Source organism: Olea europaea, chromosome 18 (assembly GCF_002742605.1).
Source record: "Olea europaea var. sylvestris chromosome 18, O_europaea_v1, whole genome shotgun sequence".
Lineage (NCBI taxonomy): Eukaryota > Viridiplantae > Streptophyta > Magnoliopsida > Lamiales > Oleaceae > Olea > Olea europaea.
This window is the reverse complement of record NC_036254.1, coordinates 6,052,137-6,111,752: the sequence shown is the minus strand read 5'-3', so window position 1 is coordinate 6,111,752 and position 59,616 is coordinate 6,052,137. Positions and strand designations below refer to the sequence as shown.

The 59,616-nt window shown below is 37.0% G+C and overlaps 3 protein-coding genes and 1 pseudogene across 3 annotated transcripts; 2 read left to right on the top strand and 2 right to left on the bottom strand.

The window, feature by feature from the left end:
• Window positions 1-10,555: 10,555 nt before the first annotated feature.
• LOC111366656 lies at window positions 10,556-16,399 on the top strand (annotated as a pseudogene).
• A 5,145-nt stretch (window positions 16,400-21,544) lies between these two features.
• LOC111366655 lies at window positions 21,545-23,872 on the top strand. The gene is made up of 4 exons (XM_022987367.1): window positions 21,545-21,694; window positions 22,434-22,667; window positions 22,735-22,869; window positions 22,970-23,872. The coding sequence occupies exons 1-4, from the start codon at window positions 21,545-21,547 to the stop codon at window positions 23,870-23,872; spliced, it is 1,422 nt and encodes a 473-aa protein (XP_022843135.1).
• A 7,022-nt stretch (window positions 23,873-30,894) lies between these two features.
• Window positions 30,895-33,218, bottom strand: LOC111366654. The gene is made up of 4 exons (XM_022987366.1): window positions 33,204-33,218; window positions 32,852-33,107; window positions 32,418-32,536; window positions 30,895-31,152 (listed from the first exon to the last, which is right to left on the bottom strand). Exons 1-4 carry the CDS (start codon window positions 33,216-33,218, stop codon window positions 30,895-30,897), a joined length of 648 nt encoding a protein of 215 aa, XP_022843134.1.
• An 18,942-nt stretch (window positions 33,219-52,160) lies between these two features.
• On the bottom strand, window positions 52,161-56,579 carry LOC111367293 (probable sulfate transporter 3.4). The gene is made up of 13 exons (XM_022988096.1): window positions 56,109-56,579; window positions 55,367-55,415; window positions 55,044-55,251; window positions 54,796-54,967; window positions 54,501-54,566; window positions 54,293-54,406; window positions 54,076-54,192; window positions 53,634-53,760; window positions 53,247-53,533; window positions 52,972-53,162; window positions 52,798-52,883; window positions 52,645-52,721; window positions 52,161-52,534 (listed from the first exon to the last, which is right to left on the bottom strand). The coding sequence occupies exons 1-13, from the start codon at window positions 56,460-56,462 to the stop codon at window positions 52,391-52,393; spliced, it is 1,992 nt and encodes a 663-aa protein (XP_022843864.1). The 5' UTR covers window positions 56,463-56,579; the 3' UTR covers window positions 52,161-52,390.
• Window positions 56,580-59,616: the final 3,037 nt, after the last annotated feature.

Genomic DNA, 59,616 nt, shown 5'->3' with positions numbered 1-59,616 from the left:
TTAATTACCGACCTTTCAACACTTTTCAAGTGATTTAGTGCAGCTATATAGACGACGGATCACATTATTGGACCAAGCAAATACACAATTTAAAATTCTAGAATTGAAAAAGTCACACACAAAAATGAACTAGGACGATCAATTTCCCTCTCACTTGGAGGCTCACAACAGCTTAATTATGGAGCTACAAACTTATGAACAATCTATGAATTTATATAATTCAAGTATTCTTTGTAAGGATTTTTAATCAATAGATGGGCTTGTATGTATGAATAATTGTGTGTTAAATTATAGGTTATCGAATTCGGTTGAGCCCAATTAAAGTGATCTAATAAGGTTTCGATTTTGGGTTTTAATGTATCCAATTAAAGGGTGGGTTTACATATGTGTAGAGATCGGGCCCAAGTTCTAATTCTATGATGGGCCGAATTAGGTCAAAGAGTGTACCTATATAAATAGGTTATGATCCCCAGATCACACGCACGTATTATTCATTCTCTACTGCATCCCATCACAGAGAGGAAAAGAAGACTGCATGTAGATTTGGAAGACTATACCGCGAAATTCATATTGCATTAACCATGTCTAATTCAGGTACGCTCCCGCTTTAATTCTTGTATTTCTTGATGATTTAACATGAAAAATCCGGTAATTTAAAGCATTAAATTATCCAACAAGTGGTATCGGAGCCTCTTCATTTTGAATCATTGAGAATCGAATAATTTAATTTGGTTCTTGCAATATTTTAAAAAGTTTTCAGATTTGATGATTTAGGATTTATATTTTGTTGAATTTGAAAACTTTTGCCGTATAATTTTTGTTATTTTCGCAATCCGGATTAATTAGTTAAGAATTTCGGATTATGGATTTTTTATGGTTTTGATTCAGATTTAACATTCAGATTTCGGTACAGAACAAAAAAAAAAATTAAAATTTTTTTTCCTGGCAGCCGGCTTGCGCTGCTGTTAAACAGGCAGCGCTCACACACAACAATGCCGGGGCAGGCGCCACTACTCCTGGCGGCGCCGACGTGTGCCGCCAAGGAGAGAAGAGAGGAGAAAAAAAAAATTGGTTTTCAGTTTTTTTTTTTTTTTTTTTTTGCCAGATTTTGGGAGCGGGGGCTTCCTCTGTAAATTAGATGATTTCAGGCCCCTGGTTGCAATTAGGGTTAGGGTTATAAAATTAAGGTTTCAGTCCCTAACCTTTAAGTTATATTAAGTTTTGGGCCTTTAAGTTTCGGATTTAATAATTCAGTCCCTAAAGTTTTAAAATTAATTAATTCGGGCCATTTAAGTTCTGAATTTATAAATAAAGCCATCAAACTTTAATTACTAGTTCAAATTGGCCCCCTTAAGTTCATAATTAATTCAAATTGACCCCTAAAGTTTCAAATTTTCAAAAATTTGATCCCTTAAGTTTTGAATTGTTCAATTTTGGCCCCCTAAAGTTTTAAAATTTGTTCTAATTGATCCTCTAACGTATTGAATTAATTAATTATGGTTCATAAAGTTTCAAGTTTATTAATTTCAACCCCTAAAGTTTGGAATTAATTAAGTTTGCCCCCTTAAAGTTTTGAATTATTAATCCTAAGGCCCCTAAAGTTTAAAACTAATCAAAATATGCAAAACTAGTGATTCTCTTTCTCAAATTTTGGTACTAAAGACTCTTTTAAGAGATATAATATTCGAAAGTTGGTTAATTGAAGCAAAATGTTGTCAAAGCAACCTCTCTTATGAAAATTGACTAACTTAGAATGTTAAAAAGTGTTTGTGCATGTGTTATTCATGGGAATATTGGTCGGCCCAAAGGAAGGTCAATATTTAGCTGAATACACGTGCACTTGTGGTGATAAACGTGTGACAATTATTTGGTTTAATGTGTGATCAATAAATCGGTCCAAAGAAAGGTTTATTGATTGACACGTTGTTTTATCGTCAATGTTTGATCACTACGCCAAGAGTACCACTTACAAGTTAATATCTCTGTCCAAAGACTAGATATTGATGTTGTGTTTGGTATCCTGTGATGGGCCCTACCACTATTTGAGAATATTATTATTTGCATATTAAAGATATTCATGTGAGCTATTCATAATAAACATTCTCTAATTCAGTTTCAGGTTCTGCTGCTAATATCTCTGCTAGCATCAATTCAATTCCAATGCTAAATGACACAAACTTCAGGGCTTGGCAAGAGAACGTGATGATTGTTCTTGGAGTCATAGACCTAGACCTTACTTTACGAGTCGATCAACCTACTGCACTTATTGATAAGAGTACCTCTGATGACAAGAGGGAGATGGAAAAGTGGGAACGATCGAACCGCATAAGCTTAATGGTCATGAAGCGTGCTATTCCAGAAGCATTCCGGGGCACTATATCCGATAAGGTGACTACGGCTAAAGGTTTCCTTGAGGACCTTGAGAAGAGGTTTACCAAGAATGAAAAGGCTGAAACAAGTACACTTTTGGCAAATCTTGTCTCAATGAGGTATAAAAGGAAAGGAAACATTCAGGAGTACATTATGGAAATGTCTCACATTGCTTCAAAACTAAAGGCACTCAAGTTGGATTTATCTGAAGACTTGTTGGTGCACTTGGTTCTGATATCCCTTCCGGCACATTTCAGTCAATTCAAGGTGAGCTACAACTGTCAAAAGGACTCATGATCCCTTAATAAGCTCATCTCACACTGTGTCCAGGAAGAGAAAAGACTGAAGCATGAGAAGACAGAAAGTGCTCATTTGGCCACCACCTCCAAGAACAAAAGCAACAAGAAAAGGAAGATTAATAAGGAAGCTGCGGGTACGGCACCGCAAAAGAAATAGCATAAGGAACCAACTGAAGGTAGTTGTTTCTTCTGTGGAGCTGCAGATCATAAGAAGAAGAATTACACCAATTACCACGCGTGGCGTGTAAAGGAAGGTACTCTTCTTTATTTGGTTTGTTCTGAGGTTAATTTAACTTCGGTACCTAGACATACATGGTGGATAGATTCTGGTGCAATAACTCACATCAGTATGTCTATGCAGGGTTGCCTGAGTTACCGAAAACCAAGTGATGGTGAAAGATACATCTATGCTGGCGACGACAAAAGAATAGAAGTAGAGACAATAGGAAAATTTAGATTATTGTTAAAGACTAGATTTTATTTGGATCTTGTTGAGACATTTATTGTATCGTCTTTTAGATGGAATTTGATTTCTACTTCTGTTTTGGACAAATTTGGTTATACTTGTTCATTTGAAAATGGAAAATTTAGTTTGTTTCATGATTCAAAATTGGTTGGTTCCGGTTCTTTATCAGGTTACGATAATCTTTATTCAATTGATACAATTGCTTCTTATAATGAAACCTTGCATGTAAGTACTTGAGGTGTAAAGTGAAAATTAAACGGTGAGAATTCTGCTTCGTTGTGGCATAGGAGATTAGGTCACATCTCCAAAAGGAGAATTGAGAGACTTGTGTTTGACGGGATTCTCGACCCTCTTGACTTCACAGATTATGATTTGTGTGTCAACTGTATAAAGGGAAAACAAACCAATAAAAGGAGATTTCAAGCCAATAGGACTTCGGACATCTTAGAACTTATACATACGGATATTTGTGGACCATTCCCTACGGGTTCTTGGAATGGTCAACAATATTTTATAATGTTCATAGACGATTTTTCAAGATATGGCTACATATATCTTATTCATGAAAAATCACAGTCACTGGATGTGTTCAAAAACTATAAAGCTGAAGTTGAGAACCAACTCGGCAAAAGGATTAAAAGCGTCAGATCTGACTGTGAGGGTGAATACTATGGCAGATATGATGGTTCAGGTGAACAGCGTCCAGGACCATTTGTTAAATTCCTAGAGGATTGCGGTATCGTCCCACAGTACACTATGCCAGGTTCCCCCACTATGAATGGTGTTGCTGAGAGACGAAACAAAACGCTTAAGGACATGGTGAGGAGTATGATTAGTCATTCTACCTTACCAGAATCTCTCTGGGGTGAAGCATTAAAGACTGCAACTTATATACTCAACAGAGTTCCAACTAAGACCACTGATAAAACCCCATATGAGCTTTGGACGGGCAAGAAGCCTAGTTTGAAGCATATACATATTTGGGGGTGTCTAGCTGAGGCAAGGCCCTATAAGCCAAATGAAAAGAAACTGGACGCAAGAGCCATCAGTTACTATTTCATTGAATATTCTGAAAGGTCCAGGGGTTACAAGTTTTATGATCCCACAATTAAGACAATTTTCGAGACAGGAAATGCTAGGTTTTTTGAGAATGTTAAGTTTGCGGGGGAGAAAGGGTTACAGGCTTTATCTTTGAGAAAGAATATGTTGAAATTCCTCCAATTTTCATTGACAATGATCAGGTTTCTATCCCTGATATTGTTCAAGAAGCAACTCTGGATCAAGACAATGTTATACCTCCCTCTCAAGATCAACAATTTTTTTCCAGAAGAACAAACTCTACAGCCTCAAGAACTAATGCCATTAAGAAGATCCAGTAGAGAGAGGAGAAGTGCGGTTTCGAATGATTATATCGTATTTCTTCAAGAGCATGAAGTTGACATTGGAATGGTGGAAGATGATCCGATCAACTTCCGTCAAGTCATGGAAAGTTCTAACTCTCAAACGTGGCTCGATGCTATGAATGAAGAGATAAAGTCCATGAAGGATAATGACATATGGAACCTCGTTCCATTGCCTGAAGGTGCGAAACTCATTGGTTGCAAATGGATATTTAAGACCAAGAGGGATTCGAAAGGTGATGTAGAGAGGTATAAGGCTCGTCTTGTCGCAAAGGGCTTTACACAGAAAGAAGACATCGATTATAAAGAGATTTTCTCTCCGATTTCTTCGAAAGACTCTTTCAAGACTATAATGGCATTGGTAGCGCATTTCGATCTTGAGCTACATCAGATGGATGTTAAGACAACGTTTCTCAATGGTGACATTGATGAAATAATTTATATGGTACAACTAGAAAACTTTGTATCGGACGATACAAAGCAAATGGTTTGTAAATTAAAGAAATTCATCTATGGACTCAAACAGGCTTCTCGTCAATGGTATTACAAGTTTCATCAGGTGATCATCTCATTTGGTTTTGAGATAAATTTGGTCGATGATTGTATATACCACAAGTTCAGTGGGAGCAAGTATATTTTTCTGGTTTTATATGTCGATGACATATTGCTTGCCAGCAACGATATAGGCTTATTGCACGAAACTAAAAGATTTCTAGCAAAGAATTTTGAGATGAAAGATCTTGGTGATGCCTCTTTTGTATTAGGAATTCAGATACACCGAGATCGTTCTCGGTGTATTCTTGAATTATCACAAAAGAGGTATATCGAAAAGGTACTTAAAAGATATGGCATGCAAGATTGTAAACCATGTGACACCCCTGTGGCTAAAGGAGACGAGTTTAGCTTAAATCAGTGCCCTAAAAATGACTTGAAAATTAAAGAAATGCAGAAGATTCCTTATTCCCCAGCTATAGGGAGTCTGATATATGCTCAGGTCTATACGCGTCCGGATATAGCGTACATTGTTGAGATGCTAGGGAGATATTTAAGTAACTCGGGAATGGATCATTGGAAAGCAGCCAAACGGGTTATGCGGTATTTACAGAGAACAAAATGCTACATGCTCACATACAGGAGATCGGATCAGTTGGAGATCATCGATTATTCCGATTTCGATTTCGCGGGATGCCAAGATAGTAGGAGATCCACTTCAGGCTATATTTACTTGCTTGTTGGAGGTGCTATTTCATGGAAGAGTGCCAAGCAGACACTCATAGCTATTTCCACCATAGCAGCGGAGTTTATAGCGTGTTATGAGGCGTCAAATCATGGAATATGGCTGTGTAATTTTGTCACTGGACTGCGCATTGTGGACAATATAAAAAGACCACTTAAGATATTTTGTGACAATAAATCAGCAGTGTTGTATTCTAATAACAACAGGAGCTCGATGAAGTCAAAACATATAGAGATCAAGTTCCTGGCTATTAAAGAAAGAGTTCAGAGTGGACAGTTGTCAATAGAGCATGTTGGGACAAACTCCATGGTTGCGGATCCGCTTACTAAGAGATTGATACCGAAGGTCTTTCATGAGCACATTGCTCATATGGGTGTAATGTCTCTTGAGGATATGTAGTTTCAGTGGGAGTTTGTATTTTTGCTTTTCATATTGGACACATGCACTGTTGTTTTGAATACAGTTTAAAGTTAAAGTTATTTTTAGTTATAAAGTTATTTGGTTAATTATCTCTGAACTTGTTTAAAATGATCTCACTAAGGTATTAAGGTGGACCAGTTGGAAATAGGCATGTTACATATCACATTACATGTAATTTCCATGCTACACATACATGTTTGATCCATGTCATTCGGTTATATTGATACACGCGATCATTGATGGGTTTAGCTATGTGAAAGTAGCGAAAGCCACTTTAATCCTATTTTGATATGAATGATGGACGGGATTGTTTGGGGATACATTCGGTAATGATAGCAAAATTCTGAGTACTCATAAGGTTATGTTTAATGCACAATTATAAGGTGACACATATAGCCTAGGTGGGAGATTGTAAGGATTTTTAATCAATAGATGAGCTTGTATGTGTGAATAATTGTGTGTTAAATTATAGGCTATCGAATTCGGTTGAGCCCAATTAAAGTGATCTAATAAGGCTTCGGTTTTGGGCTTTAATGTATCCAATTAAAGTATGGGTTTACATATGTGTAGAGACCGGGCACAAGTCCTAATTCTATGATGGGCCGAATTAGGTCAAAGGGCGTCCCTATATAAATAGGTTATGGTCCCCAGATCACACGCACGTATTATTCATTCTCTACTGCATCCGATCACAGAGAGGAAAAAAAGATTGCGTATAGATTTGAAAGACTATACCGCGAAATTCATATTGCATTAACCATGTCTGATTTAGGTACGCTTTCGCTTTAATTCTTGTATTTCTTGATGATTTAACATGAAAGATCCGATAATTTAAAGCATTAAATTATCCAACATTCTTGACTCAAATTTAGATCGAATCAACAATTTGACATACTCAGATATCCAAAATTCCACCATTAAATTGTGCACTAATTATATAGGTAGACACACGAGTAACTCCACTCCAACATGCTGTATACCTCTTTACTTCAACTTCTTTCTTTTTTTGCTTCAATTTTTTTGCGAAGCACGAGCTTCACTTCACACATAAGAACGAGTAACTGCAACAATTCCATCCTGTTTCTAACAAAATTTTCAACCACAAGTTCCCATTTTAAGTATAAAACTTAGATAAACCTATTTGCATTCTTTAAATTTAGTCCAAAACTATATCAACATAGTCCTTTTTATTTGCTTTATAAGCTTCGCTTCACACATAAGAATGAGTAACTGCAACAATTCCATCTTGTTTCTAAACAAATTTTTCAAGCACAAGTTCCCATTTTAAGTATAAAACTTAGATAAACCTATTTGAATTCTCTAAATTTAGTCTAGAACTACATCAACATAGTCCTTTTTATTTGCTTTATATGCTAGGTTGCTAATGAAATTGAACCACATGAAATGAAATGGTTTCAACATAGTCCACGTGAAACGTGGAAATGAGAGTCAAATCTAACTAAGTCAATAAAGATCCAATTAGTTAGAAAAGAAGACAAAGAAGAAGCTAGTGCTCTCTATTTCGAAGTTCTTGACACTATTGGCTGAAGTCCCCTTTAGCCTATGCTCTTTGTTTCGAAGCTCCCTTTGGGTTAGCTGCAGCCCTTGCTCCATCCGTGGCTCCTTTCAATTGAAGCCATTGCAATCTTTCAGATAATCTGCAGACAATCTTTAAGAATGATCGATATAACGTTTGTAATAATGAATGTTAGTATTATCAGCCTAGGATATAGGATGGTTGATTAATTGTCAGTGTATTAAATGCGTAACAGATCGAGTGATTTGAGACTTTTGGTTTGAAAGATGAGTCCACGCAGCTTCTATCCACGGCAACCACTTCGGTCAAGATTTTATAAATCAGCAACTCTTGTAACATTTGTTTGGAATACAACTCTTTACACTTGAAACCATGCTTAGTCTCCCCTCTTTCTCATTTCATATTTATTTGCTCAAGTTTAATTTGTTTTTACTTTGATTAAGTCGCTTATGATTGTGTGTTTATGTACAATCACTTTGATCATATTGTCGGTACTTGAATATTTTTTTCTCGCGTTGTGAAGAATCTCTCACTCATATCAAAGCATGTAGGAATTTGCTTGTGCGGACGTGAGCCTGACATCTATTGTCTACGTAACAATTACAAAAAAGGGAGTCAATACTATGCCTAATACTTATATATTTCATATAGTTGAGAATATTATTATATGGTTCAAACGTTTTTCGAATATCTATGTGGGTGCATCCACTTATAAATGTTGTGGCTTACAAAAAAAGTTTAAGGCCTATCAGTCTTGCAAAAATAGTCTCTAGTACTAAGATTGTGTTTTTGCTCCAAATATTATAATTTTATCTTATGAAATATATATATATATATATATATATATATATTTCAGGTTTTTGATTGAGAAATGGAAAAATTACAAACAACTAAGAATTAGACAATCAAAGACACAAGTTAATGTGATCCAAGAGCCGAGTCAGAAGAAGGCAAGTGCGAGACGAGACCTGTTGATAATCGAAGGTGGACCGATTACGCGATCGAGAGCAAAACAAGTGAAACAAGTGATGGGATTGTTCGTTCAAGAAACTATTGATGGAACCATGTTCGGGACTCAAAATGGGACAAGTTTCGTGTTCGGGTCAAAGGCCGAAACTAAATGGATCAATGCGTTACAAGCAGCCGAAGAAGAGAGTGAACAGTATAACCATGTGGCAGCACGGTGCGACAGCACGACATGAGGTCGAGAATTCAATGGCCGAAATTTTATTACCATGCGGCTGCACGAGTTATAACCATGCAACAGCATGGTTGATTTCTGGGAGCGATTTTCCTTTTTTCCGCGTTTTTCCTTATTTTGCTAGAATTTCATTCTTAATCAAACTCCTACCATATTTGACGAATATTTTAGGGATTTTGTTAGATTATTAAAATTATATTTCCTTTTGACTTCTATTCAAGGATTAGTATAAATAGGAGAATATTTTTCATTGTAAGGACTTTTTTTTGCTTGAATAATATTATATAGAGAGAATTTGTTCTTTCAATTTCTTGTTCTTCTTGAACAATCTTGGAACTTATCAAGATTCAATTTCTTGTGGCGTTCTAAATAATCAGATTGTGGGTTCTTTTAATTGTAATCAAGGGGTTTTAGGTTCTTCGCTAATCTAGGGTTTCTTGGTTCAATTCTTGGGGTTCAAGATCCAAAACCGGGTTAGTATTGGCGTTCTTGGGTTCCGCATCAATCTCGTTGTGGAGTTTCCATTGCTACGGAGTTCGCATCAGTTGGTATCAGAGCTTTGGCTCCAATTTAATCAGGCTATATCCTTTGTTTTCTAATTTTTTTTCAATTCCTTGTGTTCTTGTATCCAGAAGGTTTTCTTGATCCTTTAATCCAAAAGTTTCATAAAAAATCTTCAAATTTCGTTTCTGGGCTCAATTTTTGCCCAAATCAGTTTTCGTTTTCTTTGTTGGTTTTGTTATTGATTTTTGGATCTGGAAAAAAAATTATTGTTCATCCATACTGTACTGTTCATCCGTACAGTAAAAAAAATTTGTTAAATATTATTGATCCGTCAAATGCCAACTTTTATTATTCAATATCGTTTCTAAATTACTTGGACACATTGAATCATTCCATTCCTTCAATTCAAGTCAAGTTTTAAAAGTTTTCTTTGAGTCCTTTGTTACAATTATTGAGTCACATCCAGTTTATTGAATTCTACACGATTTGATTGATTGATTGAGTTCACTAATTGTTCCTAAAAGCAATTGTTGAAAGAACTGAGTGGTAAAAGGCAGAGAGGTGAGCTTAATAGAGGGTAAAAGCCCTTGTGTGTTTCCGAGTGACTTTTGGTGAGGCAGTAAAATAAAATTTTTAGTGTTAGGATGTCAGAAAGGGCAGAATCAAACTCAAGCCGACAAGACAATAATAACAATGCATCGGAGGATTTGGTGTAGAGGTTTGAGAGGGCGTTTGGAGATATGAGAGATAGGTTGGAGAAGTAGGAGGCTTGGATGAATAGATTAGATACATCGGTGGCTAATCTTAGTCGGGGACATCGAGTGGATGTATCCAATGCCAGAGGACCGGATAGATGAGAGCCTAGGAGGGAAAGGCGAGAGGAGTATGGATATGGGAGTGACATGCGCGAAGATGAATTTCACGGTGTTGAGATGGGAAGGATGAGGAATAGAGGCAATAGGTTCGACAGACGGGGTCGGAATGATCGCGGGGAGGAGTTGGATGGAAACTTGGGAAATATAGAAATGACAGTTCCTTTATTCAAAGAAAGGAGTGATCCCGAGGCATACCTGGAGTGGGAAAGGAAGGTTGAAATGATCTTTGAGTGTTATAACTACTCGGAGGAGAAAAAGGTGAAGTTAGCAGTTTTGGAGTTCAGTGACTATGCAATTTCATGGTGGGATCAAGTGATTACTTCACAACGTAGGAGTGGGGGAAGACCAATCAGCACTTGGGAGGAATTGAAGTTATTGATGAGAAAGAGGTTTGTTCCTAGCCACTATTACCGAGAGATCTATCAAAAACTGCAAGGTCTATATCAAGGGTCGAAAAGTGTAGATGACTATCATAAAGAGATGGAAATACTTATGATTAGAGCCAATGTGCTGGAGGATCGGGAGGCTACCATGGCATGATTCTTGAATGGGTTGAATAGGAAAATTGACAATGTAGTGGAGTTGCAAAATTATGTGGAGTTGAAAGACATGTTGCATGTGGCTATGAAGTTAGAGAGACAACTGAAGAGGAAAGGGGCAGTTAGGTAGCCGTTAGGAACTTCGAGTGTTAATCCATCTTGGAAGCCAAGGTGAAAAACAACAATAAAGGTGATAAAGTTGTACCTAAAGGTAGGAATGAGTGGCAGAAAGGGAAAGAAGAAAGTGCTAGCAAAACAGCACTCAAAACAGATTCACAACCATCAAGGAATCAAGACATCAAGTGTTTCAGATGCTTGGGGTCAGGGCACATTGCTTCACAATGCCCAAATAAACGGGTAATGGTGTTGTTGGACAATGGAGAGGTGGTGAGTGAAAGTGAAGGAGAGTTTGAGGACATGCATGCATTAGAAGACGTTGAAGAAGAAGAAAAATTGGAGTTTGCTGTTGGGGAATCGTTGGTGTCAAGGATAGCTCTTAACACTTAAGTCAAAGTGGATGATTCGGAGCAGCAGCGAGAAAATATATTCCACACATGTTGTTACGTCAATGATAAGGTATGTAGTATGATTATTGATGGTGGGAGTTGCACGAATGTAGCTAGCACAACTTTAGTTGAGAAATTAGCACTAGCATTGTTAAGACACCTTAGGCCTTATAAGTTGCAATGGTTGAATGAAAGTGGGAAAGTTAGGGTGAATAGAAGAGTTTTAATTAATTTCTCAATTGGGAGTTATAGTGACAAAGTAGTATGTGATGTGGTGCTTATGCATGTGGGTCATATCTTGTTAAGAAGACCATGGCAATATGATAGAAAGGTCACATATGATGGATATAGGAATCGTTATACCTTTGTCAAGGATGGGAAGACTATTACTCTTGCGCCATTAACATCGGTACAAGTGTATGGAGATCAAATCAAACTGAAAGGTGAGGAAGACGAGAGAATAAGAGAGTCGGGAAAAAGGAGAGGCAATAGTGAAACCATCAATAAGAGAGAAAATAGTGAGGTGGCTGAGAGTGGAGAAAAGAGAGAGAAGCCACATGAGCAGAGAGAAAAGGAGTCAGTTGAGAGGAGAGAAAAAGAGTCAGCTGAGTGGAGAGAAAAGCCAAAGGTCAACTTCTATGCAAAAGAGAATGAGTTGAAAAAAGCTATGAGCGATAATAGACAAATGATATTGTTAGTGTACAAGGAGTCCCTCCTCAATTTTGAGGATTCTAACACATCCTTCCCTAGTTTGGTTAAGTCTTTATTGCGGGAGTTCGACGATATGTTTCCTGAGGAGATGCCAAGTGGATTGCCACCAATCAGAGGCATCGAGCACCAGATTGACTTTGTATCCGGAGCTGTCATACCGAATCGATCAGCTTACTGAAGTAATCCCGAGGAGACGAAGGAACTTCAAAAGCAAGTGGAGGAGTTGATGAGCAAAGGTTATGTCAGGGAGAGCATTAGTCCATGTGCTGTACCTGTTTTGCTGGTACCTAAGAAGGACGGGACTTGGAGAATGTGCGTGGATTGCCGAGCTATTAACAATATCACGATAAAGTATCGTCATCCAATACCTAGGCTAGATGATATGCTTGATGAGTTGCATGGTGCTTGCATTTTTAGTAAGATTGATCTTAAGAGTGGGTATCATCAAATTCGCATGCGGGAGGGTGATGAATGGAAAACGGCGTTTAAGACTAAGTATGGATTGTATGAATGGTTAGTTATGCCGTTTGAATTCACTAATGCACTGAGCACTTTTATGCGTTTAATGAACCATGTTTTGCGTGATTTTATTGGAAATTTTTTTGTAGTTTATTTGATGACTTCTTAATGTATAGCAAAAACCTAGATGAGTATTTAGAACATTTAAATTGTGTGCTTGTTATGTTGCGAAAGGAACAACTGTATGCTAATTTCAACAAGTGCACATTCTGCATGGATCGAGTTGTTTTCCTAGGATTTGTGGTTAGTGCTAACGGGGTGAAACTCGATGAAGAAAATATAAAAGCTATAAAAGAATGGCCAACACCTAAGACTATAACTGAAGTTAGGAGTTTTCATGGATTGGCTAGTTTTTATAGGCGATTTGTAAGAGATTTTAGCACCATCACCACACCGTTGACTGAAATAGTAAAGAAGAGTGTAGATTTCCACTGTAGAGGATCTCAAGAAATTGCATTTAACACAATTAAGGATTAGCTAAGTAAAGCACCTATTTTGGCATTACCAAATTTTGATAAAATATTCGAGGTTGAGTGTGATGCATCAGGAATATGTATAGGAGCAGTGTTAATGTAGAAAAGGAGACCTATTGCTTACTTTAGCGAAAAGTTGAGTGGGACAGCATTGAATTATCCGACATATGACAAGGAGCTGTATTCACTTGTTCGAGCATTGGAGACTTGGCAGCACTACTTATGGCCAAAGGAATTCGTGATACACACCGATCATGAATCTTTAAAGCATTTGCGAGGTCAAAGTAAGTTGAACAAAAGACATGCGAGATGGATGGAGTTTACCGAGACATTTCCCTACGTCATCAAGTACAAACAAGGCAACGAAAATATAGTTGCTGATGCGTTGTCTCGAAGGTACGTGCTTTTAAATTCATTAAGTACTACTTGGTTTCGAGCATATTAAGGGCATGTATGAATCTGATTGTGATTTTTTTAGTATTTATGCTTCATATGACAAAGGTTCATTTGATAAAGTCTACAGGCATGAAGGATATTTGTCTAGGGAAGATAAGTTGTACATTCCTAATTGTTCTTTGCGTGAATTATTGGTAAGGGAAGCACATGGGGGTGGTTTAATGGGACACTTCGGGGTTCAAAAGACTTTAGACATGTTAGGGGAACATTTTTATTGGCCTAAAATGCGACATGACATAGAAAAAATATGTGGAAAGTGCATAACTTGTTAAAAGGCTAAGTCTAAGGTTCAACCCCATGGTTTGTATACTCCTTTGCCTGTACCTAGTGAACCTTGAGTAGACATATCTATGGACTTTGTGTTAGGTTTGCCTAGGACAAAAAGGGGTCGGGATTCAATATTTGTAGTGGTCGATAGGTTTAGTAAGATGGCGCACTTCATACCATATCATAAAACTGACGATGCTACTAATATTGCAGACTTATTCTTTAGGGAAATAATACGTTTACATGAAGTACCTAAAAGTATAGTGTCTGATAGGGACGTGAAGTTTTTGAGTCATTTTTGGCGTGTTCTGTGGAGTAAGTTAGGAACTAAGTTATTATTTTCTACAACTTGTCACCCACGAACAGATGGACAAACTGAGATAGTTAATCGAACTATGACTCAACTACTTAGGACAGTGATCAATAAAAATCTGAAATCATGGGAAGAGTGTTTACCGTTTATAGAGTTTGCATATAATCGAGCTATACATTCTACTACTTCGTTTTCTCCTTTTGAAATTGTTTATGATTTTAATCCACTAACACCTATGGATTTAATGTCTTTGCCTGTGCATGAACGAGGTAGCTTGGATGGGAAATAAAAAGCCGAGATGGTGAAAACACTCCATGAAAAGGTCAGGATGCAGATCGAAGAGAAAGGAAAGCTAATTGCATCAAAAGCAAATAAAGGAAGAAGACGCGTTACATTTGAGCCTGGAGATTGGGTCTGGGTGCATTTCAGAAAAGAGTGTTTTCCAGAACAGAGGAAGTCAAAATTGCAACCACGAGGCGATGGACCGTTTCAAATCATCGAGAGGATCAATGACAATGCATACAAAGTGGATTTACCAGGTGAGTACAATGTTTCGGCTACTTTTAATGTTTCTGATCTCTCTCTATTTGATGCAGGTTCAGATTCGAGGACAAATCCTTTTGAAGAGAGAGGGGATGATGTGATCCAAAAGTCGAGCCAGAAGAAGGCAAGTGTGAGACGAAACCCGTTGATAATCGAAGGTGGACCGATGACGCGATCGAGAGCAAAACAAGTGAAACAAGCGATGAGATTACTCGTTCAAGAAACTATTGATGGCACCATGTTCGGAACTCAAAATGGGACAAGTTTCGTGCGGGTCGAAGGCCGAAACTAAATGGATCAATGCGTTACAAGCAGCCGAAGAAGAGAGTGGGCAATATAACCATGCGGCAGCATGGTGTGACCGCACGACATGAGGCCGAGAATTCAATGGCTGAAATTTTATTACCATGCGGCAGCATAAGTTATAACCATGCGACAACATGGTTGATTTCTGAGCGCGATTTTCCTTTTTTCCGCGTTTTTCCTTATTTTACTAGAATTTCATTCTTAATCAAACTCCTACCATATTGGACGAATATTTTAGGGATTTTGTTAGATTATTAAAATTATATTTCCTTTTGACTTCTATTCGAGGATTAGTATAAATAGGAGAATATTTTTCGTTGAAATGACTTTTTTTTTGCTTGAATATTATAGAGAGAGAATTTGTTCTTTCAATTTGTTCTTCTTCTTGAACAATCTTGGAACTTATCAAGATTCAATTTCTTGTGGCGTTCTAAACAATCGGATTGTGGGTTCTTTTAATTGTAATCAAGGGGTTTTAGATTTTTTCCTAATCTAGGGTTTCTTGGTTCAATTGTTGGGGTTCAAGATCCAAAATTGAGTTAGTATTGGCGTTATTGGGTTCCGCATCAATCTCGTTATGGGTTTCATAGTTTCCATTGCTACGGGGTTCGCATCACAAGTGTTAACGAATTATGCTTGATGTAAATTGTGTTTTACACCTTTGTTGACATCTCTTCTTATGTGGAAGAAAGCTGTACAGTGATGTGATGGATGAATGGATTCAAAATCAATGACTTTGATGGAACCATGTGGAAGAATATCAATCAATGTGTAGAGGAGAATGTACATGTAGCATGATTGTTAAATTAATTTGAGTTAATGCGATGTCTAGTTGAACTTTATTCTCGACTTCCATGTAATGGCAATACTTTTTTTTTTTTTTTTTAAAGTACATCGACTTCAGTTATATGATTAATGATGACAATTCATTTGATTTTGGAGTCATGAAGGTATTGTTTAGTTCTTTTATTTTAATTTGTTGCTTACACAATACATTTGCAAGAATAAATGGCTAGTAAAAGTATGAAGCCAGGGTAAATAAAATTATCATTTTATTTTTTCCTTTTAAAAATATTTTTTTGGAACTGGGGAGATTGTCGTGAAAGATGACATAAAAGCAAAATTACTATTTACGATGGCAAGCATCCGTTGTATGCAATAATTTTTTGTGGCATATACTTCTCCTTGACAATAGCAACGATTAAGAGTTTATAAGTATATATTTACTTCGATTTCGAGTTGCCATATAAGTACTATTTACCATAGATGTCTACTGTAGTAAAAGTAATCACACGATGGAAGCAAATACACGATTAATTTTGTGGTAAAAGCATTTTACCACGAATTTCATTATCTTTCACTATGGTTATGTTCCTCGTCCTTACTCGTTTCTTCTAGTTACTCAGAGCAGGGGTTATAATAATCTTCCTAGTATGGCCTTGTTTGGTGAAAATTAAAATTCAGATTTTAATTTAAACTAAAGTCAACAATTAATTTTACTCATACAATTCAACCCACAACTTTTTAATTATATATTTCATCAATTTTTTTTATCAAAATCTACTACAAATCTAATTATTAATTCCCACCAAATAGGGGATTAATGATAGAGGATGATTGCTTGTGAAGAGATATGATCACGGAGCTATTTTTGCCTCAAAATGCTTGCTGCAAGGGGACTTCATCACATCCTTTTTCTCCCGTTCAAATTTGGGTAATCCTGCTAATGCATGATCAACAAAAAGCTTGGAATTTCTTCTTCTCATGTTCTGTTGATACTTGTTTGACTCTAAACTCCCATTTGCTAAAGTGGAGAATAGTGCGTTTTAGGTGTTGAGCGAGAAATGTCTCTTCCTCCGTGATTTTTTAATCACACGAGTGTGGATTATCGTTATCACGAGAACTATTATTTAAGTTTAACTATTCCTAACTTCAATTTACAAAACAATTAAAAGTGATTTCAATTATAATCCTAAAAATTATAAATCTATGAAAACAATTATAAGTGAACGAATAACAATTTAGAATTTTTAATTGATGTATGAAAGTGTTAAGATTTACGAGTTTACCATAGCTATCCCCATATTCTCAACCATCAAATTTCGACAATTATCAATTACTTGTAACCATTCAAATTCTTTTAAATTAATTGATTGACCTCTTTTGAGTTCAAACTAATCCTACTCAATTAAGTCTATTCACTTTATCTCTACGTGAATAAAAGAGCCTTATTATTCAATCACCAACAAATTCAATTAAAGACCGGAAAAATTAGTATAAATGTATATCTACATTCTAACCAAATTTCGGTTTATACCTCACCTCATGATTAATTACCTTTTATAAAGCAATTGTGATAAGTAATTCAAAGCAAGGATGCATTAATTAATATCACGAGAACATCCATTTAAATCATGCAAGTCATATGAACATATCTTCCTATCGAACCCCTTAACAATAGTTATGCATTCTATATTCCTTATTATTTCTCTCATATACAATAAAGATCACACAAAATTTAACTAGTAGTTAATTGTTTGAAAACATTAAATTCTATAACTATCATTCAAAATAAAGAAAACATAAACCATCAACGTCTTGTAATTAATATTAAAAATATTATAGGCTTGGGTTCATATATATTTTAGAGACTGAAAGTTTAGCCTAACATCACAAAGCTACAAGAAATCATGTAAGAATAATGAAATATCATCCAGAATTTAGAAATATGAAGAAAAAGAGGAAAAGCCACTAATTGTTGAATCTCTTCAAGTCTTTTTAATTTATCTGAAGTCGCACCACTTTCTTCTTAGCCAAAAAACTGAGAAATAATCTTTAAAGATGGATTCCTTGCACCATGCCTCTTATTTTTCCTGAAAAGAATGATATTTGCCTTTCTTAATTGCAAAAAAATTGTATAATTTTCGTATGAGAGGTGCCCAGTTGTTTGCTGAAGGTTGATATTTACAGAACAAGATTATATATAGGTCAAAATTTGTGTTTCAATTGAATTCAAAAACGAGATTGAGGAGAAACAGGAAAACAGTTTGTCCAATATGCTCATCAAATTTCTTCCATAGTTCAATTTGAGTCCTTTTCATATACAATTTTGGTCAATCTTTCAACTTCATCCGATTTAATCCATATAATCTTCAATTTCAATCCTTGATCCGCATCAACTTGTAAAGATTTGTAATTTAGTCTCGAAAAACTTTGTAACTATTACGCCACCTATCCGAACCACTTCGGAAAGTCTTCCACTGTGTCAAGCGAAGTGCCCAACACCCATCCGAAGTGGATCCGATGTGACTCCATCACCAATGTTAGCGAGCCGCTAACATGCTGCGAGGCACGAACAATTGTACTGAACCAATTAAAGCGTTCTTGCCTCTGACCCCCGAAGTACAATGCACTCGATCTCTATCAGATGATCTGCCGTCAATTTCAGAAAGAGATCTGTGTCAAGATCCTCTCTTCCCCCAAAGTTTAATTGATTTGACGTCTCCATGGGCTTAGTTGATGTGACGTATCAACTTTATGTCAACTCAACTCGGGAGTAGTTATTACCTGCCCACTCTATAGACGCGACTAATTGACGCCTTTGAGCAGACGCCTCACACCATGAGATGCATATACGTGTCCCACATCTAATGGTTCTCCTCAACTATAAATACCCAAGGTTTGATAAGAGACAAAGGTGACGAAACTCTTACAACTTAGCTCTTCATAACAAGTAAATATATATTCTCCTTCCCAACCTTTTTGCACAACTTTGGCACTATTCCGATCACCAGGAGCTAACTTGACCATCGTAGTGTATGCGGTCGCCGCCATCCCCCCTAGTTTCGGTCGTGTGCATCTGACCGTGCGTTGACTGTGCGCAGGGAGGATTACGTAGAGCAGCTATCGATTGGCCACGTGAAGGGTCCAATTTGCGAGGTCAACAGATTGTCGCCGTCTATGGGAAACACTTCCTATCCAAAGGTCTGCATTCTCCACCGAAAAACCCTTGACTTACCCTAAAAATGGGATGTTCTTGAAAAAGAACAAAGTCGAATTACAATCCAGATCCTCATCACCCTTGAAAAAGGAGTAGGTAAGATGAGTTTCAGCAATGAGGACACGAACCCCAGGATGGACGCCTCTGAAGAAGAGGTGCTCTGAAACAATGTCACTCACCAAAGGCCCCATCACTGGCGTCGCCAAGGTGAAAGAACGACCATGCTCACTGAAGGAATGTGCCAAATAGCTGCGGGCATGAGAGATATCGCAACTTAAAATATGGTGATGCATGAATTATTGCGAGCCCAAGGTCACCAGGGCGCCCAATTGCCCCAAGAATCTTACCCAGCTCATGAGGTCCCTGAGTCTCGTTCTCGAGGCCATATGAGCCAGCACAGAGTAACCCCCCTCTGGAGAAAAGTGGGTACGGAAGTCACATCCTATGTGCAAGGGAGCCAGCCAGTAGAATCGCAATTGGGGGATAACTTCCCACCAGAATATGAAGCATAAAGGTCGGTCAGTGTAATTGACCGGATAGGGCGGGACCCTAGTAATAGGGTCCGCTCAGTGGAAAGATCAGTTCAACAACGGGAAGAACAAGAACAAGTGCCCCCTCCACTTAGAAATAGGAAGGAGAGAAGAAACTTAGTTGATTGGGGTTGCCGAGGAAGAGCAGCTCTACCTCCCAGACGCAAGATGAAGGGGACTCTGAAGGGCCATGTCGATCTTACGAGATTGATGATGATGATGATGATAATTTCCCTTTCTCAAGAGAGATCCGAGGCTCCCCGATGACTGTAAACTTCGTACCACCTTAAATCCCCAATTATGAAGGAAAAAGGGGACCTGGAGAAGCACCCCACGAAGTACATGACACAGATGAGTCTTAGAGGAGCCTCGCCTGCTTTGAAATGCAGAGCCTTCCACCTAACCCCTGGCCGGAGCTGTCGAAGTGTAGTACAGCAAGTTGCCTCCTCTGACCATTAGGAGTTGGCTAGAGCTAAAAAAAGGCTTCTTGAACCAGTACCTCTCATGTAGAGAAGGAGAAACCCTAGTGCAACGCCTGCAAAATATGAGACAAGCCTCTGGAGAAACGCTGAAAAGCTACCTCGCCAGGTTTATGGACGAGATCACCTATTGCGAGCAGGTCACTGACAGAGAAGCCCTTTCAACTTTGAAAGGCGGCTTCAACATGAACACTTTGTTATGGAGGGATGTACGCAGCAAGAATCCTACCATTTATGATGAACTGGTGGAAATGATGAGTTGAGATCGTCAGCGAAGAGATGATTGATCACCAAATTGTGTCGCACAAGGACTCCCTACGCCTTAGAGACAAGTAGGTCAAAGACCCGCAGTGTACCTTGTCACCCAGCAATGGACCCAGGCAGGACATACAGTAGCTCCCACGTCCGGATAGGTACTAGCTTCTGCCACGCTAAATGCAGTGCTAGTATTGACATATGAGAATACCCTTGTTGAGGCGGGACCATCTAGGGGTACTGATAGTAGCCGAAACAAGAAGAAGAAGCGGTCAAATAGGCCCTTAGAAGGGCAAGGGTCTGCAACTTTCACTAACTCTATGGACATGACACCAGCGAATGTAGAGACGCTCCGCGGTGCTCAGATCGGAATAACCCACATCCCTCTAGGAGGGACGAATATCCCCGTAAATCTGCTTCCCCGAACAGGGGTGAAAGGAGATAGAGAAATCAATCACCCCGACGAAAAGCATGAGGGACAGAGGAGAGTCCGAACAGAGAAATCATGCCCCAATTTCTGGAGGCCAAATCATAAGAGAAATTGACACGATCATCGGGGGACCTCATTAGGAATGCCCAAAGAAACTACACAAGAGAAGCAAAGGATCCGTCGATGCTCACGTACATCATCGATCGGTCCCAAGAAACCAACAGGATGGCCCTGATTACCTTCTCCCAAGAAGATACACAAGGAGTTCACTACCCCCATTGTGACGCATTGGTAGTAAGAGCCGTAGTAGCTAGAAATGGACTCAAACACATGCTTGTTGACAACGGCAGCTCGATGAACATAATGTTTGGCTCTACCTTCAACAAAATGCAAATTGAACATGGGCTAATCCCCATGACCGACCCACTATTTGGATTTACTGGAGACAGCATCATCCCACGAGGACGAATTACTTTGCCCATTAAGATGGGTTTTGCTCCCCTAGTGGCCCAACATTTCATGGAGTTTTTGGTAGTAGACCACAGGTTAGCCTACCATGGAGTATTAGGTAAACACGTCTTGAAAGATCTTTGGGCTGTCACCTCCATACATTACCTGTGTATGAAGTTCCCAACTGAGCATAAAATTGCTATAGTTCGAGGCGACCACATGGGCTCCAGAGAATGTTATCTAAACTCTCTGTGAAAATCATAGCCCCGCACTGTTAATGTAATCATAACGGAGGTCGCGAGAGAACCCGACTTGGATGTGAAAATGCTCGATGCCCCTGAAATAGGGCATACCTTTGAACAGGAAGAAGTGTTGACATGGAATAAGCCCTTGAAGAAGGGCACCCTCTTGACGAATTAGACCCCCAAATAACTGGCTCAAAACCAAACGTGACACCAATGGAAGAACTTGAAACTTTCTTCGTCAACCCAGAGGACTTCAGTCAGGTCTTGCGGATAGGAAAGTCATTGTCCTCCAAAGCGAAGGAACAAATGATTAGCTTCCTGAAAATGAACATGGATGTCTTCGCTTGGAAGCATGAAAACATGGTAGGGATAGACCTAAGGATCAGTTGCCATCGCCTAAACATCAACGCCTCCTGTGCCCCCACATCGGTAGAAAAGACGGGCCCTCAACCTAGAGAGGTACGAGGCGCTCAAAGACGAAGTCAACAAGCTTAACCGCAGCAGCTTCATCAGAGAAGCCATTTATCCGAAGTGGATATCCAACCTGGTTCTTGTGGGGAAGCCTAGCGGGAAATAGAGGCTGTACGTAGACTTTACGAACTTAAACAAAGCATGCCCTAAGGATAGCTTTCCACAGCTGAGGATAGACCAACTTGTGGATTCCACTGTCGGACATGAACTCTTGAGCTTCATGGATGTGTACTCAGAATACAACCAGATACCTATGTTTCGACCTCATCAGGAGGCCACATCATTCATCACGGATAGAGGACTATATTGCTACAAAGTCATACCCTTCACATTGAAAAATGTCGGAGCTACATATCAGAGGCTGGTCAACAAGATGTTTGCCGAACTCATTGGCAAAATCATGAAAGTCTACATGGATGACATGCTAGTTAAAAGCCTCCAGGCAAATAAACACGTAAGTCACCTTAACCAGACCTTTCAGATTCTTAGGAAATACAAAATGAAATTGAACCTCCTCAAATACACCTTCGGCGTGGCTTTGGGTCAGTTTTTGGGGTACATTGTGAACCAAAGGGGAATCGAGGCAAATTCGGTAAAGATTAGGGCCTTACTAGAAATCTGGTCACCTTAGAAGCCGAAGGAGGTCCAGAGCCTCAATGGTCAGATAGCTGCGCTCAGCCGCTTCATCTCTAGAGCCACTGATAATAGCCTACCCTTCTTCAAAGTGTTGAAGCAAGGGAAGAAGTTTCAATGGACCGATGAGTGCGAGGAAGCCTTCCAAGGGCTAAAGAAGCACTTAGGAAAGGCGCCTCTGTTATCCAAACCTAAACCACATGAATCACTACGCTATACTTGGCGGTCTCGGGCGAGGCGATCAATGCAATCATAGTTAGAGAAGAAGATGACTATCAATTGTCGGTATACTATGTCAGCAAAGCACTACTCTCCGCAGAAACCCGTTACCCGGACATGGAAAAACTGGCACTCGCCCTCATCACGGCGTCAAGGAAACTGAGGCCATACTTCTAGGCCCACTCAATCAAAATTCTCACCAACTTCCCATTAAAGTATGTACTATAGAGAACGGAAGCTTCGGGCCGCCTGCTAAAATGGGCAATTGAACTCAGTGAGTTCGACCTACTGTTCCAACCCAGATATGCCATCAAGGGACAAGCCCTTGCAGATTTTGTGGTTGAATTTGCCATAGTGCCAGAAATGGAGGCAGCAATGAAACCAGCCGGGCCCCCAACATGGCATTTGTTCGTGGATGGATACTCTGGAAAAACTGGCTTCGGAGCTGGGATCGTCTTGGAAAGCCCGAAAGGCCACAAGCTAAATTGCGCAGTAAGGTTTAGCTTTAAAGCCTTGAACAACGTTGCCGAATATGAGGCCCTTCTAGCAGGCCTTAGGCTCACAAAAGAAATGCAGGTCAAAAGGCTCCTGGCAAACAACAACTCTCAACTTGTGGTAAGTCAGGTCAACGGGAACTTTGCCGCCAAAGACAGTAGCATGGCAGCATATTTAAAATTGGTCCTGGACCTAATCCCACATTTCGAGAGGTTCAAATTAATTAAAGTCCCTTACCTCGAGAACACTCATGTGGACGCCCTATCAAAATTGGCCAGCAGCAAAAACTCAAAGCTGCTAAAGATAGTCTCCATTGAACGCTTGTCGAAGCCCTCCATCTCCGGAGGTGAAAAGTTGTTATGGATAGAAAGTATCCTAGTATGGATGCAACCCATCATGGTCTATCTTAAGGATCAATCACTACCAGCTTCAAGAAGGGAGCTGGGGAAGTTAAGAAAGAGAGCCGCGCACTTCGTCTTACATGAGGATGTCCTCTACAAAAGAGGCTTCGCCTCACAACTTCTCCAATGTGTAGGAGGGGAAGAAGCCATGTATATATTCAGGGAGGTCTACAAGGGGATCTATGAAAATCACTCCGGGGGAATGGCTCTAGCACACAAAGTGCTCCGACAAGGCTACTTCTGGCCAACCCTGAAAAGGGATACTTGCCAATTCGTTCAGAAATGTAATAAGTGCCAGCGCTTTTCAAATATTCAAAGATAGCCTTCTCAAAGCCTCTCTGTAGTCACCAGTCCTTGGCCATTTGCTAAATGAGGCATCGACTTTATTGGTCCACTCCCAAAAGGGAGAGGAAGCGTAATTTTTGCCATTATCGCCATTGACTACTTCACTAAGTGGGTCGAGGCAGAACCTCTTGCCAAGATCACTGAGGCGAATACTACAAAGTTCGTGTGAAAGAACATCATTTGCAGGTTCGACTTTTCCCACTTCTTAGTGTCCAACAATGGGAAAGAGTTCGACAACAAGAATATGCGAGACCTATGCAAGGAACTAGGGATGAAAAAGGATTTCTCGACACCTCATCACCCCCAAGCAAATGGGCAAGTTGAGGTGGTGAACAAAACCATCAAGCATACCTTGAAAATGAAGCTTAACGCCTCGAAGGGGGTGTGGGTCGATGAGTTTTCCCACGTCCTCTGGGCCATCCACACAACTAGCCGAACCGCTATTGGGGAGACACCCTTCTCAATGACCTACGAAGCTGAAGCCATGAGCCCTGTTGAGGTAGGGGTCCTATCATATCATCGAATACACTTCAATGAGATCGGTAACGACGAAGCTCGAATGAGGAAACTTCACCCCTTCGAAGAAAGGAGGGATACCTCCCAAGTGCAACTGGCCAAGTATCAAATGAAGATGACCCGCTATTACAACTCTAAAGTCAAAAATTGAACTCTTCGATAGGGGGACATCGTCCTAAGAAGGGTCTTCCAATCGTCAGAGCTGACTGGGGCTGGAGTGTTTGGACCAAATTGGGAGGGTCCTTATCGCATCTGCAAGGAGTCTTAACCTGGTACTTTTGAATTGAAGATATGACAGGGAGAGTATTGCCTCATCAATAGAACATTGAACACTTGAGAAAGTACTATCAATGATGAACGTATGATCCGATCCGATCACGATGCTGTCTAATATGTGTTTTCAATCTCATTTGTAACTTCCCTATCTTACTAAGTGCTGAAATTGCCTTAGTGATGGATGATGTAACCTCTAATTAATGATACTTCAGTTCTTTATGTCTAACCAGTTAATGAGTTGTTGCCTCAGTTCTTTAATATGTTATTGCTCCGATCTCCTTTATTCGACTAGTTATTGGTAAGTGGTGCTTATTGTTTGCTTAAGTGTTTGTCATTCATATACTCAAGTATAAATAGCTCAACACAATGAAAAGGCAGAAGCAACAATACTTAAACAAAAATTTTCATTTCATTCATCTGAAATTGAATTATAAAAGAGGTCGAAGTCATTATAGGAATGACCCTATTCTACTGGGGCATCATTCGCGCAAGCATCCGCCTCGCCCATCTCCGGGACCTCTTGAGCCTTCTCTGCAAACCTGTTAGCTGGCATCCACTAGGCCCACCGAACTCTACCTCCAAAGAGGATATGTCCAGAGTAGGGTAGACCTCTTTTAGCCGACCCAACAATCATTGGGCACTCCAAGAGGCCTAGTAATTGGCAAAGTCGTCGTACAGGGGGTGCTCCTCGAAATGGACAATAAAGTTCTGCATCGCCACCTCTCCTACCGACTTCATCTCCCCCTTTAGGGAAGCAATCTCCTCAGCCTAGGCCTCCACCCTCTGCCTCAGCTCAGCTTTTTCTTTATTGGAGGCCTCCAGGACCTCCGTGGTAAGCCGGTAGTGCTCATTGGCATGATCCACTCTTCTGGTCATTGCAGCAACCTGGCACTCCACTTCATGAAGCTCCATCTTCAGCCACTCAATCTCACCCTTAGCAGTCGCGTTCCCATAATACATCACCTCCTCAAGGCGCTTGGCGAGGTCCTCCCTCTCGGCATTATTGGATACTTGTGCTTAGGGCCCGGGCCATAAAGGCACTATTGGCAGCAATGAGGTCATCGATGGTGCAGGCGGCAGTGTGGTCTCTCCATTCCTTCGTCCAATGCTTGTTGTGGACCACTGCCATTGCTGTCGTCTCCAGAGAAAGAACCTCCAGCACCTTTTTTACCGGCTCCTCTGAATTTGTGCCCAAGAAGTCCTCCTCTTTCGAAGGACGGGCTCTCTTCCTCTTCGACTGCCCCAGCACTTGGGTAACTGGAAGAGCAGCAATTGGAGCTATAGTTTGGGCAGGCGAAGCCTCGGAGGATGCAGGTGTCTTCTCCGGGATGGCCACCCCAGTAGGTATGGTGGTCTACTTTAGGATCGGGGGTGGCCTCACCATTGTTGGGTGCTTTGAAGGGGCAACAGACTTCTTGCCCTTCTGCAGCAAGTTGGCCTCTGGATCCTCCGCCACCTCTTCCTCTATCGGAGGCTTGAGTCTCTTGCTGGCATCCACCAGATCCTCCATCTACTTTTTGTATGCAGCAGAGGAAGTCTTCAAGGTTCTCGCCTCAGCCATCATCTTCTGGATGGTCTTGAAGTCAGGCCTCAGAGGCATCTTCCTGTTAAAGTTATCTGCAAAGAAAAATGCAAATTGTTACAAGTGTAAAGGGTCCAGAAAACTACTAGAGTATTTACTTCAAGAATTTTACCTTGAGAAGCCATCAGATCATGCGTCACGAAGTGAATGTTCTTCCTAATCAGCTGGTGGTATGACCTCTTCTTCGGAGGTAGCTGATAGATGATGTAGATGATATCAAAGTCATCGGTGGATATCTCACACCGAGGAAGAGTACTTGCAAAAGCAAATAAATATCAGTTAAGATCTGAACCGAAGAAGAATAAACATAAATGCAAAGTAGCTAGTACTCACTAAATGTAGAATACTTCGTAGGGACCATAAGAGGTGCCAGAGGGTCCCTCTCTATTGTGTTCCATCTCCCTGTAGCCCAGCACCACGAGCTCTTCCACTCCTTAATGGAGCTCGGCTGATCGAGCACGAATGGAGTATGGGAATCACATGAGGTCAGGTAATACCAGCCCCTAGTCTTCTCCCCCAGTCGCTACCTTAGGGATGTAGAGGGTCTGAAAGATAGAAAAGGACATCTCTACCCCAAGCGACGCCTCCTTCCATAGCATCCAGGAGCCCACCATTTGGCTCCAGGAGTTCGGGTTCAACTGGGTCAGAGCTAAACCATAAGACCTAAGGATTAAGCGGAAGAAAGGATGGATTGGAAGCCTAAGGCCAGCCCCAAGGATCGCTTCACTAATTGTCACGCACCCTGGCCTAGGGTAGCAGGCTCTCTCGTCGGGTTCAGGTAGGATCGAATCTACATTGTCTGGAATCCTATATTCCACCCTAAGTCTATCGAGGTCGGTACTTTTTAGTTTTGAAGGGTAACTCGACGCCCCCCAATTGCATAGACACGTCTACTGGGCTATTAGGCCTCTTCCATATATTCTCCCCCACCCCCCCAATTATCACTTCAGAAATTTCGGAGTAGGTTGCCAAAATGGGCTCATCCATTCGTACTAATTCCAGCCCCCTCCCCGAGCTACCACTATCCTCAGAAGCCATTTGTTCAGAAATGAAAGATTTCAAATACTTACTGAAACTCAGAAACACCGTAAAGTCGTCGAAAACTGGAGTTACGTCGGAAAATGCTTGAACAATGCCGAAAAATGCCTGAACAACGTCGGAAAATGCAAAGGTTTTAAGAGAAAATGATGTTTCTGATTTTGCAAAAGTAAAAAACTCCCCAAACGCTCAAGTCTGCCTTTTATAGGGCGTCACTGCTGATCTCCACCGTTGAATTCAAATACAATCAATCTAGGCTGTCCGTCACATCATCAATCTAGGTCGTTGAAATGAAACGTCAGATTTGATCTACGCACAAGATCTAGTTGTGACCCTCACGCTCACGTGAAACGCGTTGCCTCGATCACCATCAGCCATCTACAATAAGTAGCCGCAACAGCCTTTTCTGGGAATGGGCATTGCATACAACTGTCACCTTGGAAATATGCGACAACTGTCAAATCAGTTGACGTTAGAAATGTTTGCCTCAGATCGAGCAGATGAGCTCTTCACAACTTTACAAAGCTTAGACGCAGCTGACGCCAAGTCCCCTGTGGGTCATCGCCTCGGTAGTTACATCCCCTCTTAAGCTTTACAAAACTTTAGTCATCTCCCAACGCATCGTCCCCTGTGGGTCAACGCACCAGGGACAATTGAGCTCCTCACAACTTTACAAAGTTTTGACGCACCTGACGCGAAGTCCCCTATGGGTCATCGCCTCGGTAGCTGCATCCCTTCTTAAACTTTACAAGGCTTTAGCCATCTCCCAACACATCGTACGCTGTGGGTCAATACACCAGGGACAGTTGAGCTCCTCACAGCTTTACAAAGTTTAGACGCACTTGACGCGAAGTCCTCTTTGGGTCATCGCCTCGGTAGCTGCACCCCCTCTTAAGCTTTACAAAGCTTTAGCCATCTCCCAACGCGTCATCCCCTGTAGGTCAGCGCACCGGTGACAAATGAGAATTTAGCTTTACAAAGCTCAGACGCAATAGATGCGATGTTCCCTGTGGATCATCGCCTCAGTAGCTTCATCCCCTCTCAATCTTTACAAAGCTTTAACCATTTCCCAACGCACCGTCCTGTTGGCCAGCACATCAGTTACACATAAGCTTCTTCCTTAGGCAATAATAAAGCTTTGTCCCCCGAAGATATGTCCCGACCTTCTTCTCTTCAGTGAACATAGAAAACCATCCCAAAAGCTCTCACAAATCGCGGTTCCTATCTCAAGGCAGACTTACCCGATCGGGAAAACAAGTCCATCCATGATATAAATATTCATGCCTGAACTTGGGAGGACCACTGTTACGCCCTCTATCTGAACTACTTCGGAAAGTCTTCAACTGTGTCAGACGAGGTGTCCAACACCCATCCGAAGTGGATCCGATGTGACTCCATCACCAATGTTGGCGAGCAGCTAACATGTTGCGAGACACGAACAATTGTATTGAACCAATCGAAGCGTTCTTGGCTCTAACCGGCCAAAGTACAATGCGTTCTGATCTCTGTCAGAGGATCCGCCGCCAATTTCAGAAAGAGATCTGTTTCAAGATCCTCTCTTCCCCCAAATTTTAATTGATTTGACGTCTCCCTGGGCCTAGTTGATGTGACGTATCAACATTATGTCAACTCAACTTGGGAGAAGTTATTACCCGCCCACTCTATAGACGCGACTGATTGACACCTATGAGTAGACGCCTCACAATGTCAGATGTATACACGTATCCCACATCTGACGGTTCTCCTCAACTATAAATACCCAATGTTTGATAAGAGGCAAAAGTAACGAAACTCTTACAACTTGGCTCTTCATAACAAGTAAATATATATTCTCCTCCCTACCCTTTTTGCACAACTCTGGCACTGTTCCGATCACCAGGAGCTAACTTGAACGTCGGAGTGTACACGGTTGTCGCCACCCCCGTTGGTTCCAACTGTGTGCATTTGACCGTGCGTTGATTGTGCGCGGTGAGAATTACGTGGAGCAGCTATCGGTTGGCCACGTGGAGGGTCCAATTCGCGAGGTCAACAGTAACTATTCCTTTTTTACCCTTCATTGATAAATTTTCACTTCTTTTCATCAAAACTCATCCAAACTCGAGTTTATCCAACAACAATCAATATTTAACCATAGTAGTAATTTTATCAATTTAAGTATTAAATAAACACTTTTTACAGTTCGGATAGGTATAAAAATCACACATATCACAAATCTTCAATAATGATCCTACAACTTCCAAAAGCTATCGTGTTGGTCTAGGTACTTGTATACTTATTCGAAACTCGACCTTCACAAGTTATGAAATCATATAATGTAGTCCCCAAACTTTTTGAGTGTCAAATTTCACTCCCGAAACTTGTGAATTCTTTCGATTGCTCTCATAATACATCTTATCAATCACGTGCATTTTAGTTAATTTTCAATTGTTGCATTTGTGCTCACAGTTATTATTTTTCATTCCGAATACATCGAAATCTAGGTTTTATCTACAATCAACATAATTTCACTAATTTTATGCAGGAACTCGTTCATTTAGAAGTTATTTATCTAGTTTATAGCATGGTGCATTTTTTAGATTGCTCTCTTAATACTTCTTATCAATCATGTGCATTTTATTTAGTTTTCAATTGTTTCATTTAAGCTCACAGTCATTATTTTTTGCTCCGAATACATCGAAATCTAGGTTTTACCTACAATCAATATAATTAAACTAATTCACGCAAAAATTCATTCATTTAGTAATTATTTATCAAGTTTATAGCCTGGAGAAGTTCGTAAAATATAAACTTATCAATGCCAAGTTGATTTTATCGCTACCAGGTGGAATCCCTTCGATAAAGGATGCACTAATGTGGCACTTTGAGCAGCATGGAATTTGTGAAATTAGGTTTTAGACTTGATATATCTCTATCAGACAAGGGGATTAAATCCTCCTCATATAGAATTGGCTGCATTGTGGAATTTCCAGTGGGATTGAAAACATGATTGTCTATGCTTGATCTTTTCCCATCCAAAATTTGCTTTAGAAAAAAAATCCACCTGAATATTGATCCATGTTGTAGTAGATGTCTGGACTTATTGAGATACCAATCATGTTATTTTCCACATGTGGTGCAGATAAAACAGCTTGGGAAGAGAATGTGTCTAATATTAATGAATGCTTCAATCTTGTGTCTAGCGTGTTAACTTCAATAAATTTAATAATCCCTTCTCATTTTCTTAGAATGTATTCAACAATAACAAAGAGAAATCATGCCTCCAGTGGCTTGTGATTGACTTTCCATAGATTCTTTAGGCTGCAAAAGATGAGAAAATTCACTATGAAGAGAACTACTCTCCATTCCTCTTCAAAACTCTTGAAACTAATATCCCTCTTCTTGCTTAAGAGATGAGAAAGTGCCAACATTTTTCTATATATAGAATCCAATGGGCCAATTCCATATTAAGTGGAGTGAGAGTAGGGGCCTCCATGTGTGTTAATAAAATGGAGCCCATCCCATCATGGACTCAGACAATGACTAAATGAAATGTTAGTCCATATAATAAATATAACAATCTTCCACTTGGACAGCACTTTATTTAATCACTACAAAAACACAAGCAACCATCTCAAAACCAAAAAGCCTTGTCCAAAATGTGCCTTCAAGTTCAAACCAGTGAATGATATACCGACAAGGTAAACAACACATGACGAATACTTGAAATCATGTAACATAGGTAAATGAGATGTAGAAGCAGTATGGAAAATATCAAAAGAGTGATAAACACCCGTTTCCATAAGAAGCCCTAGAGCCAAATCTGAATATCTCTTATAGATAATATGCCTTGTCCATAATGCGCTTGGCTTAGGCACAAGAGTAACCAAAATGTCTCAATACATATAATCATTGCCTTGTCCAAAAATACGCATGACTTAGGCATGAGACTGGTCAAAATGTTGCATTATATTTATAAGCATTGCCTTGTCCAAAATGAGAGTAACTCAAGTAGGAGACTGATCAAAATATCTCAATACATAAAGTATGCCTTGTCCAAAATGTGCATGACTTAGTCATTCATTAACATTACTATATTTTAAGAACAAAACAGAATATGAGTATAAATAATATGGTAAAATAGCAATGATTACAGAACTCTCACTAATCAAATACAACATAAGAATAACAATCCCAAATGAGCCACATGCTCTTGAAACAATTTTGAAGCTAAACCTTTAGTTAGTGGGTTAGCAAACATATGATTTGTCGAAATATGCTCAATACAAATATAAGACTCGGTTATTTTCTCCCTTACAAACAAATGCTTAATATCAATATGTTTAGAGCATGAAAAACTCCTAGTATTCCGAGAGAAAGAAACTACTACAGAATTGTCACAAAATATCTTCAGCGGCCTCGAAATGGTGTTCACTCTACTTAGCCCCGAGATAAAGTTCCACAACTATATATCTTAACATGTAGCCTCATATCAAGTCACATACTCTGGCTCTATTGTAGAGGAAGCAATAAGAGTCAATTTGATTGTAAAGATGAAATTGAATTGCCTAAAAAATGAATTCTAGGGAATTGAATTGCCTAGAATTGTTTTCCTGAGAATTGTAAATTATTGTGCTTGATTGGTATAATTTTTCACGTGGAAAATGTTGAAATAAAAGTATTTTTTGGTGTTTGTTTGATTTTATTTTACAAGAAAATTGTCAATTAAAGGGATAGATTTTACTGGTATTCGAGATTAAATTTGTTTTCGTTGCCAATAAAAGAAAAAAACAAAAATTTCAAGAAAATCATCTATCTTTCAGTGTTCGTTTGGCTTTATTTTACATGGAAATTGTCATTTAAAGGGAAATATTTTTTTACAATAATTCTTAGAATTTGTTTCTATTGTCAACCAAAAAAAAAAGGAAAAAAAATGCTACAGTAGGTAGGAAAACCAATTTCCCACCATATATGGTGGGAATTGGTTTTCTTTAAAGACCAAGAAAAGTCCAAACCTCAAGATAACTAAGAATTCGAATTCAACCAAGAATTTAAATTCCATGGAAAAAAATGTATCAAACACACAAAGTTAGAAAATACAATTCCAATTCCATTTCCACCCTATCAAACACACCCTAACTGTCTGTTTTACACTTTTCCAAGAAACAGCTCCCTCTGCCATCATAAAAACACAACCAAAATTAGACCTCCTATCATCTAAAAGATTTGCAAAATCGGCATCAGAATATCCAACTACATTGAGAATGTCAGATTGTCAATATGTAATCATTAGATCTTTAGTGCCTTGCAAATACCTAAGTACTTTCTTTGCGGCTTTCGAGTGAGTTAAACTGGGATCACTTAAGTATCTTCCAATTACAATGCCAACATATGCAATGTCAGGCCGTGTACATACTTGAACATACATTAAACTTCTCACAACTGAAGAATAGAGAATTGTTTGCATTTAAGTCCTTTCATTATCATCTTGAGGGAATTGAGACTTAGAAAATTCACTTTTCACATTTGGTTCTTTTCTAAGAAAACAAGAATGCATATTAAACTAACTCAAAACTCGGTTAATGTAGGTTTTCTGAGATAATCCAAGAACGCCTCTAGATCTATTACGAAAATTCTGAATCCCCAAAACATAAGAGGCCTCACCAAGATCCTTCATATCAAAATAAAACGATAGCATGCACTTTGTCTCAAGAAAAAGCTCAATGTCATTTGCAGCAAGTAATATATCATCAACATAAAGAACAAGAAAGATATACTTATTCCCTTTGACCCTCAAGTATATGCATTGATCAACAACATTCTCCTTGAAACCGAAAGAAGTGATAATCTCATCAAATTTTAGGTGCTACTGCCTTGATGCATGCTTGAGCCCATAAATAGACTTCTTAAGTTTACAGACCTTGTTCCTTTCCATCTACTTGGAAACTATCTGGTTGCATCATGTACACATCCTCAAATAAGTGTCCTTAAGAAAGGCTGCCTTGACATCCATTTGATGTAACTAGAGATCAAAATGAGTGACCAATGCCATAATAATCCGAAAAGAATCCTTGGTAGAAACAGGCGAGAAGTTATCCTTTTAATCAATGCCTTCTCTTTGATTAAATCCCTTAGCAAAAGCCTAGCTTTATACTTTTCTATCTGACCTTCAGAATTATACTAGGTCTTGAAAACCCATTTATAGCCAATTGGCCTATAGCCACAAGGTAGTTCAACTAAATCCCATACTCTATTTCTACACGTCGACACCATCTCATGATGCATAGCATCTATCCAAAATGAAGATTTAAGACTATCAATGGCCTCCTTAAAAGATGTCAAATCAAGAGACGTACTGGCATCAAACTCATGCTCATGTAAATAGACAATATAATCATCAGTTGGTCTACTAATTCTTTATGATCTTCTCAAAACAATATCATCAGTCCCTACATCAACATCAACCTCAGTGTCAACAACATGGTCTTGGACAATAGTATTGGAACCCTCTATTAATGATGGCACAATCACTGATGGAAGAGTAACCTGAATTGGTATAATAACACGCTCCTCCCTAAACAGAACTTCACGTGGAGCGAAGCTCTTACTATCACTAACATCTTCAAAGAAAATGGCTCTATCAGATTCAACAATTCTAGTATCATTAGAAGGGTAATAGAATTTAGAGCCTCTTGATCCCACACAATAGCCAACAAAATATCCAATGATGGTCTTAGGATCAAGTTTCTTCTACTTAGGATTATAAGACTTTATTTCTACTCTATAGCCCCAAACACGAAAATGATGCAAACTAGGGCTTTTACCTAACCATAACTCATAAGTTGTTTTAGGAACCGATTTGCTTGGTACTTGATTCAAAATGTAGGTAGCAGTATTCAAAGCCTCACCCCACAAAAAGTTAAGCAAAGTAGAATGACTAAGCATACACCACACCATATCCACAAGAGTACAATTTCTTTTTTCTGCAATAACATTCTATTCAGGGGTCCCAAGTATTGTATACTGAGCCTCAATACCACATACCTCGAGAAAACTAGCAAAAGGTCCAAGATATTCACCAGTTTCATCATATCTCCTATAAAACTCACCTCCTCTATCCGATCTTATAGCTTTGATTTCATTTTTTAGAGCTCCATGGCAGCCTTGAAAGCCTCAAAGGCTTCCAATGAATCTGATTTTTCTCGAATGAGCTCAACGTAACCATAGCGAGAATTATCATCAATAAAAGTAATTAAGTATTTATAATGTCTCAAAGTGGCAAGTAAAATGGGACCACAAAGATCAGTATGAATTAAATCAAGAATTTTGACACTTCTACTAATCTTTTGTTTTCTGGTTTTCACTGGAAGCTTCCCTCTGATACAAGCAACACAAATTTCAAAATCAAAGAAATCCAAGTCAACTAGTATACCACCTTTAGTCAACTTTTTTTTAAGAAATATGACCCAACCTTTTATGCTATAACATGGAAAAGTTTTCATTGGATCTAGTACATTTAGAACCAACTACAGTATTCACAACAGATAAGAAGTAGAGTTTAAAGCAAAAAATAAGTTAATTCTATAAAAACCATCATATAATGTTGCAGTACCAACTACAACAAAATTATAATAGATTGTAGCCTTTCCATTTCCAAAATGAAAAACATATCCACATTTATCCAAAATAGAAACAAAGATAAAATTTCTTCTAATAGAAAGTATAAAAACAGTATCAGACAAGTTCAAAACATGCTTAGAAGCCAAACTAAGTCTGATTGTTTCAATACGTTCAACTTTAACCTTCACTCCATTGCCAATGTTTACTACTGTCTTTGTGTCAATTGGTCTTCTGTGATTCTTTAATTCCTACAAAGAATTTCTAGCATGAATCGTTACACCAGTATCTAGCCACCAAGTATCAGAAGGCACATCGATTAGATTAGATTCAAAACATACTAGTAGCGAATGTGTAACTTTCTTATCCATCCAAGCTTTAAACTTCCTATTGTCTACCTTCTTGTGCCCAAAAATATGATAGAAGTTACATTTGCCCTTGAAACCTTCCTTCTTAGGCCCATTTGGAACACTCACGATAGCTTGTTGAGGAGATCTCCTAGATTTCTTCATTTTACTGGAGTTGCTACTATTACCTTTGAAAAATTTCTTCTCCCCTTTATCAGCAGTTATCATGAAAGCAGCATGAGACTTTGCCTTTTAATAATCTCTTCTTCTTGAGTTACAATAGCAATCATTTCACTCAAATTCTGTTCTTCTTTCTTAGTATTATAAATAGTTTTGGAGTATATCAAACTGAGGTGGCAAGGATTCAAGTACTTGTCATACAAGAAAGCTATCTGCTAACTCAACTTTCATTCCTTTCAGCTTGTTAAAGAAATGAGTAAGCTTCATAATGTGCTCTCTAACTCCACTAACCCCATCATAGGTTGTTAGTAAGAAGTTTCATCAGAGTTCCCTTTTCTGACTTGTCAAACTTAGTAAATTTCTTCCCAACAGCCTCAAGATACTCTTTGGCATTATCTGTATCAGATATGCTCTGCCAAATAGACTTGTCAATACTATACTTCATGATCATAAGATAAGTCCTATTAAAATGTACCCATTGCTCATAAATAGTCTTTTCGGTTACAGTACTTTCAATAGTGAGTTTGGTAGGTACATCAATCCTCAAACCCAAATCTAAATTCATGATAGCCAGATTAATAGTGAGAGACACATATCAATCCTCATGATTTGTTCTTGTTAGACTCTTGATGGCAGACAAAGAGAGAGAGAGAGAGAGACATGGTTACATTGCCATAAGCAGAGAAAAATACAATAAAAATTGATTTAGCATATAGAATGAGAAACATGCAAGCACAAAAGTATCCACTTGGCAACTATGAATCCATGCTAGAGTTTTATTCAAAATAGATTCTTACACACTATGCTAGAACCCAAGACACACACAATGCTTTTAAGTATGATAAAACAAAATAAATAAATACAAATACTTAAAATGACCCATTACCGAAAGGATAGAATCAGGCCACCAAGTGCTAAGTACTGAACTATTATCTTTATCGTCCTAAGCATCCTATCAAATAATGATTTACCAATAAGGCAAATTCATTATCCGTATGAATCTTAGTATAAAGTCATTAAGCGAAAGCATGACCAATATAATAATCCCGATAATTTATCATGACTAGTCCCATGAGAGATGAGTACATAGCCACTCCAAAACATCGGTATACAACAAAATGATATAATCCACATGGACAAAACATTTATTCATCTTAAAAGAGATTATGCATTTCTTTTCTCCAATTAACAAATATGGAGTAATATCAACAAAAATACATAAAGACATAAAATGAAAACAATTTTGCGAGATAAGATATCAACAAACCATTAACTAATAACATAAACTCTAACCAATGCTTAAAGCTTAAACAATACCCAATGAAATATTAAACGATTAAATGGATATAAATTGTTAAAACTCAAAACAACCAGAAATAACTAGAAGTCATCCACAAAATGCAATACAATAATTGTTTAGAATAGCACAAAACCCATCTAACAATGATTCAAAATTGAATGGTTAGGGAACTAATGTAAAACCAACTCAACCTTTTTAAACTCGCCGATTGAATAAACAACCAAATTAGTGGCATAAAAAAAGGAAACGGCAAGCTATCTCCAATAATTAGTCAAAAAAAGTTAGCATAACATTTCTCTCTCCAACAAGGATTATCCAGATTGTAGTGTGCTCCAAATAATCAATCACAATAGCCAACGAAAAAGAAATAGTACAAAGCCATAAAAATGAGAAGGGAGCTACTCTGATACCAATTGTTAACTTCAATTAATTTAATAATTCCTTTTCATTTTCATAGCATGTATTCAATAATAACAAAGAGAAATCATATCTCCAATAACTTTTGATTGACTTTCCATAGATTCTTTAGGCTGCAAAAGATGAAGAATTTGCTATGGAGAGAACTATTCTTTACTCCCTTTCAAAACCCCTAAAACCGATATCCCTCTTCTTGCTTAAGAGATGAGAAAGGGCCAACATGTTTATATATATAGAATCCAATGGGCCAATTCCATATTAAGTGAAGTTAGAGTAGGGGCCTCCATGTGTGTTAATAAAAAGGGGCCATCCTATTATGAGCTCAAACAATGACTAAATGAAATGCTAGTCCACATAATAAATATAACATAGCACGGAAGGGATTTTTCCTCTCCTCGTTGCCAAAGTGAGCGCTACTTGGATGTTTGTTGTTTACAGAGTAATTGAATTGTTGAAATGCACGAAATAAGATCTTCATCTCCAAAGCATCTAGTCACTTGGTAGACTTTTTAGGGATTCTTGTTTATACTTAGCTGAATGTCAAGCTATGCTAGTTCTGGAACAAATTAAAAATTCTAGTGCCACTGTTACCTAAAATTAAATATGGACTGCATTATCAGATAGAGGATATGGTCTTAGTGTGGGGTTGGACTGGTTGGTATGCAAAAATCGTGATGAAGTTGTTGCAAAAATCAGGTCGAAAATGTCACACCATATATTGTAGAATGTTATGCTATATTGGACGAAGTATCCTTCGCCCAAGCTCATGGTCGAAAATGTTATGCTTTCTATTGATATGGTTATAACAATAGAAAGCATCCTGAAATCCTGCTGGCAAAAAAAAGGAAAGCACCCACACAAGAGGTAGGAGCTAATCTTTTACTAAAGGAAAAGCTGGAAGACATAAAGTGATATGTCATAGTGAAACTGGCTATATTTAATTTCACTAATAGGGTGTGGATTCAAGAGTCCTGAGTTTCATTACTGACTTTGTAAACAACTATCGTTCTTAATAATTTGACAATCTTGAATTCGGCAAGGTTTTTTTTTGAAAATTGATTAGACTAACTTGTTAAAAACTTGAAAGGTTTTTAAACCTTTAATCAAATTGATAATCAAGTTGTGATGTCAGAAACAATGGTGCTGCCAGAAACAACTTACACTCAGTCACTCAAGATACTATGTTCAAATCCCTCACTGGGCAAGGATCCAACTGAATTTCCAACCAAAATTATACTGCTCCTCTCTCTCTCCAAAATCGTATCTATCTCTCACACAATGCACAGTAAACAAGAAGCCCAATAATGCCAGAAAAACCTTCTTTTCTGAACCCATTTCTTGTTTTCTTGTTTATTACCGCTCTCATTTCTCTACCCTAATCTTATTCTCAACAAAGTATTAATCTTTAAACTCGAGATTTCAAATACGCCAATTTATGGTATCCTTTTACTTCAACTGTTGATTGATGCAAATCCTTTTCCTTTGTTTTGTGTTTTTCACGTCCAAATTGTGTGGGTTTTGTATCAAATGCGACAGATTTTGCCGCTGAAGATTACTACGATCACATTGATGTCAGAGATGGCACCTTTAGCTGTCCACTGGCGGTGACTCTGTAGGGAAACACCGGGTTCTTGTTCTTGAGAGAGGGGGTGTACCATTTGGGAAGCCTAATTTGATGACTTTGTCATATAATGAGCCACTGGGGAAAGAAGAGAAGCAAAACCAAGTGAAGAGAAGATGGAAATGAAGATGATGAGCCAAAAGAACTTAATTGGAGAAAATGAATTGAAGATAACGTCGTTTGGGTTAACCAGAAATGGTGCCGTTTTATCTTAATTGAGTTGTATTCAGTTAGTTAACACACGCCTTTTGCATTTTGTTTGAAGATATACGTTTTCTCTGTTTTGGAAGACTATAGATACAGAAATAGGGAAGGATGAAGGGAGCTTTTGTAATCTGGTCATTTCAGCAAACTTTGTTGAAATCGTTCAACAGCTTTTCTCACCTCCTTCTAATTTTCTCTTTTACCCTCTCCCCAGTTCTATTTTCATTTCAATTTGGTTACCATTTTCGACTGATTATAGCCGGAACATTTTGTTGTCGGAGTTACAGTTGCAGTGAGAATCAAAGCTGAGTTCCAACTGGGCAATTGATAGTCATGGCTACAAGGTCTAAGGCAATGGAGATGGTGGATGAACATATGAAAAAGCTGGATCGGGAAATAGCTAATTTGGATACAACTTTCAACTTTATCACCAGCCAACTGGAGGCAAAATTGGAGTCCAGAAATTAAAGTCTCCAGGTATTTGTTCATAGGCAGGAGAAATTTGAGGGTGTTATGTTGGATTTGAATCAGAAATATGAAAATTTAGTGGTCATGATGACTCAAATGTCTTTAGATCTGAAAACAAAACACAGAAACAAATGGATCAAAGGATCATCTATTAATTGGAGGTCTGGGACTGTGATTTGCACACAAGAGGATTGTAGTAATGTGAATGATGTTCATGCTAGAGGTGAATTTAATGGAAATGGTAGACTTCCTAAAATTGATCTCCCTTTGTTTGAGGGATGAGGACATAGGGAATGGCTAAAGAAAGCCATGAAATATTTCCAACTTTATCAAATTCCTAATGAACTTAAATTGGGAGTTGTTAAGAAGTACTTGGAAGGAAAAGCTTATATATGGTTTTATGGATTCATTGTGAGCTATCCTAGTTCATATTGGGGAATGTTCTATGAAGAGTTGTGTAAAAGGTTTGCTAAGAATAAAGGAAAGAAGTGTGTATTGAGGGGAATACTGAAATTATGGTTGCTCATAATGAAAAAGTGGCAAATAAAGAAAAATTAGTGGATCATGGATTTCATGTAGGAGACATTGTTTGGGGTAAAATTAGGAGTCACGTGTTATGGCCGAGACAAATTCATAATTCATTGAATGTTTTTGCAAAAGGTGAAGAAGTCCAAAGGCAAAGAAAGGCCGAAATTGACAGCGAGGGTGAACCACAGATGTTGATGTTCAGCAAGGTGAGAGTCATGACTTTATAGATGGGAAACATATTTTGGTTGGTAACCGAAAGTTGTTGACTGTTATCAAGTGCTTATAAAAAGCTTTGTGGATAAAATTTTGGTAGAGTTGGAAGAAAGTGCCGAGACAGGAATACTTATGGCATATGATAACGATCTAATTAGTATTCTTGGGGTAACAGATACATTGAAGGGAGAAGTCATTGTTTTAGTAGAGGGTCTTATGAAAATTGGCATAGATCCTATTGTGGCTATCAGTGACAATTGGAGAGCTTATCGGGCTGTTTGCTAAGGAGGTTGACATTACATACGTGAGGGCAAGAGTAATACCTACAAGAAAAGCTGATACTATTCTATCACTCCAAAAAGGTTGAAAAATTGTTGGAGAAAGGGAAATTAATACCATACTGATTCAACATAGTGATGTATTTAAAGTAAAGACTTTAAATTTTTTATCCAAAAAAGCCTGCAGATGAATATGTAGTTCATAACCAAATCGAAGAAGATGAAAATAGACCCCCTGTAGATGAAGAGAAAAATTTTGAGAAGGAACTAAGGCCAGAGAATATGATTCCTGATGAAGATGCCACATATGATTCTGAAGAGAACCACAATGAGACATATGCCATCTTGCACTACTTGCTTAATCCAAGAGTGGTGAAGAGAATGGTGCAGCCCTCTCAAGCAGTTCCAACTGTTTTTTAAACAGCCTCACAAATTTCTCAGCCATGCCACTGCCAAACCAGCAACCCAATATTCAGCCTACTTCATTTCCTAGTTGAATTGGTCAGAACCAGACGAGGAAGTCGCAGCTTAACCAAACTCAGCCTAAGGGACCTATTGGTACCCAATCATCATCAATGTCGCTACCTCAGTCCTCTCATGTTTTATCGAATACTATCTTCATGGAAGAAGCAATTGGAGCTGAATATGGGGACAATTTTGAAACATATAGATCTGATGGCCCCCTTAAAGTTGATGTAGACCTTTTAAATGATAGATTAAAAGAAGGTTTTCTTTAAAGAATTCAGTACGTTATGAAGTCTGATTATTATTATGGGCTTATATTCTCATGGGACAATGTTGCGCCAGTCAATGGATCACTTAATTTGAATGCGTGTGGATGACTAGCAACTAAGGAAGGAAACGAGATTCCTTAAAATGACAATGTACAGAGACGTTTGCTTTATATAAAAATTGAGCTTCAATCAAACAGGCAACTTGGGAGGATGCTGAATGGATTAAATTCAAATTCCTTTTTTTGTGGATCTTGGGGACAAGATCAAGGTGAGGGAGAGGATTATCATGTAATAAGCCATTGGGAAAAGAAGAGAAGTAGAACCAAGTGAAGAGAAGAAGGAAATGAAGAAGAGGAGTCAACCGAACTTAACTAGAGCAAATGAATTGAAGACAACGTCGTTTGGATAAAGTAGAAACGGTGTCGTTTTGTCTTAATTGAGTTGTATTCAGTTAGTTAAAACATGCTTTTGGCATTTTGTCTGAAGATATACATTTTCTCTATTTTGGAAGACTATAGATATAGAAATAGGGAAGGATGAATGGAGCTTTTGTAATCTGGTCATTTCAGTAAACTTTGTTGAAATCATTCAACATCTTTTCTCATCTCCTTCTAATTTTCTCTTTTAGCCTCTTCCCAATTCTATTTTTATTTCAATTTGGTTACCATTTCGGCTCATTACAGCTGGAACATTCCGTTGTCGGAGTTACGGTTGCAGTGAGAATCAAAGCTGAGTTCCAACCGTGACAGACCCAAGATGAATTTCTCACAACATTAACGGAAGTTGATGCCTATGACTCCCCTGCACAAGCCTTCACCTCTGAAAGAGTCCCAAATACCCAAGGTCGAGTTCTTAGTGGAAGCAGTGTAAATGCTAGTTTTTACAGCAGAGCCGATCAAGATTTCTATCCAAGATCAGAATGGATTGGGATCTTAGAGTGTGAATCAGTCCTATGAGTGGATTGAGAATGACATTGTATTTAGGTGTGAACTTAGGAATTTGCAATCTTCAGTTAGACATACATTATTGGAGGCTGGGATTGATCCCTATAATGGGTTCAGTTTGGATCATGTCTTAGGTACTAAGATTGGGGGTTCAACTTTTGATAGCTCCAATACAAGACATAGTGCAGTTGACCTTCTAAACAATGCAAATCTTTCAAATATTAAGGTATTCCCTCCGTCCCAATTATATAAGCTTGTTTCATTTTTCACTTAGATTAAGAAATATTCTTTAATGTCATTGGAAAATTAATTTTCATCAAAATCTTTTCTGGTTTACCCCAATTTAATTTTTAGTATGCAATAGTAAATTATTGTTGGAATTAGTAAAGAATTTGAATGATTTAATTTGAAGAAGAAGAAGAAATGAAAGTTGTTCCATGTTTCCAAAAAGTGGGAAATGTATGTATTTGAATGATTTCAAGAAGTTGATATTTTAAATGAGAAAAATTGAATAAGAATATATTGGTAAAGGAACAAAACAAAATATTCTAAATTAAGAAATATGCTTATATATTTGGGACAAGAGAAAAATAAAACTCGGCCTATGTAATTGGGATGGAGAGAGTAGTTGTTTATGTTGGGAAAAGCAAGTTACCAGAATTGCTCTAATACCATTTGTTGATCCGAAAGGTATTGCAAGAGTTGAGATTTAATGATACAATATAAACTATGTGATGTGGACAAGATCACCATTATAGAAACAAGATTAAAGTAAAGAAATTGAAAAGAAATTAGTTGAGGAATCGATGTTTTATTAAAGATAATATGTAGAGAGAATACAAGAATTCAGCAATAAAGTTTCATTTAAACTAAATGAAGAGCCACATATTTATAAGAACACACCAAACCCTAAAGATATCATAAAGATGAAAATAATATAAAAAAATAATGTGGAATAAAGGAAATAATATTTTTCCAATAAAATCACGTGAAAATAAGGAAACAATATTTTTTAATAAAATCACGTGAAAATAAATAACCAATATTTCCCAAAAAATTCACCCTAATTTGGGGCATGAAATCTCACAATCTCCACCTTGATCCAAATCTCAGTGCAACGAATACATTTCCAAAATTTCTCTACCTAAAAAAATATATTCGACTGCATCAAAATAACCAAGCTCCTCAAATAGTAACCAAAATTCTCCACATCATGAAAAATATCATCATTCACCCACCATCTACAAATAACATCTGAATCCTAATCCAAAATTCCAACAAAGAATTGACATTGACCAAATAGGGTCGAAGCACACCCTGTGAAAGAACCCATACAAAATGTTAGATCAGAAGGCGCCTTGCTAGAACTGTCACCTTCAAATACACCGAAAGCATTCCTGATATCTTCAACACCATATCTACGCCCAATGGATCCAAACCTATCATTTGAACACAATGTACACGCTGAAATTGGTGACAAAGCGGATCACCAATGTTTTTCCTGGCAGTGTTATGTACCGACTTGGAGCCCGTTACAAGAGTTATTGTACCAAACACCATAGTACCAAACTTGTCCAACTGAGATCTTTTTTTGTCCCTTCAGTACAACCCTCTCGGACCTTCAAGACTCCACCTCCACCAGAAAACTTATACCAATTGAATTCAAGGTACTTAGTGAGATGAGATTATTCTTCAAGTCTAGAACATATTGAATCTGGCCAAGTATTCTGACTGTTCTATCTTGTAACCTCAATCGGGTTGTACTGGTTTCAGCAACTCGACGAGATTGTTTGTTTTCCATGACAACTCCACCTTACTTAACCGCCTCATATGACTCAAACAAGTCCCGAATGGGACACATATAGAATGTGCATGCTGAATCTAGAATCCACGCCTCGTCAGGCTTAGACTCCATGTCAGATACGATCAACACCACATCTTTGCCATCCGAAAAATCCTCAGTAATATTGGTCTCGTCCGAATTACCTGATTTCCTCCCATGATTTGCAGCTAAGTTACCTTTAGTCTACAACTTATTGCAATCCTTCTTAACTTATCATTTTCTCCTACAGTAGAAGTAATACAAATTGCTGAAGTTCACCATCGATCTACCCCTCCATCGATCTCCACGAGATGCTAGATCTTCATCATCCCTAGATTTAGCTCCAACCAGATGTTTCATTTTCTCATTTGAGAAAAAGTATCGTACACATCGTAGACGTTGAATGTGTCACGACTATGCAGAATTGTGTCCCAAAATGATGAATAAGAAGCGTGCAGTGAGCATAGCAGGATCAAGGCCAAATCCTTCTCATCATACTTAACATCCAATGTTTCCAAAATCTGCGACAATTTCCTTAAACACAACCAGGTGATCTTCTAGCGATCCTCCATCTGCCATGCATTGGAAATACAACATCTTCTTTATATGTAGTTTGCGCGTAAGACTTTTGGTACTATACAATTGCTCCAGTTTTAATCACAAAGAAGCCGTCATTTTCTCCTTCAATACGTCCTGTAGAATGTTATTGGAAAGTTGAAGATGAATCTGTAATAGAACCTTCTTGTCATTTCGTTGTTTTTTCTTCGTTGTCCAATTTGTTGGCATCTTATCAAAATCCAGCAAGGCATCGTCTAAGTCTATCTGTCCCAACACAACCCTTATCTTTACTTGCTACAGTAAAAATCTCTTATTGCGATCCAACATCGGAATATTATATTTTAATGTAGCCATCTCTGAAAAATCTTAATCAAATCACGAAGAACCTGCAGCCTAACTCTTATACCACTGTTGGGAATGAGCAAGTTACAATAATTGCTCTAATACCACTTGTTGATCCAGAAGGTGTTGCAAGAATTGAGATTTAATGACATAATATAAAATATCTGATGTAGACAAGATCACAACGATATAAACAAGATAAAAGTAAAAAAATTGAAGAGAGATTAGCTGAGGAATCGATGTTTTATTAAAGACAATATGTGGAGAGAATACAAAAATTCAGCAATAAAGCTTCATCTAAACTGAATGAAGAGCCATATATTTATACAGACATATCAGACCCTAAAATTACTATAAAGATGGAAATAATATAAAAAATAATGTGGAATAAATGAAATAATATTTTTCCAATAAAATCACGTGAAAATAAGAAAACAATATTTTCTAAAAAAATTCACCCTAATTTGAGGCACAAAATCTAACAGTTTATGCAAATGTGGAAAGGGTTTTGCTGGCGTCTTCCTCGGGTTCTCTGGGTCAAAACAATCAGTTATCGGAGTAGTGTTTCGTGATCATATAGGACAATAACACCACGCTATGGCAGCCTTCAGCTCCTGCTACTTAGTGGCGTTGGGCTGAGGCCTTATCTCTCTCCATTGGGAATACCCGTGGCACGCCATTCGCCTTATGTTGGTCAGTTTTTGTATGACAATCCTAGAAATGGGATCTCGATTGTGCCACTAATGCCATTGGAGCGCTCTCTCATTCAATTTGTGGGCATTACCACTTCAGATGCTTACTTGGAAGCAGCCTCCAATATCATACCTTTTGCTTTCCCTGCTTATCTGGTTTTCCTTAGGTCAACTGGCTCTTCAGTTTTTCTTATTGTGGCCACTCTTATGGAGAATATAATTGGGCAACTTTCTGCTGGTTCTCTTAGATTTGCATCCACAGCTGTCAGATTGAATCCAAGTATTTTTTTTCAATTACTTTAGCAATCCAGGTGATCTGCAGAGCAGAGGTGTGTGAATGGAACACGAAAAATTGGTTATGTACTGAATAGCCGGGCTATGGATGATTCTAAGTTCCAACAATGGTTTGGAGGTAGAGAATTTAGGTACGCGGGGTCTACACTGCCTGTCAATTTGTCCAATGATGCATACGTGGAAGTGTTATGTAGGCATACAGTGAGCAACATATGGCAATATCATCGTGGCTGCCTCGTGGGGAAGGTTGTTGATCGCAACCTCAAAGTTACCGGAATTGATTCTTTGAGAGTGATCGACGGTTCTACCTTTACGGTGTCACCAAAGCCAATCCCCAGGCTACTCTTTTGATGTTTGGAAGGTAAGGACCAATCCCCAGGCTACTCTTTTGATGCTTGGAAGGTAAGAATCATGTATACTTTCAATGCCTGTTACAGCATAGAAGGATTTTAAGATTCTTGAAAACTTATGGTTTCTCGTTATAGGTACTTCGGTTTGAAGCTACTAAAGGAGCGATCTAGATAGAAAGGATGACTTGTCGGCTGTGACACTACGATGTACAAAACCGCTGGCCCTCAACCAGTGTTTTCTTTTTTGCTCGTCTATCCAGGCTTCAATGCGATTATGAGGAATTTTGGTTAGTATCAACTTTCGAAGTTGCATTCGTTCATTTATTGCAATAGAATTTGAATATCTCATCATTTTAACACAACTCGTGACTTGCAGATTTGATCAATATACTTTCTTATATGTTCTCTGTGTTATGTCTCTGATACTGAATCACAAATTAGTTGATTAGGTAGACGAGACTATGTACTAATATAAATGAATTACCGCTTAAAGTTTCTTATTTCCAACAAATTGCTGATAGCAAAACATGACATGCTTATAGAAATAGAATCTCAGTAGTTCGCATCTATATAACTATGTCCAAGATTGAATTTTATCATGTATTCCAGAGACTGCACGAACAAAGTCTTCACCAATGATCTAACTTTTAAGATACCAGAACAACGAAATGCACCCTTTGAAATGTAGAATGTAGGAAAGATAAATTCAATCTCAAAGGTGCCCTAAAATTCACATTTTTGACTTGCCAGGTTTTTGGGATATTGGAGCTGCATTAAGTGGGATTGAGTTGTTCTTGTGTTACTTGCATGAAAAATATTTTTAGTCAATTCGTTCTGTTGCTGTTTCGTGAGAAGGGTTTGGAATAAATCAGCATAATTTTGATGCCGTAAATATTTCGTCCTATGGAATAAATGAGTGAATATAGGTTCTTGACTTGCATATTTTTTGCATATTTTGTATTTGATACCTATTAGAAACTTGCAAGCAAATGGTATTAGAGCCACAACTTAATTTAGATCATCTGCTTCTTCTATTTCGCCTTTTGGCGTTTGTTGTTTCTTTAGGAGAAAAAAGGAGACCCCTCTTTACCTATGATTTAACTATTAAACTACAATCTCAACTTTTAAAATACAATCTCGACGCGAAGTGATCTCATATGTGACTCAATGTCCCTCTTTTGAGAAACTTCTGTCGAATGTTTTCTGCAAGTTGGAGGACCTGCGTTGAATGGGAGATGATTACTCTTATGTGATTTGTTTGCTGTTTCTTAAGAAGAATCAGGCATAAATCTGCATATACTTTCCATACTATTATCATTTAAAAGATAAATCTAATTCTTACTTTTGGAAAAATAGGGGTGAATTTAGGTTTCTGACTCGTATATTGGGTATTTGATACGAGTATATAATTAAGATCTTCAACTTCTGTAAGAATTTTAACCACAAATTTCAAGTCCAAATCGACAAAAATCTATACAAAAGTGCAATTCTACATCAAGGAATTTTAAGTAATTGAATAGTCTAGAAATTATTTGCATAAAAATTGTAAATTAAATATGTTTGATTAATTTTATTTTCAATCTAAAAAATATTATATTTGTTCATTTTTTATTGGTAGGTAGATAGGAAAGACGGGATAGATGAGATAGAAAGAAAGGGTGAATTATTTGGAAAATAAAAACTTATTCCCCCTAAAAAAATATTTTCCTTATTTTCAATGAAAATATTGACCAAAATTAGGAAAATATTTTTCATGAAAAAAATCAATCAAAAAGCACTGAAATAAAAATTTGGATGAAAAATAACATTTTTCATAAAAAATATTGACAATCAAATACACTCTTAATGTTAAAACCTCAAACTACAATTTTATTTTCCACGCTGGGTCAAGGGGTGTTTCTGTGTGATAGTTAAGTTACTTATTTTCTTCAACTAATGAAGATTAGGTTAGATTCATTAATGCCCTAAAGTTGTTTGGCAACAAGATTAACAAATCTTATCCTTGATGCCACAAAACCTTTGTACAGAAAGCCTATGCTTAAATGGCCCTTTTCTATACGATTGGTCATTAAGAGTTTTATTTATTTTTTACCGATGAGATTCTTTACTTGTCTTTTCAAGTTACTAAAACAGTCAAGTATTGGATTTATTTTTTAAAAGACCGTCCTATAATAATTATCAATTATAGACAAAATATCTATTCCCACCCAACATAAGATTACTAGCAGAACCCCTCAGAATAAATATAATTAAGAATTTCATCAGTTTTATGAACAACTAAAGAAAAGGATACATATGATGCTTACCAAACACATTGATCACACACACACACTGATCCCCAAAACACTTTTATCAGTAAGGAGCTTTACTCCTTTATTACTCGGCTTAATTTCACCAATAGTCACCCAACTTTACACTAGCTGTCATTATTATCACCCGATTTGATTTTATTTCACAATGACCACTCAACTTTTTTTTCTCTTTCTACTAATTTTAAAGGGGATAAAATAGTAACTTTGCATTATATATAAAATAAATTTATAAAAAAAAATTTCTAACTTTTTTTAAATAAGTTTTAATTTTATTTTAAAAATATTTTTTTAAAATAATTTTTTATTTTATTTTTCTTGTATCCTTTTTTAGATAAGTTTTTATTTTATTTTTTAAAATAAGTATTTATTTTATGTATATAATGCAAAGTTATCATTTTACTTCTTTTAAAATTAGTGAAAAAGTTGAGTTCCAATGGTGAAATGTTATATAAAATAGGATAGTCATGTGAAATAAAATCAAATTAGGTGATCATGATGAAACAAAACCAAATTGGGTAGTCATGATGACACTAAGTATAAAGCTTGGTGGCCATTAGTGGATTTAATCTCCTCTTACTCACATGTGCAAGAATACTGTACCCTTTGTGCCATCTGTGTTGGTAGAAGAGAGAGAGGAATTTAAGCAACAATTTCCCTCGTGCAGAGGAATTGCTGCCATAATTTCTCCAGCATCATTGTCCAATAAAAAACTACTAAATGTGTTCGGTAGAAATTCTGGCATCACTTTCTATACACATAGTAGAACTGGAATTTAAAAGTTCAATTTGACATCAATGTTGTATCTATAATGATTAGTGCTCAGTTTTGCCTACATCGTGCCCTACAAACACCCTTGAAGAGGATATGAAACTCATTCACCTAGAACAACAAATTCACTCACGAAGGAGAAGCACAGCAATAGTAGTAAGCAGTATCAACAAAGAAGGAGAAAATGAAGGAGATCGAGAAGTCTCGAAGAACAGAAAGAACAAAAGCAAGTCTCAAGAGGCAACCATGAGTAAATGTGAAATAATGAGCGGTTAGACTGTGATATTAGATTTTCATATATATAGGACAAACCTCGACCATCCGATCAGGGGTGGACCCAGACTTTTACTGCTGTGGGGTCAAAAATTTAAATATAATTTTTTTAAAAAACAACATAATATTAATGGAAATAAGTTAATACATATTTTGATACTTTAAAAACGTCGTATAATTACATCATTATCAATATTATTAAATGAATTTTGCTACTCGTATAATTTTGTTTACTATTTCGTAAATGAATTGAAATAAATTTTAAGTTTAATCCATAAAGCAAATGAAATTCAAATTTAAAGAAAATGCAATTCAAAAGTAATCTAAATTACATTTAATCCGTAAAGATCCTAAAAGTTTTTATGTCATATTCCATGTAAAATTTTCTAATAAAATGATATAAATTATATTGAAAAATTTATCGTGTAAAAATAATAAACATTAATGAAATAATTGAATTTTTTAAAAGAAAAGACGAGTTAGACGTTTTTTTAAGATGTATGTTTGTAGTATCCTTTTTTTAGATAAGTTTTTATTTTATTTTTTAAAATAAGTATTTATTTTATACATATAATGCAAAGTTACTATTTTACTCCTTTTAAAATTAGTGAAAAAGTTGAGTTGTCAAGTTATATAAAATAAGATGGTCATGTGAAATAAAATCAAATTAGATGATTATGACGAAAAAAAATCAAATTGGATAGTATGATAACACTAAGCATAAAGTTCGGTGACCATTAGTGGATTTAACCTCCTCCTACTTACATGTGCAAGCATACTGTACCCTTTGTGCCATCTGTGTTGGTAGAAGAGAGAGAGGAATTTAAGCAACAATTTCCCTCGTACAGAGGAATTGCTGCCATAATTTCTCCAGCATCTGTTTGGTCTATTTTTATTTATTTTTTGTCATTGTCCAATAAAAAACTACTAAATGTGTTCGGTAGAAATTCTGGCATCACTTTCTATACACATAGTAGAACTGGAATTTAAAAGTTCAATTTGACATCAATGTTGTATCTATAATGATTAGTGCTCAGTTTTGCCTACATCGTGCCCTACAAACACCCTTGAAGAGGATATGAAACTCATTCACCTAGAACAACAAATTCACTCACGAAGGAGAAGCACAGCAATAGTAGTAAGCAGTATCAACAAAGAAGGAGAAAATGAAGGAGATCGAGAAGTCTCGAAGAACAGAAAGAACAAAAGCAAGTCTCAAGAGGCAACCATGAGTAAATGTGAAATAATGAGCGGTTAGACTGTGATATTAGATTTTCATATATATAGGACAAACCTCGACCATCCGATCAGGGGTGGACCCAGACTTTTACTGCTGTGGGGTCAAAAATTTAAATATAATTTTTTTAAAAAACAACATAATATTAATGGAAATAAGTTAATACATATTTTGATACTTTAAAAACGTCGTATAATTACATCATTATCAATATTATTAAATGAATTTTGCTACTCGTATAATTTTGTTTACTATTTCGTAAATGAATTGAAATAAATTTTAAGTTTAATCCATAAAGCAAATGAAATTCAAATTTAAAGAAAATGCAATTCAAAAGTAATCTAAATTACATTTAATCCGTAAAGATCCTAAAAGTTTTTATGTCATATTCCATGTAAAATTTTCTAATAAAATGATATAAATTATATTGAAAAATTTATCGTGTAAAAATAATAAACATTAATGAAATAATTGAATTTTTTAAAAGAAAAGACGAGTTAGACGTTTTTTTAAGATGTATGTTTGACGCATATTTAACTATTTTCAATATCTGTTTGGACCATTCCATATGACAACAATATAGTTTTCGAAACGAGCTTCTACATGACATATACATTTTGTGGATTTAGATAGCATACGATTGATGATAAATTTTACAAGTTAGGATATTATCGAAATTCTCAAATATTAGTTTCAAACGGACTATTTTGACACGTTGTAACTTTTGCTATAATTGACTACTTCGCATGTCATTAATGAGTGAAAAACTAGGTCATGAATACTTTGAAATGGTATTAAGAATGCAATATTTCGACTTCATATGACATCCTATAATGAGTGCATCAAAGTAGATCGTAAAGTGTTTATATAAAAAAAAAAAAAAAAAAAAAAGCCAAGGCAAATTTTTGTGGGTGGGTCCGCCCCTGCATCCGATCTCATCACGATCTAAGGTTAAAAGTCTCAAACGACACTTTCATTTTTTGGGATCGGGTCAACGAGTGTTTCGGCGTACGATGTTCCGGTCCCTTATTTTCTTCAACTATTGAAAATAAATTTCGATTCATCATCACCCCAAGGTTGTTTGACAACACGTGCCCAACAACTTCTTCAAGTTCACCTTTATAAGTTTGTTGCTTGTTTTAAGTTGAGAGAAAACGGCAATTTCCTCATTACTTATCAAGTTTTGAACTCCATAACTTGTCCCATAATATGTTCGAAGTATGAAGTCTTCTGTAAATAGGTTATAAGGACTAGAATTTTCGTGATTGTTCAGGCTTAGAAATGGTGTGTAGAATTGTGGCTTGTTGAAAAATCAATATGTTTATGGATTAAGTAAATAATAAGGTTTTGAGTATAATTCTTTACTAACTGGAGAAGATGCAGAGAAAAATCTTAGATTGGACTTGAATTTGAACACTTGTGACATTGTATTACAAATCTTTTCTTCAAGTGTTCATTTTACACTTACTGCACATAATACAACAAATGACACTGACTTCTCAGATTTAAAAAGAAAAAAGAAAGAAAAGAAAAGAAAAGCTCTCTCTATGATCTAAATTTTCCGAGAAGTAGTATTTGACATCGAGTACTGCATAACAAACACACAGTTTAGGGTTGAGCCTTCCACAGAGATGATATGTCTGCCACAGCTTCTCCAACTGTAAGATATAATCCTTCCAAACCAAAAGACTCCAAGATATTTGATTGATGCAGCTTTTCCATTACACTTCCAACAGGATTTGCTAACACAAACTGCAAAAAAATTGTAGTAGAATCGCCAATTATTTACAAAACATATTGCGAGTGTTCGTCCAAAGAATTTTATTTTTATTTTTCTAAAACATGGTTTTGTCATGGTTTACCTTGAGGGATCTTTTCTCCAGTAGTTTTCTTAGTTCTTTAATTGTATCGATACCACTTGTGTCTATTGCTGTCACAGCTGGTTAAGAAATATTCGATATTGTCAGAATCCCCAACCTGAAAGAGAAAGAAAAGACTATGTTTTCTTGACTAACCTGTCATATCCAAAATAACACATTTTATACTGTTTCTGTTGTTGGTTTCGATCCATTCTTCCTCTTCTCTAATCCATCTTAATATCCTGTAACCGTTAATTTCTACAATTAGTCATTTAGAACGCGGAAATAGTTATCATGTTTAAAGATGTAAATCATGCAGAAAAGTTGTACCTTTCTTGTATGTAAGTAGAATTTGCGAAGTAAATAGGAGCCTCAACTGAAAGTATAAGGAAAGATGGTACTCTAACAGCTTCTCTGTATCGGTTAAGGTTTTGATATATTTGAGTACTGGGAATGTTCCCCAACACGGCTGTGTTTGGCCTTGTAATGTGCAAGAGAATCTTGAAAATTGAAACTCCAATCTAAAATTCATTGATCATAATCTCGATTAGTATATTTAACAGAAAAAGGAAAGTTTTTCAATGAATTTATGAAGAGAAACTTACTGCTATAGCAAGACCAAGAGGCACGGAAATGAAGAGAACTCCGAGAAAGGAACACATACAAGCTAAGAAATCAAGTTTGTCGACTTTCCATAGACGAATAGCAGCCCAATAATCGATTAGGCCAATGACAGCAGTTATGATAATTGCTGCTAGGATGAAACTGGGAGTGTAATAGAACAGTGGCATGAGGAACAACAAAGTCACAAGCACAGCTGTCGCCATTATTTTATTGGAAACTACAGTTTGTGCTCCAGCATTATAGTTCACAGCAGATCGTGAAAATGATCCTGTAAGTATGGATCAAGCTTCAGTTTTATTACAACACTGTCTATTACCGACGAATTGGTGATCGAGGGAAGAAGTTGAATATGAAAATGAGATTGTTACCAGTTGTGACATAGCATGATGAACAAGATCCGGCCATGTTCATTAGGCCGATAGCCATCATTTCTTTATTTCCATCAACTTGGTAGTTCTTTAGAGTCGCAAATGTTCTCCCCACTGCAATCCCTTCCTACATAACAACAAAAAATGATTACGATATGTTCTATCGTTTTCGTAAATATAAGCGCATTCGGGGCCGGAGCTAGGATTGTAGATTTGTAGGGGGAAACTCCTAAAACTAAAATCTTGGGGGCAAAAACTTGAAGTACAAATTTTTAATTGTGAGGGCAAAATCGATAACTATAAGGAATTTAAATAAAGATTTAAAGGATTTGAAATTGAGTGTAGGTCAGGTGACCCCGTTGTCTCAATATTGAATCTGCCCCTAAGAGCATTAAAGATTGAATTAAAAATTAAGTATGCGAAATTATAGGAAGTAACTCACTGTGAGAGACAGTATTCCGGTTACAATACCGGTTTTCATTGAAAGAGCCAGATGAGGGCCATGAAAATACAGCATGTTCAACGACGGGGGATTTAGACCCTTTGGCAAGTGTCCAATCTGTCGAAATTGATAAAGATTTTCAAATAATGCGCAATGAAAAGAATAGGTCGAACATTTCTCATCAATAATCATATGCACTTGAATCAAAATTTCTTACTGTTTGAATCCCATGAACCTTGGATTTGAGGCAGACGATGAGAATGGTAGACAGAATGACTGATGCTAATGGGGCAGCGGCCGAAACCCAAAAGAGTTTCGGTTTCCTGATGCTCTGCATTCAACGATTAAAACCGGAACTATAATAAACTAATGAAAGAAAATCTACACGAATATCAATATACTTTGGAGTGATCACGAATGCTTACAATTTGCCTTGTTGTCAATAACAGCACTAGAAAACTAACTCCCATAACAATTGTTAGCCAGGACCACTGCATACGTTTGACATAAAATAAATCAGAATCCAGCATGCTAAACATGTCATAAATGCTTTTCGACTACTTTAGAAGAGCGTTTTTGGCATCTCTAGTGCTAACTGATATCAGAATATTGCAGACTCGACATGGTGTCAAACAGAACAATAACTCAATGAGGCCGTAACTTAAAGAATGGAATTCTAATCGATCTTTTTATACCAAATTCCATAAAATTATATTCTACCTCATCTCTGTGATGGAAGACGGATGACAACACGGGAATTAGTTGCATCTTGTTAGTGAAATGGTCTATCCCAAATAGCCCTTTCAGTTGTTGCAATGCGACGATGACTGCTGCACCAGCCATGAAGCCAACAAGAGTTGCCTTCGAGAGAAAATCGATAATAAATCCTAGCCTGGAATTACTTAACTTTAGTATAATTATTGTTTCTAAAAATTAGGAAACCTCACGAAGTTTTTGCAGTAGTGTACCTTAGAAAACCGAGGGAGGCTTGAAATAATCCAGCGAAGAAAGTGGCTGTCAAAGCAAGCTGAAGGTAAAGAATTGGTTCTTCACTGTAAGAAACCGACTCACTGAGCATTGTGCCCATGACTAGAGATGCTATTGAGACAGGACCGACTGCAAGATGCTTAGAACTCCCAAGAACTGAATATATCAAAGGTGGTATGAAGCTCGAATCTGCATAAAAAAGAATTACCAAGAAAATGATGTGAAGTTTTTCAATTTGTTTAAGGGTCAAAAAATCTTATCTAAATATCAACAAATTCAGAGAGGGTTTGAGGTTGAAACTTACAAAGGCCAACTATAGGTGGTAAATTTGCAAGCTTTGCATAACTAATCCCCTGCATCGGTGAAAAGACTGATCATTTGCAATTCAGAGAGCCTCATATCATAAAGAATTGATAAATTCTAATTATTCTAATAAAATCATGGTTTTCGAAGCATATACGAACTAGATCATGAGAGTTTTAGAGCCTAAAAAGTTGAACTTAGGTTCATAAATGACAACTTATACACGACATTGGCATCATACTCTAGCAGGAAAATGCCCGTCAAACATTTATTCGATAGGACATGATAGTATAACTGTTTGAGTAATTCTGTTTGTACATAATAATGTAAGATTGATGATATGAATAGTATTAACTAACTTCATTTTATCGACTCTTGTTTTTCTTTATCTCTCGCTTCCTCGTCATCAATATGTAAACCAATCTGTGCACAGTTTTGTATAAATAGCATTACTCTAATTGTTTTATAAAAACTCGAGTAACTCCTACTCGTCAACGCGTACGTGAACATATTGAGCCAAATTTGCTAGTGTTCAACTATAGTAGCAAGACCAAGAGTTTTAACCTGATCCTTTGTTTGTCTTAGAAAATCAAAATCACACAAGACTATCTTTAGATGAACAAACTGTTCAATCTTAAAACCTAATATTCGCAAATAATACTAAACCTCGGACTAATCAAAATAGTTTCTACGGTATTAAGGAAGAAATACAAAATAAAATCATATCGAGATTGATAAAGTACCTGTGGAATCGCCAGGCTTGCAATTGTTAACCCCGAAATAACATCAGACTTGAGCAATTTAAAACTATAATTCGGTGCCCACTGGAAAATAGGGAAGAAAAACTGGAGCCCCAACACCAACTTTCTGTACCATGTTTGGTTCGTGAATTTGTGAAGTGGATCATCAGGGAAGAATATTTCAGAAAGGCGGTGCCGGAGTTTCTGCACGGTGGTTCTTGGCTGTGGTAAGGCCACCTTGTGCACTTGCAACGGCGGCATTGCCATATCTAACGGAATTGTGACGACGGTTCCGGTGGTGGTTTTAAGACATGCAGGGCCTGAAAAGTTTTCTACTCTATTAGAATTTATGCCCATTTAATTGCATACGATTAACTACCACTTTTCTGCACAAAAAACAGTTACATGTGGTGGTTTTGAATATACGAATCGAGAGGGATTCTTCAGTTTTTTGTAAACTTGGATATCTTTCAGACAAGGTGAACCTTTTATAGGGCAAAAATAGAGCATCATTTACTTTATCAAATAAATATAATATAACACAACTATTGAATAGTGCTTGTTAAATTTTGACGCAATTAATTTTACTAGTCTCGACTTAGGTCCAGGAGAAAGATTAATAAATTCGATTAAAAAAATAAAATAATAGATTTTCAAAATTTCTCTGTATTCACACTTATGTTATGAATTAATAATTTGTTAAAATAAAATTGATTATGATATTACTTGAAATTCAAGCTTGATTAGAACTCGTACATGCACTTGAGATTCTCGAGTTGGATTCTCGTATTGCTACAAGAAATTATATGGCGGTGTTCATCCAGTTTAACAAATTTTGAAGAAGTTATATTGATTGTTGGCAATATCATAAGTGATTGGAAATGATCTCTTAAACACCGAAATTTAGCTTTATGTTATGCAACGGTGACATGGCACACCATTTAATAAATGGTGTGTTATGTCATCGGTACTTAACATAAGCTAAGCACCGGTGTTTAGAAAATCATTCCTGCATAAGTGGTTATCCTCTCTCTCTCTCTATTATATCGTAGTTTTCGATTCATTGACTCTCGTATATCTTTAGTAAGTTAATGCTTTTAAATTTTAGTTTATTAAATATTAAATGAGTAAAATGAACATTTGAAATAAACATCATACTAGACATTCGACCCCCCGATTGAGGCCCATTTAATTTATAGGATAAATCTTCTTGTACAGTTCAAGGTTTGCTTGTACAGTCTGAGGTGGACTGTATAAGTTTACATCCCTCAGTGTCAACCGAGCTGTCAAACTAACTGTTTGTACAGCTCGGTTGAAATTTATAATACATCTTTCTCTCTTTTTTAACCACACGTTCTCCAAAAAACACTATTCTGAAAATTATAACATCAAAATATGGGGGAGAAACGGAGGCTCAATATCTTCATACATTAATAAATTATTAAAGTACTAATTTAATTAGCCCTTGTTTGAGCCCCATTTTGGGGTGCAAGAATGCATTTTATATAGTAGATTGATAGAGAATGCGTGGTTAAAAATTAAGGAAATTTTTTTTTTGCGTGAAATATTATTTTATTAAAGAATGTGTGATTGAAAATGAATTTTGAAAAAATGAATTTCTAGAAGAATGGGGCCCAAAAAATAGCTTAATAAATTCAATTAATAAAAAAAATTACAAAAGTTTGAATATAACCCTCAAAATTTTTTTTTTTAAAATAATTAAAGTGATGTATATATTTTTTTTAAATTATAAAAGTGATACTGTTTATTTTATTTTAAAATATCATATAGCACTTTATCTTACTTTCAACACGTTTTCTACTGCTTTCGTGTTCAATGGAGACATGAGTGGAGTATGTAGATAAACGTACAACTTTATTTGCCCAAATTTGATGTCCAATGAAACTAGAACTTGGTGTATAAAACTAGGTAAACTTATAGTCTTGATTAGATTTTTATTTTATCTTCTCTTACGGTTTGAAATAAACGGAAAGCAAAAAAGATCACTCTAGTTTAATTTATTATTAAATAAATGGTGTCAATCGTGACAATTGCATTATTCAAAGATTCAGTACGATTATAGATGCGAATATAAAATTTGTTCATAAATACCTAACCGAAGTAGGGAAAAACAAGAAGATATGGCCAACTTTATGTTGAGCCAGTTTCAAAGTGCGAGAAATTTTTAAAAAAGATGTATCCTTGCCTGCTGCTTCCCCTTCCTTCCTTACTGGTAAAACTATTAGACTTGCATCGGCTTATTCTGTTTGTTATTCAAATGAGTTATCCGTTTCACCGAGCGTGAGGCTTTCTCACGGTAATGAACTTTTCTAGAATACTCTCTTCTTGAATATCATTCAAAAAAAAATTCAAATTATCCATTATTAAAATTGGAGGGTCTAGAGGGAATTTAGTCAACGTTTGACAAAGTTTTTTGAGAACAAAAATTGGTGGATATCAGGAAATGTGTGATTGAGAGTAGATGACAGATATAGGTCCAGTAAATTTCGATGAACTGATTAGCTCAGGAAACCTTTGTCGAAGACTATTTACTTTTTAGATTAGACAACACTCATTAAAAAGATTAGAGAAGAAAAAGAAATTAAAATAAATGTGCATGTCATGAGTTTTTAATTGCTTCATTTTCTTTAGTGGCACGACCATTAGCAAGTCAAGTCTAGATTAGTATGTGTTAATAGTGACAAAAGAAGGGAACAATAAGTTGGCAAAGAGATAGCACAATTTGATGGTAGGACACAAAAAACACGTTACAAGTAACAACCTAGAAAGCTCATATTTTGATGTCATTTGAATTTAAATTACACTTTTTTTAAAGTTAGAAAAGTATTTAAGTTACGATCATAATAGTGCACCATCAGAATATTGGTACGAATGCCGAAGGCATTTCTATTTGAACACTAGGAATTTCACTTGTACTTGAGGAGTAATCTTTGTTCACTTTATATTATTACATAGCGATTATTTATGAATGAAAATTTTGCACTTGTCAATTCTTTAACAAAAATAAATAAATCTAATCGCACGACAAAAGGTTCAATATAAAGGAAGAGTTTCGATGTTGATATTGTCGGACGAGGTGACCTAACTAAATTGAAATAAACCTATAAATTCAGGTGATCCAGTGGCCTATTCAAAAAATTTGAGTGACCCACGGAATATTACCCAAAATTTGGTGATATCTCAAGCAAAAGAATATCTGCCAGTCATTATTTTATATATGTTTTTCCTTTTCTATTTTAGGCAGATAATTTCCTGGTGGGGTTCGTAAACACGTTGCTTGTTGTACGCGACGAATGGTGGATGCCTTGACCATGACTACAAAAATGTATATGGTGATAATTCCTTATATCTCTCAATTGAGTATCCACCATGGATGAACCAGATTTAAATAAGAAATAACTCTAAAAAGTCCCTTTTACACAAGAATATTTCCCATTTCTTTTCAAGATTTTTTTTTTTCCTTTTCAAGATTTTTTTTTTTTTTTTTTTT

Excerpts from the sequence above, each read along its gene's own strand:
- LOC111367293 (XM_022988096.1), bottom strand. The coding sequence starts at position 56,462 with ATGGGCATAAATTCTAATAGAGTAGAAAACTTTTCAGGCCCTGCATGT. Across the intron at positions 52,884-52,971 it reads TCTACTTACATACAAGAAAG|GATATTAAGATGGATTAGAG; the intron begins GTACAACTTTTC and ends TAACGGTTACAG. Across the intron at positions 52,722-52,797 it reads TGTTATTTTGGATATGACAG|CTGTGACAGCAATAGACACA; the intron begins GTTAGTCAAGAA and ends TTTCTTAACCAG.
- LOC111366655 (XM_022987367.1), top strand. The coding sequence starts at position 21,545 with ATGGAAGAACTTGAAACTTTCTTCGTCAACCCAGAGGACTTCAGTCAG. Across the intron at positions 21,695-22,433 it reads CTTGGAAGCATGAAAACATG|AAGCCGAAGGAGGTCCAGAG; the intron begins GTAGGGATAGAC and ends TGGTCACCTTAG. Across the intron at positions 22,668-22,734 it reads GCTATACTTGGCGGTCTCGG|CAAAGCACTACTCTCCGCAG; the intron begins GCGAGGCGATCA and ends ATACTATGTCAG.
- LOC111366654 (XM_022987366.1), bottom strand. Across the intron at positions 32,537-32,851 it reads CTACATTAACCGAGTTTTGA|TTGGATATTCTGATGCCGAT; the intron begins GTTAGTTTAATA and ends TTCTCAATGTAG. Across the intron at positions 31,153-32,417 it reads GTGTAAAACAGACAGTTAGG|CCAAGCGCATTATGGACAAG; the intron begins GTGTGTTTGATA and ends CTTGTGCCTAAG.